Raw genomic sequence first — 72,089 nt, 5'->3', positions numbered from 1 at the left:
CGTTTCCATCAAACAGATAAACAACAAGAAAGTTGGATCAACATATTTAGATTTCTTGATGCTGCACTTTGCCGTTGCATTACCCATATACTAGTTTAAGGTCATACAAAGGCAGAGTTCAGTATCAGCATTTTAGGGGTCATAGGTCAGATCAGTGGTTATGGTTGATATGCACGGACATTTGCGTAGACTGCTCTTTGCCTTTGTAGGGCAGTAGTTCAGGCGGCTGCCCTTGCCCTTAGTCTGCCTCCTGTCCCTCCTATCACCATGGAGACACCTTCCTGAAAACAATGACTCCATACTTCATGTCCTTAAAGATTAGAATGTTCCAATGTGGTTGGCCAAAAAGATGACAAGATAGATCACACATTCATCATTCAGGGTTACTATCAAACAGAAATGTCACATTTCTGGTTTGTCCATACCTTTATTCCTGCTTGTAGCAGCGTGCTTTTACAGGAATCGTTCTCTCTAACTATAAGTCACATGATTTCATGAGAATATTTTTCTGCAGTAAGAGGGTAATGCAAGTGAAGGTGTCCTTGGATCAACGTCAACAAGAGTTATAACCAGCATTGTTAAATTAACTGTTGTAATTGCAAAAAAATATTTATGTTTTTATTGTCAGATACACCGGATAGGTGCAGTGAAATGTGTTGTTTTACAGGGTCAGTCATAGTAGTACAGCACCCATGAAGCAAGTTAGTGTTAAGTGCCTTGCTTAAGAGCAAATCAACAGATTTTCACATTGACGGCTCGGGTATTCAAACAAGCGACCTTTCAGTTAATGGCCCAACGTTCTAACCACTAGGCAATGTGACCACACCATACCAGGTCCCGCCCTAAAAGAAGACAATGTTTAAGTGTTCAAATGTAGTCCATGAAGAGGTATTAGGATTATGTGCACAGCTATTCTGCCGTACAATTGCAAACTGCTGCTACACATTTGGTCAAAGATGAGTTCAGACCTAAATCAGGATTCATAGTATCTGTTATATCTTGTGACAAAGTGTCCTGGTTCAATTATCTTCAGTTTCAGAGAAAATGGAGGGTCAAATTTGCAGTAACTACAAAATCCCAGTAAAAACCAAGGAAACAGCAGTAAGTGAGGTTACTGCCATCTGGCTTTGTTCCACCATGTTCTACTGCAGTTACTACGGTTTTCCTTGGTATTCTATCAGGCTCTGAGTTCAGGCCATCCCGACCATGACACTCACCCTCACACACTCCATGAGACAGCCAGTGATCCAGTTATCACCCAAATAAACATGGCACAATTCCGCAGAAAAATATTAGATAATTTTGGTCATATATTCAGTCTTGTCCAAAACTGAGTTTAGTGAGACTTGTGGTTGTGACTGCATCACAACGTAAATAAAGGTTGCCCACATGACTACACCAAGTAATAATCAATTCAGAATGCAACTGCACGCGACCCAATCGTAATGCCAGTGGTAAATTTGGGTTGAATTTGGATATCCCTATGGGGCTAGTTAGGGAGCATCAGTAAATTACACCATGTACATGGGACAACATGTTAAAATTCCAATAGCTCCAAATTTGGATTGCAAAACTAAAGAGAGACATCAGACAAGACACAGAGACAGCAACAGAAGAATATGATATGATGGAGACAGACACCAGACAAGACACAGAGACAGCAACAGAAGAACAGGATATGATGGAGAGAGACACCAGACAAGACACAGAGACCGCATCAAATAGGATATTATGGAGAGAGACACCAGACAAGATATAGAGACAGCAACAGAAGAATATGATACGATGGAGAGAGACACCAGACAAGACACAGAGACAGCAACAGAAGAATAGGATATGATGGAGAGAGACAGAACAGGCCATAACAGAAGAAAATAGACACAGGAGACAGTAACAAACTGGAACCTGAGACAGCAACAGACAAGACACAAACAGCAACAGACAAGACACAGAGAGCAAAATTCAATTTACAGACAGCAACAGACAGGACACAGACAGCAAAAGACAAGACATAGACAACAACAGACAAGACACAGAGAAAGTGACAGAAGAGGGCAGATGGAGAGAGAACCAAGGTTGGTTGAGCAGAAGAGGGCAGACAAGAGAGACATCAACAGAAGAGGGCAGACAAGAGAGACAGCAACAGAAGAGGTTAGACAAGAGAGACAGCAACAGAAGGGGGGAGACAAGAGAGACAGCAACAGAAGAGGGCAGACAAGAGAGACAGCAACAGAAGAGGGGAGACAAGAGAGACAGCAACAGAAGAGGGGAGACAAGAGCGACAGCAACAGAAGAGGGCAGACAAGAGCGACAGCAACAGAAGAGGGGAGACAAGAGAGACAGCAACAGAAGAGGGGAGACAAGAGAGACAGCAACAGAAGAGGGGAGACAAGAGAGACAGCAACAGAAGAGGGGAGACAAGAGAGACAGCAACAGAAGAGGGCAGACAAGAGAGACAGCAACAGAAGAGGGGAGACAAGAGAGACAGCAACAGAAGAGGGGAGACAAGAGCGACAGCAACAGAAGAGGGCAGACAAGAGCGACAGCAACAGAAGAGGGGAGACAAGAGAGATAGCAACAGAAGAGGGGAGACAAGAGACAGCAACAGAAGAGCGGAGACAAGAGAGACAGCAACAGAAGAGGGGAGACAAGAGACAGCAACAGAAGAGGGGAGACAAGAGAGACAGCAACAGAAGAGGGCAGACAAGAGAGACAGCAACAGAAGACAGAGAAAGTAATGGAGAGAGGCAGAGGAGGGGAGATCAGACAGTAGACTGTATCACTTAAAGCTGCTCTATAGATTATAATTACTGCACAGTGAGTGTGTGTGTGTGTGTGTGTTGGGGGGGGGGGGGGTATGTGTGTGTGTGTGTGTCTGTGAGTGTGTGTGTGTGAGAGAGAGAGAGAGTAAATAATGGTAAAACAGCATTATAATGATAGTCATACAATGTCAAATATTTCTTAAGTATAAACATTCTCCATGATGAAATAACCTTAGGCCTACTATAATACAACATTGAAAACATGAAAACACGACTACATAACACCATTTAATACAGTTGGAAGGTAGTAACAACTATCAAACCGTTTCCATCAAACAGATAAACAACAAGAAAGTTGGATCAACATATTTAGATTTCTTGATGCTGCACTTTGCCGTTGCATTACCCATATACTTGTTTAAGGTCATACAAAGGCAGAGTTCAGTATCAGCATTTTAGGGGTCATAGGTCAGATCAGTGGTTATGGTTGATATGCACGGACATTTGCGTAGACTGCTCTTTGCCTTTGTAGGGCAGTAGTTCAGGTGGCTTCCCTTGCCCTTTAGTCTGCCTCCTGTCCCTCCTATCGCCATGGAGACACATTCCTGAAAACAATGACTCCATACTTCATGTCCTTAAAGATTAGAATGTTCCAATGTGGTTGGCCAAAAAGATGACAAGATAGATCACACATTCATCATTCAGGGTTACTATCAAACAGAAATGTCACATTTCTGGTTTGTCCATACCTTGTTTCCTGCTTGTAGCAGTGTGCGTTTACAGGAATCGTTCTCTCTAACTATAAGTCACATGATTTCATGAGAATATTTTTCTGCAGTAAGAGGGTAATGCAAGTGAAGGTGTCCTTGGATCAACGTCAACAAGAGTTATTTACATTTTAGTCATTTAGCAGACGCTCTTATCCAGAGCGACTTACAGTTAGTGAATACATCTTTTTTTTTTTTTTTATACTGGCCCCCCGTGGGAATCGAACCCGCAACCCTGGCGTTGCAAACGCCATGCTCTATCAACTGAGCTACATCCCTGCCGGCCATTCCCTCCCCTACCCTGGATGACGCTGGGCCAATTGTGCAACGCCCATGAGTCTCCCGGTCGCGGCCGGCTGCGATAGAGCCTGGAATCGAACCAGGATCTCTAGTGGCACAGTTTGCACTGCGATGCAGTGCCTTAGACCACTGCGCCACTCAGGAGCGTAGTTATAACCAGCATTGTTAAATTAACTGTTGGAATTGCAAAAAATATATATGTTCTTATTGTCAGATACACCGGATAGGTGCAGTGAAATGTGTTGTGTTACAGCACCCATGAAGCAAGTTAGTGTTAAGTGCCTTGCTTAAGGGCACATCAACAGATTTTCACATTGACGGCTCGGGTATTCAAACCAGCAACCTTTCAGTTACTGGCCCAACGTTCTAACCACTAGGCAATGTGACCACACCATACCAGGTCCCGCCCTAAAAGAAGACAATGTTTAAGTGTTCAAATGTAGTCCATGAAGAGGTATTAGGATTATGTGCACAGCTATTCTGCCGTACAATTGAAAACTGCTGCTACACATTTGGTCAAAGATGAGTTCAGACCTAAATCAGGCTTCATAGTATCTGTTATATCTTGTGACAAAGTGTCCTGGTTCAATTATCTTCAGTTTCAGAGAAAATGGAGGGTCAAATTTGATGTAACTATAAAAATCCCAGTAAAAACCAAGGAAACAGCAGTAAGTGAGGTTACTGCCATCTGGCTTTGTTCCACCATGTTCTACTGCAGTTACTACGGTTTTCCTTGGTATTCTATCAGGCTCTGAGTTCAGGCCATCCCGACCATGACACTCACCCTCACACACTCCATGAGACAGCCAGTGGTCCAGTTATCACCAGAATAAACATGGCACAATTCCGCGGAAAAATATTGGATAATTTTTGTCATAAAGTCAGTCTTGTCCAAAACTGAGTTTAGTGAGACTTGTGGTTGTGACTGCATCACAACGTAAATGAAGGTTGCCCACATGCCCACACCAAGTAATAATCAATTCAGAATGCAACTGCACCCGACCCAATCGTAATGCCTGTGGTACATTTGGGTTGACTTTGGATATCCCTATGGGGCTAGTTAGGGACCATCAGTAAATTACACCATGTACATTGAACAACATGTTAAAAATCCAATAGCTCCAAATTTGGATTGCAAAACTAAAGAGAAACATTAGACAAGACACAGAGACAACAACAGAAGTATAGGATATGATGGAGAGAGACACCAGACAAGACACAGAGACAGCAACAGAAGAATAGGATATGATGGAGAGAGACACCAGACAAGACACAGAGACAGCAACAGAAGAATAGGATATGATGGAGATAGACACCAGACAAGACACAGAGACAGCAACAGAAGAATAGGATATGATGGAGAGAGACACCAGACAAGACACAGAGACAGCAACAGATTAATGGGATTTGATGGAGAGAGATACCAGACAAGACACAGAGACAGCAACAGAAGAATAGGATATGATGGAGAGAGACACCAGACAAGACACAGAGACAGCAACAGAAGAATAGGATATGATGGAGAGAGACACCAGACAAGACATAGAGACAGCAACAGAAGAATAGGATATGATGGAGAGAGACACCAGACAAGACATAGAGACAGCAACAGAAGAATAGGATATGATGGAGAGAGACACCAGACAAGACATATAGACAGCAACAGAAGAATAGGATTTGATGGAGAGAGACACCAGACAAGACACAGGATATGATGGAGAGAGACACCAGACAATACACAGAGACAGCAAGAGAAGAATATGATTTGATGGAGAGAGACACCAGACAAGACATAGAGACAGCAACAGAAGAATAGGATTTGATGGAGAGAGACACCAGACGAGACACAGAGACAGCAACAGAAGAACAGGAAATGATGGAGAGAGACACCAGACAAGACACAGAGACAGCAACAGAAGAATATGATATGATGGAGAGAGACACCAGACAAGACATAGAGACAGCAACAGAAGAATAGGATTTGATGGAGAGAGACACCAGACAAGACACAGATTCAGCAACAGAAGAATATAATATGATGGAGAGAGACACCAGGCAAGATACAGAGACAGCAACAGACAAAACACAGAGACAGCAACAGACAAGACACAGACAACAGACAAGACACAGACAGCAAAATACAATTTACAGACAGCAACAGACAAGACATAGACAACAACAGACAAGACACAGACAGTAAAAAACAATTTACAGACAGCAACAGACAAAACACAGACAGCAACAGACAAGACACAGACAGCAAAATACAATTTACAGACAGCAACAGACAAGACATAGAAAACAACAGACAAGACACAGACAGCAAAATACAATTCACAGACAGCAACAGACAAAACACAGACAGCAACAGACACGACACAGACAGTAAAAAACAATGTACAGACAGCAACAGACAAAACACAGACAGCAACAGACAAGACACAGACAGCAAAATACAATTTACAGACAGCAACAGACAAGACATAGACAACAACAGACAAGACACAGACAACAAAATACAATTTACAGACAGCAACAGACAAAACACAGACAGCAACAGACAAGACACAGACATCAACAGACAAGACACAGAGAAAGTGACAGAAGAGGGCAGATGGAGAGAGAACCAAGGTTGGTTGAGCAGAAGAGGGCATACAAGAGAGACAGCAACAGAAGAAGGCAGACAAGAGAGACAGCAACAGAAGAGGGTATAAAGAGGGTAGACAAGAGACAGTAACAGAAGAGTGCAGACAGGGGACAGCAACAGAAGAGGGTAGACAAGAGAGACAGCAACAGAAGAGGGCAAACAAGAGAGACAGCAACAGAAGAGGGCAGACAAGAGAGACAACAACAGAAGAGGGGAGACAAGAGACAGCAACAGAAGAGGGTAGACAAGAGAGACAGCAACAGAAGAGGGCAGACAAGAGAGACAGCAACAGAAGAGGGCAGACAAGAGAGACAAGAACAGCAGAGGGAAGACAAGAGAGACAGCAACAGAAGAGGGAAGACAAGAGACAGCAACAGAAGAGGGAAGACAAGAGAGACAGCAACAGAAGAGGTGAGACAAGAGAGACAGCAACAGAAGAGGGCAGACAAGAGAGACAGCAACAGAAGAGGGAAGACAAGAGAGACAACAACAGAAGAGGGAAGACAAGAGCGACAGCAACAGAAGAGGGGCGACAGGAGACAGCAACAGAAGAGGGGAGACAAGAGACAGCAACAGAAGAGGGCAGACAAGAGAGACAGCAACAGAAGAGGGGAGACAAGAGAGACAGCAACAGAAGAGGGGAGACAAGAGACAGCAACAGAAGAGGGCAGACAAGAGAGACAGCAACAGAAGAGGGGAGACAAGAGAGACAGCAACAGAAGAGGGCAGACAAGAGAGACAGCAACAGAAGAGGGAAGACAAGAGAGACAACAACAGAAGAGGGAAGACAAGAGAGACAGCAACAGAAGAGGGGAGACAGGAGACAGCAACAGAAGATGGCAGACAAGAGAGACAGCAACAGAAGAGGGAAGACAAGAGAGACAACAACAGAAGAGGGAAGACAAGAGAGACAGCAACAGAAGAGGGGAGACAAGAGAGACAGCAACAGAAGAGGGAAGACAAGAGAGACAGCAACAGAAGAGGGGAGACAAGAGAGACAACAACAGAAGGGGGGAGACAAGAGACAGCAACAGAAGAGGGCAGACAGGAGACAGCAACAGAAGGGGACAGACAAGAGAGACAGCAACAGAAGAGGGGAGACAGCAGACAGCAACAGAAGAGGGCAGACAAGAGAGACAGCAACAGAAGAGGGGAGACAAGAGACAGCAACAGAAGAGGGGAGACAAGAGAGACAGCAACAGAAGGGGGGAGACAAGAGAGACATCAACAGAAGGGGGGAGACAAGAGACAGCAACAGAAGAGTGGACACAAGAGAGACAGCAACAGAAGAGGGGAGACAAGAAAGACAGCAACAGAAGAGGGGAGACAAGAGACAGCAACAGAAGGGGGGAGACAAGAGAGACAGCAACAGAAGAGGGTCAACAATAGAGACAACAACAGAAGACAGAGAAAGCAATGGAGAAAGCCATTTTTCTAAGATTCACTGTTTGCGTAGACTGCTCTTTGCCTTTGTAGGGCAGTAGTTCAGGTGGCTGCCCTTGCCCTTAGTCTGCCTCCTGTACCCTCCTATCACCATGGAGACACCTTCCTGAAAGAGGGCAGACAAGAGAGACAACAACAGAAGAGGGGAGACAAGAGAGACAGCAACAGAAGAGGGAAGACAAGAGAGACAGCAACAGAAGAGGTGAGACAAGAGAGACAGCAACAGAAGAGGGGAGACAAGAGAGACAGCAACAGAAGAGGGAAGACAAGAGAGACAGCAACAGATGAGGGGAGACAAGAGAGACAGCAACAGAAGAGGGAAGACAAGAGAGACAGCAACAGAAGAGGGGAGACAAGAGAGACAGCAACAGAAGAGGGGAGACAAGAGAGACAGCAACAGAAGAGGGCAGACAAGAGAGACAACAACAGAAGGGGGGAGACAAGAGACAGCAACAGAAGAGGGCAGACAGGAGACAGCAACAGAAGGGGGAAGACAAGAGAGACAGCAACAGAAGAGGGGAGACAAGAGACAGCAACAGAAGAGGGCAGACAAGAGAGACAGCAACAGAAGAGGGCAGACAAGAGAGACAGCAACAGAAGAGGGGAGACAAGAGAGACAGCAACAGAAGGGGGGAGACAAGAGACAACAACAGAAGAGGGGAGACAAGAGAGACAGCAACAGAAGAGGGGAGACAAGAGAGACAGCAACAGAAGAGGGGAGACAAGAGAGAGAGCAACAGAAGAGGGCAGACAAGAGAGACTGCAACAGAAGAGGGCAGACAAGAGACAGCAACAGAAGAGGGGAGACAAGAGAGACAGCAACAGAAGGGGGGAGACAAGAGACAGCAACAGAAGGGGGGAGACAAGAGACAGCAACAGAAGGGGGAGACAAGAGACAGCAACAGAAGAGGGGAGACAAGAGAGACAGCAACAGAAGGGGGTAGACAGCAGACAGCAACAGAAGAGGGCAGACAAGAGAGACAGCAACAGAAGAGGGGAGACAAGAGACAGCAACAGAAGAGGGCAGACAAGAGAGACAGCAACAGAAGAGGGGAGACAAGAGAGACAGCAACAGAAGGGGGTAGACAGCAGACAGCAACAGAAGAGGGCAGACAAGAGAGACAGCAACAGAAGAGGGGAGACAAGAGACAGCAACAGAAGAGGGAAGACAAGAGAGACAGCAACAGAAGGGGGGAGACAAGAGAGACAGCAACAGAAGGGGGGAGACAAGAGACAGCAACAGAAGGTGGGAGACAAGAGAGACAGCAACAGAAGAAGGGAGACAAGAGAGACAGCAACAGAAGAGGGGAGACAAGAGACAGCAACAGAAGAGGGGAGACAAGAGAGACAGCAACAGAAGAGGGTCAACAATAGAGACAACAACAGAAGACAGAGAAAGCAATGGAGAAAGCCATTTTTCTCAGATTCACTGTTTGCGTAGACTGCTCTTTGCCTTTGTAGGGCAGTAGTTCAGGTGGCTGCCCTTGCCCTTAGTCTGCCTCCTTTCCCTCCTATCACCATGGAGACACCTTCCTGAAAACAATGACTCCATACTTCATGTCCTTAAAGATTAGAATGTTCCAATGTGGTTGGCCAAAAAGATGACAAGATAGATCACACATTCATCATTCAGGGTTTCTATCAAACAGAAATGTCACATTTCTGGTTTGTCCATACCTTGTTTCCTGCTTGTAGCAGTGTTCGTTTACAGGAATCGTTCTCTCTAACTATAAGTCACATGATTTCATGAGAATATTTTTCTGCAGTAAGAGGGTAATGCAAGTGAAGGTGTCCTTGGATCAACGTCAACAAGAGTTATAACCAGCATTGTTAAATTAACTGTTGTAATTGCAAAAATATATATATGTTTTTCTTGTCAGGTACACCGGATAGGTGCAGTGAAATGTGTTGTGTTACAGGGTAAGGCATAGTAGTACAGCACCCATGAAGCAAGTTAGTGTTAAGTGCCTTGCTTAAGGGCACATCAACAGATATTCACATTGACGGCTCGGGTATTTGAACCAGCCACCTTTCAGTTACTGGCCCAACATTCTAACCACTAGGCAATGTGACCATACCATACCAAGTCCCGCCCTAAAAGAAGACAATGTTTAAGCGTTCAAATGTAGTCCATGAAGAGGTATTAGGATTATGTGCACAGCTATTCTGCCGTACAATTGCAAACTGCTGCTACACATTTGGTCAAAGATGAGTTCAGACCTAAATCAGGCTTCATAGTATCTGTTATATCTTGTGACAAAGTGTCCTGGTTCAATTATCTTCCATTTCAGAGAAAATGGAGGGTCAAATTTGCTGTAAATACTAAATCCCACTAAAAACCAAGGAAACAGCAGTAAGTGAGGTTACTGCCATCTGGCTTTGTTCCACCATGTTCTACTGCAGTTACTACGGTTTTCCTTGGTATTCTATCAGGCTCTGAGTTCAGGCCATCCCGACCATGACACTCACCCTCACACACTCCATGAGACAGCCAGTGGTCCAGTTATCACCAGAATAAACATGGCACAATTCCGCGGAAAATTTTTGGATAATTTTGGTCATAAAGTCAGTCTTGTCCAAAACTGAGTTTAGTGAGACTTGTGGTTGTGACTGCATCACAACGTAAATGAAGGTTGCCCACATGCCCACACCAAGTAATAATCAATTCAGAATGCAACTGCACCCGAACCAATCGTAATGCCTGGGGTAAATTTGGGTTGAATTTGGATATCCCTATGGGGCTAGTTAGGGAGCATCAGTAAATTACACCATGTACATGGGACAACATGTTAAAATTCCAATAGCTCCAAATTTGGATTGCAAAACTAAAGAGAGACATCAGACAAGACACAGAGACAGCAACAGAAGAATATGATATGATGGAGACAGACACCAGACAAGACACAGAGACAGCAACAGAAGAACAGGATATGATGGAGAGAGACACCAGACAAGACACAGAGACCGCATCAAATAGGATATGATGGAGAGAGACACCAGACAAGATATAGAGACAGCAACAGAAGAATATGATACGATGGAGAGAGACACCAGACAAGACACAGAGACAGCAACAGAAGAATAGGATATGATGGAGAGAGACAGAACAGGCCATAACAGAAGAAAATAGACACAGGAGACAGTAACAAACTGGAACCTGAGACAGCAACAGACAAGACACAAACAGCAACAGACAAGACACAGAGAGCAAAATTCAATTTACAGACAGCAACAGACAGGACACAGACAGCAAAAGACAAGACATAGACAACAACAGACAAGACACAGAGAAAGTGACAGAAGAGGGCAGATGGAGAGAGAACCAAGGTTGGTTGAGCAGAAGAGGGCAGACAAGAGAGACATCAACAGAAGAGGGCAGACAAGAGAGACAGCAACAGAAGAGGTTAGACAAGAGAGACAGCAACAGAAGGGGGGAGACAAGAGAGACAGCAACAGAAGAGGGCAGACAAGAGAGACAGCAACAGAAGAGGGGAGACAAGAGAGACAGCAACAGAAGAGGGGAGACAAGAGCGACAGCAACAGAAGAGGGCAGACAAGAGCGACAGCAACAGAAGAGGGGAGACAAGAGAGACAGCAACAGAAGAGGGGAGACAAGAGAGACAGCAACAGAAGAGGGGAGACAAGAGAGACAGCAACAGAAGAGGGGAGACAAGAGAGACAGCAACAGAAGAGGGCAGACAAGAGAGACAGCAACAGAAGAGGGGAGACAAGAGAGACAGCAACAGAAGAGGGGAGACAAGAGCGACAGCAACAGAAGAGGGCAGACAAGAGCGACAGCAACAGAAGAGGGGAGACAAGAGAGACAGCAACAGAAGAGGGGAGACAAGAGACAGCAACAGAAGAGCGGAGACAAGAGAGACAGCAACAGAAGAGGGGAGACAAGAGACAGCAACAGAAGAGGGGAGACAAGAGAGACAGCAACAGAAGAGGGCAGACAAGAGAGACAGCAACAGAAGACAGAGAAAGTAATGGAGAGAGGCAGAGGAGGGGAGATCAGACAGTAGACTGTATCACTTAAAGCTGCTCTATAGATTATAATTACTGCACAGTGAGTGTGTGTGTGTGTGTGTGTTGGGGGGGGGGGGGGTATGTGTGTGTGTGTGTCTGTGAGTGTGTGTGTGTGAGAGAGAGAGAGAGTAAATAATGGTAAAACAGCATTATAATGATAGTCATACAATGTCAAATATTTCTTAAGTATAAACATTCTCCATGATGAAATAACCTTAGGCCTACTATAATACAACATTGAAAACATGAAAACACGACTACATAACACCATTTAATACAGTTGGAAGGTAGTAACAACTATCAAACCGTTTCCATCAAACAGATAAACAACAAGAAAGTTGGATCAACATATTTAGATTTCTTGATGCTGCACTTTGCCGTTGCATTACCCATATACTTGTTTAAGGTCATACAAAGGCAGAGTTCAGTATCAGCATTTTAGGGGTCATAGGTCAGATCAGTGGTTATGGTTGATATGCACGGACATTTGCGTAGACTGCTCTTTGCCTTTGTAGGGCAGTAGTTCAGGTGGCTTCCCTTGCCCTTTAGTCTGCCTCCTGTCCCTCCTATCGCCATGGAGACACCTTCCTGAAAACAATGACTCCATACTTCATGTCCTTAAAGATTAGAATGTTCCAATGTGGTTGGCCAAAAAGATGACAAGATAGATCACACATTCATCATTCAGGGTTACTATCAAACAGAAATGTCACATTTCTGGTTTGTCCATACCTTGTTTCCTGCTTGTAGCAGTGTGCGTTTACAGGAATCGTTCTCTCTAACTATAAGTCACATGATTTCATGAGAATATTTTTCTGCAGTAAGAGGGTAATGCAAGTGAAGGTGTCCTTGGATCAACGTCAACAAGAGTTATTTACATTTTAGTCATTTAGCAGACGCTCTTATCCAGAGCGACTTACAGTTAGTGAATACATCTTTTTTTTTTTTTATATACTGGCCCCCCGTGGGAATCGAACCCGCAACCCTGGCGTTGCAAACGCCATGCTCTATCAACTGAGCTACATCCCTGCCGGCCATTCCCTCCCCTACCCTGGATGACGCTGGGCCAATTGTGCAACGCCCATGAGTCTCCCGGTCGCGGCCGGCTGCGATAGAGCCTGGATTCGAACCAGGATCTCTAGTGGCACAGTTTGCACTGCGATGCAGTGCCTTAGACCACTGCGCCACTCAGGAGCGTAGTTATAACCAGCATTGTTAAATTAACTGTTGGAATTGCAAAAAATATATATGTTCTTATTGTCAGATACACCGGATAGGTGCAGTGAAATGTGTTGTGTTACAGCACCCATGAAGCAAGTTAGTGTTAAGTGCCTTGCTTAAGGGCACATCAACAGATTTTCACATTGACGGCTCGGGTATTCGAACCAGCAACCTTTCAGTTACTGGCCCAACGTTCTAACCACTAGGCAATGTGACCACACCATACCAGGTCCCGCCCTAAAAGAAGACAATGTTTAAGTGTTCAAATGTAGTCCATGAAGAGGTATTAGGATTATGTGCACAGCTATTCTGCCGTACAATTGAAAACTGCTGCTACACATTTGGTCAAAGATGAGTTCAGACCTAAATCAGGCTTCATAGTATCTGTTATATCTTGTGACAAAGTGTCCTGGTTCAATTATCTTCAGTTTCAGAGAAAATGGAGGGTCAAATTTGATGTAACTATAAAAATCCCAGTAAAAACCAAGGAAACAGCAGTAAGTGAGGTTACTGCCATCTGGCTTTGTTCCACCATGTTCTACTGCAGTTACTACGGTTTTCCTTGGTATTCTATCAGGCTCTGAGTTCAGGCCATCCCGACCATGACACTCACCCTCACACACTCCATGAGACAGCCAGTGGTCCAGTTATCACCAGAATAAACATGGCACAATTCCGCGGAAAAATATTGGATAATTTTTGTCATAAAGTCAGTCTTGTCCAAAACTGAGTTTAGTGAGACTTGTGGTTGTGACTGCATCACAACGTAAATGAAGGTTGCCCACATGCCCACACCAAGTAATAATCAATTCAGAATGCAACTGCACCCGACCCAATCGTAATGCCTGTGGTACATTTGGGTTGACTTTGGATATCCCTATGGGGCTAGTTAGGGACCATCAGTAAATTACACCATGTACATGGAACAACATGTTAAAAATCCAATAGCTCCAAATTTGGATTGCAAAACTAAAGAGAAACATTAGACAAGACACAGAGACAACAACAGAAGTATAGGATATGATGGAGAGAGACACCAGACAAGACACAGAGACAGCAACAGAAGAATAGGATATGATGGAGAGAGACACCAGACAAGACACAGAGACAGCAACAGAAGAATAGGATATGATGGAGATAGACACCAGACAAGACACAGAGACAGCAACAGAAGAATAGGATATGATGGAGAGAGACACCAGACAAGACACAGAGACAGCAACAGATTAATGGGATTTGATGGAGAGAGATACCAGACAAGACACAGAGACAGCAACAGAATAATAGGATATGATGGAGAGAGACACCAGACAAGACACAGAGACAGCAACAGAAGAATAGGATATGATGGAGAGAGACACCAGACAAGACATAGAGACAGCAACAGAAGAATAGGATATGATGGAGAGAGACACCAGACAAGACATAGAGACAGCAACAGAAGAATAGGATATGATGGAGAGAGACACCAGACAAGACATATAGACAGCAACAGAAGAATAGGATTTGATGGAGAGAGACACCAGACAAGACACAGGATATGATGGAGAGAGACACCAGACAATACACAGAGACAGCAAGAGAAGAATATGATTTGATGGAGAGAGACACCAGACAAGACATAGAGACAGCAACAGAAGAATAGGATTTGATGGAGAGAGACACCAGACGAGACACAGAGACAGCAACAGAAGAACAGGAAATGATGGAGAGAGACACCAGACAAGACACAGAGACAGCAACAGAAGAATATGATATGATGGAGAGAGACACCAGACAAGACATAGAGACAGCAACAGAAGAATAGGATTTGATGGAGAGAGACACCAGACAAGACACAGATTCAGCAACAGAAGAATATAATATGATGGAGAGAGACACCAGGCAAGATACAGAGACAGCAACAGACAAAACACAGAGACAGCAACAGACAAGACACAGACAACAGACAAGACACAGACAGCAAAATACAATTTACAGACAGCAACAGACAAGACATAGACAACAACAGACAAGACACAGACAGTAAAAAACAATTTACAGACAGCAACAGACAAAACACAGACAGCAACAGACAAGACACAGACAGCAAAATACAATTTACAGACAGCAACAGACAAGACATAGAAAACAACAGACAAGACACAGACAGCAAAATACAATTCACAGACAGCAACAGACAAAACACAGACAGCAACAGACACGACACAGACAGTAAAAAACAATGTACAGACAGCAACAGACAAAACACAGACAGCAACAGACAAGACACAGACAGCAAAATACAATTTACAGACAGCAACAGACAAGACATAGACAACAACAGACAAGACACAGACAACAAAATACAATTTACAGACAGCAACAGACAAAACACAGACAGCAACAGACAAGACACAGACATCAACAGACAAGACACAGAGAAAGTGACAGAAGAGGGCAGATGGAGAGAGAACCAAGGTTGGTTGAGCAGAAGAGGGCATACAAGAGAGACAGCAACAGAAGAAGGCAGACAAGAGAGACAGCAACAGAAGAGGGTATAAAGAGGGTAGACAAGAGACAGTAACAGAAGAGTGCAGACAGGAGACAGCAACAGAAGAGGGTGGACAAGAGAGACAGCAACAGAAGAGGGCAAACAAGAGAGACAGCAACAGAAGAGGGCAGACAAGAGAGACAACAACAGAAGAGGGGAGACAAGAGACAGCAACAGAAGAGGGTAGACAAGAGAGACAGCAACAGAAGAGGGCAGACAAGAGAGACAGCAACAGAAGAGGGCAGACAAGAGAGACAAGAACAGCAGAGGGAAGACAAGAGAGACAGCAACAGAAGAGGGAAGACAAGAGACAGCAACAGAAGAGGGAAGACAAGAGAGACAGCAACAGAAGAGGTGAGACAAGAGAGACAGCAACAGAAGAGGGCAGACAAGAGAGACAGCAACAGAAGAGGGAAGACAAGAGAGACAACAACAGAAGAGGGAAGACAAGAGCGACAGCAACAGAAGAGGGGCGACAGGAGACAGCAACAGAAGAGGGGAGACAAGAGACAGCAACAGAAGAGGGCAGACAAGAGAGACAGCAACAGAAGAGGGGAGACAAGAGAGACAGCAACAGAAGAGGGGAGACAAGAGACAGCAACAGAAGAGGGCAGACAAGAGAGACAGCAACAGAAGAGGGGAGACAAGAGAGACAGCAACAGAAGAGGGCAGACAAGAGAGACAGCAACAGAAGAGGGAAGACAAGAGAGACAACAACAGAAGAGGGAAGACAAGAGAGACAGCAACAGAAGAGGGGAGACAGGAGACAGCAACAGAAGATGGCAGACAAGAGAGACAGCAACAGAAGAGGGAAGACAAGAGAGACAGCAACAGAAGAGGGAAGACAAGAGAGACAGCAACAGAAGAGGGGAGACAAGAGAGACAACAACAGAAGGGGGGAGACAAGAGACAGCAACAGAAGAGGGCAGACAGGAGACAGCAACAGAAGGGGACAGACAAGAGAGACAGCAACAGAAGAGGGGAGACAGCAGACAGCAACAGAAGAGGGCAGACAAGAGAGACAGCAACAGAAGAGGGGAGACAAGAGACAGCAACAGAAGAGGGGAGACAAGAGAGACAGCAACAGAAGGGGGGAGACAAGAGAGACATCAACAGAAGGGGGGAGACAAGAGACAGCAACAGAAGAGTGGACACAAGAGAGACAGCAACAGAAGAGGGGAGACAAGAAAGACAGCAACAGAAGAGGGGAGACAAGAGACAGCAACAGAAGAGGGCAGACAAGAGAGACTGCAACAGAAGAGGGCAGACAAGAGACAGCAACAGAAGAGGGGAGACAAGAGAGACAGCAACAGAAGGGGGGAGACAAGAGACAGCAACAGAAGGGGGGAGACAAGAGACAGCAACAGAAGGGGGAGACAAGAGACAGCAACAGAAGAGGGGAGACAAGAGAGACAGCAACAGAAGGGGGTAGACAGCAGACAGCAACAGAAGAGGGCAGACAAGAGAGACAGCAACAGAAGAGGGGAGACAAGAGACAGCAACAGAAGAGGGCAGACAAGAGAGACAGCAACAGAAGAGGGGAGACAAGAGAGACAGCAACAGAAGGGGTTAGACAGCAGACAGCAACAGAAGAGGGCAGACAAGAGAGACAGCAACAGAAGAGGGGAGACAAGAGACAGCAACAGAAGAGGGAAGACAAGAGAGACAGCAACAGAAGGGGGGAGACAAGAGAGACAGCAACAGAAGGGGGGAGACAAGAGACAGCAACAGAAGGTGGGAGACAAGAGAGACAGCAACAGAAGAAGGGAGACAAGAGAGACAGCAACAGAAGAGGGGAGACAAGAGACAGCAACAGAAGAGGGGAGACAAGAGAGACAGCAACAGAAGAGGGTCAACAATAGAGACAACAACAGAAGGGGGTAGACAGCAGACAGCAACAGAAGAGGGCAGACAAGAGAGACAGCAACAGAAGAGGGGAGACAAGAGACAGCAACAGAAGAGGGAAGACAAGAGAGACAGCAACAGAAGGGGGGAGACAAGAGAGACAGCAACAGAAGGGGGGAGACAAGAGACAGCAACAGAAGGTGGGAGACAAGAGAGACAGCAACAGAAGAAGGGAGACAAGAGAGACAGCAACAGAAGAGGGGAGACAAGAGACAGCAACAGAAGAGGGGAGACAAGAGAGACAGCAACAGAAGAGGGTCAACAATAGAGACAACAACAGAAGACAGAGAAAGCAATGGAGAAAGCCATTTTTCTCAGATTCACTGTTTGCGTAGACTGCTCTTTGCCTTTGTAGGGCAGTAGTTCAGGTGGCTGCCCTTGCCCTTAGTCTGCCTCCTTTCCCTCCTATCACCATGGAGACACCTTCCTGAAAACAATGACTCCATACTTCATGTCCTTAAAGATTAGAATGTTCCAATGTGGTTGGCCAAAAAGATGACAAGATAGATCACACATTCATCATTCAGGGTTTCTATCAAACAGAAATGTCACATTTCTGGTTTGTCCATACCTTGTTTCCTGCTTGTAGCAGTGTTCGTTTACAGGAATCGTTCTCTCTAACTATAAGTCACATGATTTCATGAGAATATTTTTCTGCAGTAAGAGGGTAATGCAAGTGAAGGTGTCCTTGGATCAACGTCAACAAGAGTTATAACCAACATTGTTAAATTAACTGTTGGAATTGCAAAAATATATATATGTTTTTCTTGTCAGGTACACCGGATAGGTGCAGTGAAATGTGTTGTGTTACAGGGTAAGGCATAGTAGTACAGCACCCATGAAGCAAGTTAGTGTTAAGTGCCTTGCTTAAGGGCACATCAACAGATATTCACATTGACGGCTCGGGTATTTGAACCAGCCACCTTTCAGTTACTGGCCCAACATTCTAACCACTAGGCAATGTGACCATACCATACCAAGTCCCGCCCTAAAAGAAGACAATGTTTAAGCGTTCAAATGTAGTCCATGAAGAGGTATTAGGATTATGTGCACAGCTATTCTGCCGTACAATTGCAAACTGCTGCTACACATTTGGTCAAAGATGAGTTCAGACCTAAATCAGGCTTCATAGTATCTGTTATATCTTGTGACAAAGTGTCCTGGTTCAATTATCTTCCATTTCAGAGAAAATGGAGGGTCAAATTTGCTGTAAATACTAAATCCCACTAAAAACCAAGGAAACAGCAGTAAGTGAGGTTACTGCCATCTGGCTTTGTTCCACCATGTTCTACTGCAGTTACTACGGTTTTCCTTGGTATTCTATCAGGCTCTGAGTTCAGGCCATCCCGACCATGACACTCACCCTCACACACTCCATGAGACAGCCAGTGGTCCAGTTATCACCAGAATAAACATGGCACAATTCCGCGGAAAAATTTTGGATAATTTTGGTCATAAAGTCAGTCTTGTCCAAAACTGAGTTTAGTGAGACTTGTGGTTGTGACTGCATCACAACGTAAATGAAGGTTGCCCACATGCCCACACCAAGTAATAATCAATTCAGAATGCAACTGCACCCGAACCAATCGTAATGCCTGGGGTAAATTTGGGTTGAATTTTGATATCCCTATGGGGCTAGTTAGGGACCATCAGTAAATTACACCATGTACATGGGACAACATGTTACAATTCCAATAGCTCCAAATTTGGATTGCAAAACTAGAGAGAGACATCAGACAAGACACAGAGACAGCAACAGAAGAATATGATATGATGGAGAGAGACACCAGGCAAGACACAGAGACAGCAACAGAAGAATAGGATATGATGGAGAGAGACACAAGACAAGACACAGAGACAGCAACAGAAGAATAGGATATGATGGAGAGAGACACCAGACAAGACACAGAGACGGCAACAGAAGAATAGGATATGATGGAGAGAGACACCAGACAAGACACAGAGACAGCAACAGAAGAACAGGATATGATGGAGAGAGACAGAACAGGCCATAACAGAAGAAAATAGACACAGGAGACAGTAACAAACTAGAACCTGAGACAGCAACAGACAAGACACAGATAGCAACAGACAAGACACAGATTGAAACAGACAAGACACAGACAGCAACAGACAAGACACAGACAGCAACAGTCAATACACAGACAACAGACAAGACACAGACAACAGACAAGACACAGACAGCAACAGTCAAGACACAGACAACAACAGACAAGACACAGACAACAGACAAGACACAGACAGCAAAATACAATTTACAGAAGAGGGCAGACAAGAGAGACAGCAACAGAAGAGGGCAGACAAGAGAGACAGCAACAGAAGAGGGCAGACAAGAGAGACAGCAACAGAAGAGGGCAGACAAGAGCGACAGCAACAGAAGAGGGGAGACAAGAGAGACAGCAACAGAAGAGGGCAGACAAGAGAGACAGCAACAGAAGAGGGGAGACAAGAGAGACAGCAACAGAAGAGGGCAGACAAGAGAGACAGCAACAGAAGAGGGCAGACAAGAGAGACAGCAACAGAAGAGGGGAGACAAGAGAGACAGCAACAGAAGAGGGGAGACAAGAGCGACAGCAACAGAAGAGGGCAGACAAGAGCGACAGCAACAGAAGAGGGGAGACAAGAGAGACAGCAACAGAAGAGGGGAGACAAGAGAGACAGCAACAGAAGAGGGGAGACAAGAGAGACAGCAACAGAAGAGGGGAGACAAGAGAGACAGCAACAGAAGAGGGCATACAAGAGAGACAGCAACAGAAGAGGGCAGACAAGAGAGACAGCAACAGAAGAGGGGAGACAAGAGCGACAGCAACATAAGAGGGCAGGCAAGAGCGACAGCAACAGAAGAGGGGAGACAAGAGAGACAGCAACAGAAGAGGGGAGACAAGAGACAGCAACAGAAGAGGGGAGACAAGAGAGACAGCAACAGAAGAGGGGAGACAAGAGACAGCAACAGAAGACAGAGAAAGTAATGGAGAGAGGCAGAGGAGGGGAGATCAGACAGTAGACTGTATCACTTAAAGCTGCTCTATAGATTATAATTACTGCACAGTGAGTGTGTGTGTGTGTGTGTGTTGGGGGGGGGGGGGGGGGGGGTATGTGTGTGTGTCTGTGAGTGTGTGTGTGTGTGAGAGAGAGAGAGTAAATAATGGTAAAACAGCATTATAATGATAGTCATACAATGTCAAATATTTCTTAAGTATAAACATTCTCCATGATGAAATAACCTTAGGCCTACTATAATACAACATTGAAAACATGAAAACACGACTACATAACACCATTAAATACAGTTGGAAGGTAGTAACAACTATCAAACCGTTTCCATCAAACAGATAAACAACAAGAAAGTTGGATCAACATATTTAGATTTCTTGATGCTGCACTTTGCCGTTGCATTACCCATATACTTGTTTAAGGTCATACAAAGGCAGAGTTCAGTATCAGCATTTTAGGGGTCATAGGTCAGATCAGTGGTTATGGTTGATATGCACAGACATTTGCGTAGACTGCTCTTTGCCTTTGTAGGGCAGTAGTTCAGGCGGCTGCCCTTGCCCTTAGTCTGCCTCCTGTCCCTCCTATCACCATGGAGACACCTTCCTGAAAACAATGACTCAATACTTCATGTCCTTAAAGATTAGAATGTTCCAATGTGGTTGGCCAAAAAGATGACAAGATAGATCACACATTCATCATTCAGGGTTACTATCAAACAGAAATGTCACATTTCTGGTTTGTCCATACCTTGTTTCCTGCTTGTAGCAGCGTGCGTTTACAGGAATCGTTCTCTCTAACTATAAGTCACATGATTTCATGAGAATATTTTTCTGCAGTAAGAGGGTAATGCAAGTGAAGGTGTCCTTGGATCAACGTCAACAAGAGTTATAACCAGCATTGTTAAATTAACTGTTGTAATTGCAAAAAAATATTTATGTTTTTATTGTCAGATACACCGGATAGGTGCAGTGAAATGTGTTGTTTTACAGGGTCAGTCATAGTAGTACAGCACCCATGAAGCAAGTTAGTGTTAAGTGCCTTGCTTAAGAGCACATCAACAGATTTTCACATTGACGGCTCGGGTATTCAAACCAGCGACCTTTCAGTTAATGGCCCAACGTTCTAACCACTAGGCAATGTGACCACACCATACCAGGTCCCGCCCTAAAAGAAGACAATGTTTAAGTGTTCAAATGTAGTCCATGAAGAGGTATTAGGATTATGTGCACAGCTATTCTGCCGTACAATTGCAAACTGCTGCTACACATTTGGTCAAAGATGAGTTCAGACCTAAATCAGGCTTCATAGTATCTGTTATATCTTGTGACAAAGTGTCCTGGTTCAATTATCTTCAGTTTCAGAGAAAATGGAGGGTCAAATTTGCAGTAACTACAAAATCCCAGTAAAAACCAAGGAAACAGCAGTAAGTGAGGTTACTGCCATCTGGCTTTGTTCCACCATGTTCTACTGCAGTTACTACGGTTTTCCTTGGTATTCTATCAGGCTCTGAGTTCAGGCCATCCCGACCATCACACTCACCCTCACCCACTCCATGAGACAGCCAGTGATCCAGTTATCACCAGAATAAACATGGCACAATTCCGCAGAAAAACATTAGATAATTTTGGTCATATATTCAGTCTTGTCCAAAACTGAGTTTAGTGAGACTTGTGGTTGTGACTGTTCACAACGTAAATAAAGGTTGCCCACATGACTACACCAAGTAATAATCAATTCAGAATGCAACTGCACGCGACCCAATCGTAATGCCAGTGGTAAATTTGGGTTGAATTTGGATATCCCTATGGGGCTAGTTAGGGACCGTCAGTAAATTACACCATGTACATGGGACAACATGTTACAATTCCAATAGCTCCAAATTTGGATTGCAAAACTAAAGAGAGACTCAGACAAGACACAGAGACAACAACAGAAGAATATGATATGATGGAGACAGACACCAGACAAGACACAGAGACAGCAACAGAAGAATAGGATATGATGGAGAGAGACACCAGACAAGACACAGTGACAGCAACAGAAGAATAGGATATGATGGAGAGAGACCCCAGACAAGACACAGAGACAGCAACAGAAGAATAGGATATGATGGAGAGAGACACCAGACAAGACACAGAGACAGCAACAGAAGAATATGATATGATGGAGAGAGACACCAGACAAGACACAGAGACAGCAACAGAAGAATAGGATATGATGGAGAGAGACAGAACAGGCCATAACAGAAGAAAATAGACACAGGAGACAGTAACAAACTGGAACCTGAGACAGCAACAGATAAGACACAGATAGAAACAGACAAGACACAGACAGCAAAATTCAATTTACAGACAGCAACAGACAGGACACAGACAGCAACAGACAAGACACAGACAACAACAGACAAGACACAGAGAAAGTGACAGAAGAGGGCAGATGGAGAGAGAACCAAGGTTGGTTGAGCAGAAGAGGGCAGACAAGAGAGACAGCAACAGAAGAAGGGAGACAAGAGAGATAGCAACAGAAGGGGGGAGACAAGAGAGACAGCAACAGAAGGGGGGAGACAAGAGAGACAGCAACAGAAGGGAACAAGATCCCACAAAACACAACTGCCCAAACGGCTACCTAAGTATGGTTCCCAATCAGAGACAACAAGCAACAGCTGATTCACGTTGCCTCTGATTGAGAACCACCCCGGCCAACATAGAAACACATGAACTAGAAACTGAAACATAGAACACAAAACATAGACTCTACACACCCTGGCTCAACATATGAGAGTCCCCAGAGCCAGGGCGTGACAGACAGCAACATAAGAATAGGATATGATGGAGAGAGACACCAGACAAGACACAGAGACAGCAACAGAAGAATAGGATATGATGGAGAGAGACATCAGACAAGACACAGAGACAGCAACAGAAGAATATGATATGATGGAGAGAGACACCAGACAAGACACAGAGACAGCAACAGAAGAATATGATATGATGGAGAGAGTCATCAGACAAGACATAGAGACAGCAACAGAAGAATAGGATATGATGGAGAGAGACATCAGACAAGACACAGAGACAGCAACAGAAGAATATGATATGATGGAGAGAGACACCAGACAAGACACAGAGACAGCAACAGAAGAATCAGATATGATGGAGAGAGACACCAGACAAGACATAGAGACAGCAACAGAAGAATAGGATATGATGGAGAGAGACACCAGACAAGATGAAAGACATCAATAGACGACACAGAGAAAGTGATGGAGAGAGACAGAGGAGGGGAGAACACACAGTAGACTATCACTAAAAGCTGATATAGGGATTCTAATTACTGCACTGTGTGTGTGTGTGTGTGTGTGTGAGAGAGAGAGAGAGAGAGAGAGAGAGAGAGAGAGAGAGAGAGAGAGAGAGAGAGAGAGAGAGAGAGTGAGAGAGAGAGAGTGAGAGAGCCAGAGTGAGAGAGAGAGAGAGAGAGAGAGAGAGAGAGAGAGAGAGAGAGAGAGAGAGAGAGAGAGAGAGAGAGAGAGAGAGAGAGAGAGAATGAGAGAGAGAGAGAGAGAGAGAGAGAGAGAGACAGAGAGAGAGAGTGTTTAGGTACTGTGGGATTATTTAATCAGTTTGGCTCATTGGACAGGTCAGAGTCTATATTTGAAGTTATTGAGTGGTTTTTGGCAATACACTAGTGATGTATTCATGGATTTTGCTGTTGAAATTCCTTCCCGGACCCTCCTACTGGCTACGGGCTAAGCCACCGATGTCTTCAAATCCTAGGGGAGAGAGGAGCTGCTACCCCTGGGGAGAGAGGAACTGCTACCCCTGGAGAGAGAGGAGCTGTTACCCCTGGGGAGAGAGGAACTGCTACCCCTGGGGAGAGAGGAGCTGCTACTCCTGGAGAGAGAGGAGCAGCTACCCCTGCGGAGAGAGGAGTTGCTACCCCTGGGGAGAGAGGAGCTGCTACCCCTGGGTAGAGAGTAGTTGCTACCCATGGAGAGAGGAGCTGATACCCCTGGGGAGAGAGGAACTGCTACCCCTGGAGAGAGAGGAGCTGTTACCCCTGGGGAGAGAGGAACTGCTACCCCTGGGGAGAGAGGAGCTGTTACCCCTGGGGAGAGAGGAGCTGCTACCCCTGGAGAGAGAGGAGCTGTTACCCCTGGGGAGAGAGGAGCTGCTACCCCTGGGGAGAGAGGAGCTGTTACCCCTGGGGAGAGAGGAGCTGCTACCCCTGGGGAGACAGGAGTTGCTACCCCTGGGGAGAGAGGAGCTGATACCCCTGGGGAGAGAGGAGCTGTTACCCCTGGGGAGAGAGGAGCTGCTACCCCTGGGGAGACAGGAGTTGCTACCCCTGGGGAGAGAGGAGCTGTTACCCCTGGGGAGAGAGGGGCTGCAACGAAGAGAGACTGCAACCCTGCTTGGGAAGAGCTTAACGATTGGTGATTGTTGGGGCACGTTTGGCAGGAGCTTCAGTAATGAAGATTGCTGAACTTGCTGATGTTTCACAATATGCCATGGCCGTCTCAGTCACCAGGTCTCAACCCAATTGAAGACAACCATCAACAAAACACTAAATTATGGAATTTCTTGTGGAAGAATGATGTCACATCCCTCCAATAGAGTTCCAGACACTTTTATTTTCTTATTTTTAATTTTTTAACCTTGACAATAAACACTTTAATGAACCACAAACACTTGATGTTTAGGGATGGCACACACATAGGGAGACAGTTTGCGTTCCTTCTCACACATGCACCTAGGAAGATGCAGTGTTTCTCAACCTGTCATTTTACATAATGTTGCAAGACACATACCATCAAATTAATCCATAGACTTTTGTCCATATTTACAGAAGGCTGTCATTTCACAAATTGTTCCTATATTGAAAGGACATAGGGAAAATAAAGTCAAACATTTCAATACATAACAAAATAATAAAAACAATCACAGCATTACTCAGTCTTAATGTATTTTAACCATATTAACCAGTTTAATCAAATTGTTTTCATTTGGAACACTAAATCAGAACTACATTTGGAGTTCCAGACACTTGTAGAATGTATGCCAAGGCACATTGTAAGAGCTATAAAGAGACAGGGAGTGGGAGAGAGAACAGGTAGAACCTGATATGGAAATGAGCAGAACAAACTAAAGGAACTTTCCACCACCGAATGATCATTCCAGACTCTACTTCTATTGAGAGACATATAAAAGGTAAGACGACGATTGTTATGATATTAATATAGTTGATGATATTGTTATGTGTATTAATATAGTTGATGATATTGTTATGTGTATTCATATAGTTGATTATTTTTTAGAGGTAGAGCGGCACACTCGGTCACGGTTGGAGTTCCTGCCCTTTCGTTGGGATTAGATGTGTAAAATTATTATTTTCCAAACGTTAATGTTTTTTTTTTTTTTTACACATATCTTCCCCCAGTTAATTTCTTGTCATTATTGATCTGAGTTTATTTTCTTTATATTTCGTGTGGACAGTTTGAGATACTTTTTTTTATTTCTAAACTTTTCTTTCTAAAATGTCAACGTTTGCTTGCGTATTTTAGTAGCCTACCTTCGTCTATGGAATCATCTTGGGGATATTAGAAATAGCCTAACGGACATGGAGTGGGTTATGAACTTTTCCCACACAAGGTGCCTTTTGTTCATGAATAAGGCAGCGTGCTTTTGGAGGGTTAGACCATGAGGGAACCCATCGAGCGCACAACTGTCGATTAGGCGACTGGTTGCTTGAGAGCTTCAAAATAAAATGAATGAAACAGCCGTGTTTACGATGGGAAATACAACAACGAACAAGTGGAGGACTCTTTGAACAGGCAGCTGGAGTCTGGAGAAGAGGATTGGCAGAACCTATTAAGAAGACAGTCCGTGACAGCAGCATATCCCAGCACAGCTACATCACAGAATGAGGTTGAAGTACTCTATCTCCCTTGTCTTCATTGTGGCACTGGTCATCATTGAGAAGGAAAACAATATTATCTCATGGGTCTCAGACAAGCTCACCCCAAAGCAGACCCCCCAGACACCCCTCCAGCCCAGTAACTCTGCCCCAGCCTCAGCCCTGGGTCTCCTGAAGTTCAATGGCTCCTCCTTCACTACGCTGAGCAAGCTGGACCCTGCTTTCACCCTCATGAAGAGACGTCTGGAGAACTACACCGAGCAGAGGTCAGAGGTCATAGGATCAGCAGGAAACAGAAAGCACATCCTCCTATTGGCCACCACGCGGACAGGCTCCTCCTTCGTGGGCGAGTTCTTCAACCAGCAGGGCGACAACATGTTCTACCTGTTTGAGCCGCTGTGGCACGTCGAGAGATCGCTGACGTTAGAGACCGGCGGGACCAATGACACGGCCGCCGCCCGGGCCTACCGAGAAGTCCTCCAGGGACTCTTCCTGTGCGACTTCACCCCTCTGGAGAGCTTTATTGACCCACTTCCTGTAGACCACGTCACCTCAGCCCTGTTCAGGAGAGAATCTAGCAGCTCTCTCTGTGAGGAGTCCGTCTGTAGCCCGTTTGTTAAGAAAGTATTTGAGCGCTACCACTGCCGGACCAGGAAGTGTGGTCCCCTCAACCTGACCATGGCGTCCGAGTCATGCCAGCAGAAGGAGCACAGGGCCATTAAATCCGTCCGGGTGCATCAGCTGGAGACCCTGAGACCCCTCGCTGAGGACCCTCGTCTGGATATCAAGTTCATCCAGCTGGTGAGGGACCCCAGGGCGGTTCTGGCCTCACGCATGGTGGCCTTCTCTGCAAAGTACAACAACTGGAAGAAGTGGGCCGTGGACGGGGACGTGCCCATTGACGACGACGAGGTGAGGAACCTGAAAGGGCACTGTGACAACATCAGGATGTCTGCGGAGGTGGGCCTGAGGCAGCCGTCGTGGCTGAGGCGGAGGTACATGCTAGTACGGTACGAGGATATCGCTAGATTCCCTATGAGGAAGGCAGCGGAGATGTACAAGTTCACCGGGATCCCGTTCACTCCTCAGGTGAAAGACTGGGTACTAAAGAACACCCAGGCTTCCAATGAGACTAGCGGAGTGTATTCAACACAGAAGAACTCCTCCGAGCAAGTAGAGAAATGGAGGTTCAGCATACCGTACAAACTAGCCCAGGTGGTGCAGAGAGTTTGTGGACCCACGATGAAACTGTTTGGGTACAGGTTTGTGAACAGCGAGGCGATGCTGACGGACAAGTCTATCAGTTTGATCGAAGAAAAGGTTTTCATACAAAACTTTTCGTAGACATTTTACTGTAACTCTGAACTCTGCTCAACAGACAAAGTGTTAGGCCTACTGCTGCTAGGTAGCTCTCTCTCTGCTCTTCCCCTCCCCTCTGTCTGTCCTTGATTGCAGGAGTGAAGTCTGGTGTGCGGGAGTCAGGGTTCCAGCTGCAGCTCATTCACCATAATCACCTCAGCCTTTAAGACCCGGTCAAACTTGCCACTCATCGTCAGATCATAGTCAAGACGACCATGTTAGTCTAGCTGCCGACTCAACCTGTTTGTTTTCGCTCTTTGTGTTTTTTGGCCTGTTCTATTTACTTTTCTCCTGTGCCACAGATTATTGGAACCTGACTCCTGCCTCCGCTTCACTCCTGCCACCACCATCCTGCTTTCCACTACCGGACCTCCCTTTTGGACTCACCACGGACACTAGGACATTACGGTACCACACCTGCTCTGGCCTGGATCTGTTACCCTCCCTGTAACCTGGACTTGCTCTTCCCCTATTATTGGAAACCTGGACAAATTGAACATTGTAAATAAACCTGTTAAACCTTCTCTGGCTCGGTGTAGTTGTCTGCATTTGGGTTCAAATCCAGTTTAATCATGACACAAAGTGGACATACAGATACGATTATGAAGTGATTGTTGTGAGGATATTTATTGGGGACTGTACTAGTCTACAACAGAGTAATGTATAAGACCCTTTATATATATATATATATATATATATATATATATATATATATATATATTAAATGATAACATGTTACACTCCAGGGTGTAGAAAGAAATACACATTTATGTGTGTAATTGTGGAAAAAACGATTGAATGAAGACAAAAACAGGTACTACCTTTTAAAGCTTTACAGGGATATTTAACAAAAGAAAACCCTTGTTTTATGAGTTTATATGGTATTAAAGTTGTTTGTTACGCACCTTTGTCACCTTGTCACCCCAAACCAAGTCATACTTTTTAAACCAAATCTGGTTGTAGAGTGGCCAAGCTTGAGTCCTTGAAGAGTTTGCCAATTGAAATGTATTTTTTTTCTGTCAAGCTAGCCATGGGTTAATAACAGTAGCTGCTTTTGAACTGAGCTGTAGAGAAGGTAGCTAAATGAATGACTTGCTCTGTGTGTGTGGATAGCAGGATACTAGTAGGGCATTCCAAGGTTTTGGTCTTGTATTTTCTATATCATTTACCATAAAGAAGGGATGTTCTTTCATGTTAATTTAATATATTATTTTATTTGTATTGAGATTGAGAGATTATGGCTATGGCTTTTGCACATGCTACATAGATGGATAGTTTTCTCCCCGCTAACTGATGGGACCCATATTTCCAGACCTGGGTTCAAATAGTATTAGAAATCTTTCATATACTTTTAGCATTTGCTTTAGCCTGCCAGGAGCGGTGTTTGCAGTATTGCAATTAGTCTATTGGTTAATAGCACCAGGCAAGCTCAATCAAGCCTAGCCAAAATAATATTATTATTTTGAATACTATTTGATCCCAGGTCTGCTTCACGCACACATAGGCTAGGTGGCTGAGTAGCTGTACATGCATGTTACTGTTTTAGTTTTAATTGGCTGTTAGTGTTTCACATTGTGGAAGTCGACGGTGAGTGTAGCGACTCATTCTGTAGAAACAGATGTCTACAGTGGTTTGTATGTACAGACAGACTGCATCCCAAATGGCTTCCTATTCCCCATAGTGCACTATAGGGAATAGACACAGACATTCCTCTTGCAGCTGGTTTGCAGAATTGTGTGAGATTAATCAGCAGCTTTCTGTCCATTGACACTAGTCTCCTGGCTGGTGATAATGGAAGAGAAGAGGCTCTGTCGTAGCCGGCCGCGACCGGGAGACCCATGGGGCGGCGCACAATTGGCCCAGCGTCATCCAGGGTAGGGGAGGGAATGGCCAGCAGGGGATATAGCTCAGTTGGTAGAGCATGGCGTTTGCAACGCCAGGGTTGTGGGTTCGATAAAATAATGTATGTGCTAACTGTAAGTCGCTCTGGATAAGAGCGTCTGCTAAATGACTAAAATGTAAATGTAAATGTATTGTTATGTGTATTAATATAGTTGATGATATTGTTATGTGTATTAATATAGTTGATGATATTGTTATGTGTATTAATATAGTTGATGATATTGTTATGTGTATTAATATAGTTGATGATATTGTTATGTGTATTCATATAGTTGATGATATTGTTATGTGTATTAATATAGTTGATGATATTGTTATGTGTATTCATATAGTTGATGATATTGTTATGTGTATTAATATAGTTGATGATATTGTTATGTGTATTAATATAGTTGATGATATTGTTATGTGTATTAATATAGTTGATGATATTGTTATGTGTATTCATATAGTTGATGATACTGTTATGTGTATTCATATAGTTGATGATATTGTTATGTGTATTCATATAGTTGATGATATTGTTATGTGTATTCATATAGTTGATGATATTGTTATGTGTATTCATATAGTTGATGATATGTTTTGTAGACAGTGTTATAATAGGCCTACTCTCCTTAAAATGTTTGGATATAAATTAGATGCGTGGGGTGAATTCCTTCTGTTTCCATCTTTGTGCCCCAGGGTGATCGCTCCTACACTATCTAGAATCTAAAAGGGTTCTTTGGCTGTCCCCATAGGAGAACCCTTTGTAGAACCCTTTTTGGTCCTAGGTAGAACCCTTTTGGGTTCCATGAAGAATCCTTTCCTCAGAGGGTTCTACGTGGAAGCAAGAAGGGTTTTACCTGGAACCCAAAAGCGTTCTCCTGTGGGGACAGCCAGAGGACCCTTTTGGAACTCTTTTTTCTAAGAGTGTACTGTATCATAGGTCTATAGACTTGTCTTCTCAAAACAGGCTTAAAACACAACAAGCAACTAACATTTTCTCTTTCTAATCTACTGTTAACTCTTTTCACTCAGGAAGGTATGTTGTGTGAAAGAGAGACTAATAAATACTGTGGAAAGACTAACAACAACTTACACTTCCTCAAAACAGGTTGTGTGTATTCATTAGTGCCCACCGTAGCAAAACGTTTGGCAACGGAAACCGTTTAGGTCACGTTGGACAGCGTTTGGAGTAAACTGTTTATGCAACATTTTAAAACTGTTGGCTGCAGAGTAAACTAATGAATACGACCCAGGTTGTAGCCTACAACTCGGCTGTTGATGCCTGCCTCATGCTGAAACCTGTATGTAGCCTGAGGGGTGGACTATGATGCAAGCTAGATACACTAGTTTTCTAAAGCTAGCTTCAGTTAGCTTCACATTCCAGCTCAGGCCTCATCCATAGGAATGTACAGAGCGCTAGTCATCAGGAAGGTGCTCTGAGCAGAATAGTAGATATCTCAATGACTTGACATGTTCTGGTTGTGAATTCAGGCTACAAGGTGAGAATCCTGCCAGGAATGATTGTAAAGTGTGTAGAGAAATTAAATGTATGGTGTAATTTTAGTCCAGTGAAAGGAAGTAAAACACTCAGACCTAACAGTCTACTTCTACTGAGACAGGTACGTGTCAGTTTAATCATACAAAATGGCGCTAACTGAATGTGGGCAAGTCAAATTCAATATATTTATATATTATAGTTCTACATTTAACATTTGATGTGATAACTGTAATTGTATCATAGTTCTACTATATTGTAGCGATCCTCGCTATATGAGCAACGTCACAATTCCAACCAAGTAACCCAATTGGTGCCATCGGCGCGATGCGTACGTTGTTTGCCTTTTACACATGCAACCTGGGTTCGCTTCCCTGCTCCACTGTTCGCTACATTGGTGTCAGAAGTAGTATGGTGTCTGTGAGGCCATCAGAATTTATGGTCTGGATGTGTGAGGGGTCTGAGTAGTCGAAGCATGGGACTTGCTTTTGTAGGGGACAGTGTGAGCCAGGTTACAATTCCCATTGCTGCAATAGGGTTAACCCCACTGCTGCGATGCGTAGGGTGTTTGCCTTTTTCGCCAGCGACCTGGTTTACCGCCCTGCCCGCTGTTTAGACTTAAAACCGATTTGTAGGTGATCAAACCTAGCCTACTTTACATAATATAAAATCTCTTACTTGTTGCAAAAAACCTTTCTGTACGGATCACTGATCCCCCTCAGATCAATCATGTCCATTTTAGCCCTTCAGTCAACATTCTCAGATACGTTTAGAAAAGAACAGATTGAAAGAAATAGTCTACTTTTAATAAATACACATTAGCCTGAGAGAGTGGAAGGGCTGAGAGGAATATGGCCTTGTGTTGCTGCACTGTCTATAACTACCTAAACAAACAGTAACAGGGAGATGAGGTGAAAAGTATCAGTCACGACTACATGTTGTTACAGGCTTTGGTATTTCCATTTATATTTTGAGGTTGGACGTTAGCACGTTGGGCGCACCTCTTGGCGCCACCTCAATAGACAGTATGCTTATGCCTGTGCTGGCTTGTCATCTCTTTAGTCAGAAGGGTTCCATCTGTTATGTGATATTGAAGAGCAGCTGGTCCAGTGTTCTGGTTGGCCTTAGAGATGTTAGAAGACTGGCACCTCTTTGTAGCTCTGCTTCTTTAAGTTGATGAACAAAGTCTTTCTGTCTTGTATCTCCCAGGGTTTAGTTTGGTTTGGTTTGGTCTGGTTTGGTCTGGTTTGGTCTGGTTTGGTTTGGTTTGGTCTGGTTTGGTCTGGTCTGGTCTGGTCTGGTTTGTTCTGATTTGGTCTGGTTTGGTTTGGTTTGCTCCACTTGTTTTTTTACTCCATATTGTAAGTTGGAGGGTTTTTATTTCAGATGTCCTCGTCTGGAGCCACTTCAATGGGCACTCATGGTGGGAGTCTTTTAGGTACCACTTTCTTGTTGCTAGTCAACATTCAGTGGACACTAGGGATTGGACGATTAAAACCGGAGGTCTGATGCGCCGTTGCAGTTTTCAAAGCACTACTGATTCGACACAACGTATCAATGCTTGTATCAAAGTAACAATACTACGTGATGATGACTGTCGAAGCTTCGGACATCACACTACCATCTGACAGCTGTCAGAAGAGCTCTGACCTCTGCTGGAAGCTTTGTGTTTTTATCTATACTGAACAAAAATACACTGCTCAAAAAAATAAAGGGAACACTTAAACAACACAATGTAACTCCAAGTCAATCACACTTCTGTGAAATCAAAATGTCCACTTAGGAAGCAACACTGATTGACAATACATTTCACATGCTGTTGTGCAAATGGAATAGACAACAGGTGGAAATTATAGGCAATTAGCAAGACACCCCCAATAAAGGACTAGTTTTGCAGGTGGTGACCACAGACCACTTCTCAGTTCCTATGCTTCCTGGCTGATGTTTTGGTCACTTTTGAATGCTGGCGGTGCTTTCACTCTAGTGGTAGCATGAGACGGAGTCTACAACCCACACAAGTGGCTCAGGTAGTGCAGCTCATCCAGGATGGCACATCCATGTGAGCTGTGGCAAGAAGGTTTGCTGTGTCTGTCAGCGTAGTGTCCAGAGCATGGAGGCGCTACCAGGAGACAGGCCAGTACATCAGGAGACGTGGAGGAGGCCGTAGGAGGGCAACAACCCAGCAGCAGGACTGCTTCCTCTGCCTTTGTGCAAGGAGGAGCAGGAGGAGCACTGCCAGAGCCCTGCAAAATGACCTCCAGCAGGCCACAAATGTGCATGTGTCTGCTCAAACGGTCAGAAACAGACTCCATGAGGGTGGTATGAGGGCCTGACGTCCACAGGTGGGGGTTGTGCTTACAGCCCAACACCGTGCAGGACGTTTGGCATTTGCCAGAGAACACCAAGATTGGCAAATTCACCACTGGCGCCCTGTGCTCTTCTCAGATGAAAGCAGGTTCACACTGAGCACATGTGACAGATGTGACAGAGTCTGGAGACGCTGTGGAGAACATTCTGCTGCCTGCAACATCCTCCAGCATGACCGGTTTGGCGGTGGGTCAGTCATGGTGTGGGGTAGCATTTCTTTGGGGGGCCGCACAGCCCTCCATGTGCTCGCCAGAGGTAGCCTAACTGCCATTAGGTACCGAGATGAGATCCTCAGACCCCTTGTGAGACCATATGCTGGTGCGGTTGGCCCTGGGTTCCTCCTAATGCAAGGCAATGCTAGACCTCATGTGGCTGGAGTGTGTCAGCAGTTCCTGCAAGAGGAAGGCATTGATGCTATGGACTGGCCCGCCCGTTTCCCAGACCTGAATCCAATTGAGCACATCTGGGACATCATGTCTCGCTCCTTCCACCAACGCCACGTTGCACCACAGACTGTCCAGGAGTTGGTGGATGCTTTAGTCCAGGTCGGGGAGGAGATCCCTCAGGAGACCATCCGCCACCTCATCAGGAGCATGCCCAGGCATTGTAGGGAGGTCATACAGGCACATGGAGGCCACAGACACTACTGAGCCTCATTTTGACTTGTTTTAAAGACATTACATCAAAGTTGGATCAGCCTGTAGTGTGGTTTTCCACTTTAATTTTGAGGGTGACTCCAAATCCAGACCTCCATGGGTTGATACATTTGATTTCCATTGATATTTTTTGTGTGATTTTGTTGTCAGCACATTCAACTATGTAAAGAAAAAAGTATTTAATAAGATTATTTAATTCATTCAGATCTAGGATGTGTTATTTTAGTGTTCCCTTAATTTTTTTGAGCAGTGTATAAATGCAACATGTAAAGTGTTGGTCCCATGTTTCATGAGCTGAAATAAAATAACCCAGAAATGTTCCATATGCACAAAAAGCATATTTCTCTCCGATTTTGTGCACAAATGTGTTAACATCCCTGTTAGTGAGCATTTATCCGTTGCCAAGATAATTCATCCACCAGACAGGGGTGGAATATCAAGAAGCTGATTAAACAGCATGATCATTACACAGGTACACCTTGTGCTGGGGACAATAACAGGCCACTTGAAAATGTGCAGTTTTGTCACACAACACAATGCCACAGATGTCTCAGGTTTTGAGGGAGCGTGCCATTGGCATGCTGACAGCAGGAATGTCCACCAGAGCTGTTGCCAGATAATTACATTGGTGTGAGAAGTGGAATGGCGGCTGTGAGGCCATCAAACTGGCCCGGACATGTGAGTAGTCGACTTCCTGGTCGGAGGGGGCAGTGTGAGCCACATTCCAATTCCCACCATGTGGGTTAACCCTATTGGTGCGATGCGTAGGTTGTTTGCCTTTTACACGTGCAACCTGGTTTCGCTTCCCTGCTCTGCTGTTTGCTACATTGGTGTCAGAAGTAGTATGGTGTCTGTGAGGCCATCAGAATGCACGGCCCGGATGTGTGAGGGGTCTGAGTAGTCGAATCACAGGACTTGCTTTTATAGGGGGCAGTGTGAGACAGGTTACAATTCCCATCGCAGCAATAGGTTTAACCCTATAGACAGGTTATAATTAGGTTTAACCCTATAGACAGGTTATAATTAGGTTTAACCCTATAGACAGGTTATAATTAGGTTTAACCCTATAGACAGGTTATAATTAGGTTTAACCCTATAGACAGGTTATAATTAGGTTTAACCCTATAGACAGGTTATAATTAGGTTTAACCCTATAGACAGGTTATAATTAGGTTTAACCCTATAGACAGGTTATAATTAGGTTTAACCCTATAGACAGGTTATAATTAGGTTTAACCCTATTGCTGCGATGCTTAGGGTGTTTGCCTTTTTCGCCAGTGACCTGGGTTCACTGCCCTGCCCCGCTGTTTGATACAATATTAATATCACAGACTACCCGACGTCCGTTGAACAAAGAGACACAACAATATGAGTGAAAGGATTTTAGGATAATATCAGTAAGTGTTGATTTAAAGTTGTCTTCTGGGTTCAGCCTTCTAGCTTCCTTTATCAATAGGGTGAAATATAACAAATGACATGGTCTCAAAGTTTGGAGATAACCAGGCCCAGTTTAAATCACTATGACAACCATTTCATTATTTCCCCAGAGCAGCAAGGGAATCTAGAGACTCAACCTTTGCAGAATCAGAATCACCTTTATTCGCCAAGTACATTTGCACATACATATGTAGGATCTTAATTTGAGCCAGTTTGCTACAGCAGGAAAATATTCCTGCAGCAACAGAAAATGTAAATTATTATGTGAATTATAATTAATGGACATTTTTGTACCGGTTGATACATTTTTATTAAGCGAAACTCAAGTCTGGAATTTGTAAGTGGAAATTACAAACTTCAAAAGCCTTTTAAAACCTAAAATACACTACAAGTTTTACATTTCCTGCGTTGCGGGAAAGTTATTCTGCAGTGGGGGGGGTGATCAAATTAAATCTTACATCTGTACACATAATTCTACATGGTGATAGTGACAGACAACATTTAGAGACAGAATACAGACAGAAGAGTTTACACAAATGTCTGTACAACATTATACACAACTAGGAAGAGTGAGCATAGAGCTATAAGATAATGAACAGTGGATATACAGATATACAGTACAGTGGGAATACAGTTGATATACAGATATACAGTACAGTGGGAATACAGTGGATATACAGATATACAGTACAGTGGGAATACAGTTGATATACAGATATACAGTACAGTGGGAATACAGTTGGTATACTAATATACAGTACAGTGGGAATACAGTTGATATACAGATATACAGTACAGTGGGAATACAGTTGGTATACAGATATACAGTACAGTGGGAATACAGTTGGTATACAGATATACAGTACAGTGGGAATACAGTTGGTATACAGATATACAGTACAGTGGGTATACAGTTGGTATACAGATATACAGTACAGTGGGTATACAGTTGATATACGGTGGATGTCCACATGTACAGTACCAGTATAAATATATCTAAGAGAGATGAACAGAGTGCAAATGCAGTATAGTTCAGTTATTTAGTGTACAGTTCAGAGATGGCTTGATGTGGTGAGCAGCATAGAGTGTATAGTCATTTAGTCTCTATGGACCAGATGGTAGTGTACAGTTCAGAGATGGCTTGATGTGGTGTGCAGCATAGAGTGTATAGTCCTTTAGTCTCTATGGGCCAGATGGCCAGTTGGTGAGGGCTACAGCATGGGGAAAGAAACTGTTCAGATGGGGGTCTATAACATCCAATCACATAGGTTTACAGCAGCTGACGGTTGCAACGTTATTGCTAATAACTCAAACTGCCTTATTTAGATAAAAACATAATCTCTCTACAGATGTAGGATCTTCATTTGATCACCCTGTAGCAGGATAACTAAAACTTGTAGTGTATTTGAGTGTATTTAAGCTTTAAAAAATGTTTCTGAAGATGATAAATTCAATTTTTCTATTATAAAATGGTTCATTAATTATAATCCACATAATAATTCAAATGTCCTGTTGCTGCAGGATTATTTTCCTGCTGTAGCAAACTGGCTAAAATTAAGATCCTACATCTGTAGCAATACACCTCTCTTTGATGTACATGGCTATATCAGGATTGACTTTTGACCATTTGACATCTTTTATTTACTGTTGTTTAGGCTGGTTGAATGAGTTGCCTATAAAAGCTACTTCATCTACAAGAGAACAGGCGGCTGCACCAGCGACTGTAAGAAGTTATGTGATTTCCTCATATGAACGTGAAAGTAAGTGTGTAGCCTACGCAGTTACACAATGGCTGTTGAAACTGTAGCACATATTTCTCGGTAACATTAGAAGTCGGATAAATGTGTTGATATGTAGGAAAGACGGGCAGACCCTGGTAAGGCTAAACTACAAACTATTATAAGGTTAGGTCGACTTCAGACATTCAATAGTCAGAGTAGGTTTGAGCTATGATCACATATCATGCTGACAAACCTGATAGTCTCCGTTGGAAATGGTGTGTAAAATACCATGCCTAGGCTACAAGCTCTGTCCTGCTACTGTTAGGTCTATAACGTTATGGGAACTGATCTGAACAGGTTTAGGCTGGTCATCTAGGATATGTAGGCTATAGCTGAGGTATAGACCTCCATCTGTATCAGGACTAGGCTCCTGCTACTGTTACTGTTATAACGTTATGGGAACTGATCTGAACAGGTTTAGGCTGGTCATCTAGGATATGTAGGCTATAGCTGAGGTATAGACCTCCATCTGTATCAGGACTAGGCTCCTGCTACTGTTACTGTTATAACGTTATGGGAACTGATCTGAACAGGTTTAGGCTGGTCATCTAGGATATGTAGGCTATAGCTGAGGTATAGACCTCCATCTGTATCAGGACTAGGCTCCTGCTACTGTTACTGTTAGAACGTTATGGGAACAGATCTGAACAGGTTTAGGCTGGTCATCTAGGCTATAGCTGAGGTCAGTGGCGATTTTAGCATGTCAATCTTGGTGGGGCAAAACATAAATAAAGGGGGATGCATGCCAGCAAAGCCACTCCACAACACAACACTAAACAATACATTCATTGCACTATAATGGTGAGAAACGGTGGCCACAAACTGTTAGGGCCTCCATAAAGCAGAGTCCCAACAGCAGAGTCCCAACAGCAGAGTCCCAACAGCAGAGTCCCAACAGCAGAGTCCCAACAGCAGAGTCCCATCTGCAGAGTCCCAACAGCAGAGTCCCAACAGCAGAGTCCCAACAGCAGAGTCCCAACAGCAGAGTCCCAACAGCAGAGTCCCAACAGCTGTCCTATCATTTCTCTTCATTGTTTCTCTTCATATGACAAGGATTAAAAAGGATTTGCCTGTAGATTGTCGACTTGATTCATGATGATGACTGCTGGCTAAGATTTTGAAAGTATGATGTTGACCTGATCAGTTCAATCAAAGCTACTGTAGATATAATGTGATTTGACGTCATTTTATCTGTGGCCAATGACCTTCTTGGATGGGCACTTCTAATGTAACTCTGTGGCAGCACCCAAGGGGCTTGAATTTTCTAGCTCTACCCTTAGACTTGGCGGTGACGTAGTGTCCCCATGAGTGACAGAACACTGAGCCAATCACGAAGCAACGCTCTGTATTTTCTTCTGGCTTGCCCCACCACCACAGAAAGCACTGAGCTAGGCTGAAACACCTGCATTTTGGAGCTGCCTTACTCAAGAAAACAAAAAAGAGACCATGTTTTTTTGCGGCTTTATTAACTCAATGATTAACTCAATGACATTTTTTGCAAACTGATATGTGACACGTATTAATGCCAAAATAACATGCAAAACAGGAAAGGCCACCTGCCCTGAATGACGGGTCGCTGGTTGAGAGAATGCCAAGAGTGTGCAAAGCTGTCATCAAGGCAAATGGTGGCTATTTGAAGAATCTCAAATATAAAATATATTTTGATTTGTTTAACACTTTTTTGGTTACTACATGATACCATATGTGTTATTCCATAGTGTTGATGTCTTCACTATTATTCTATAATGTAGAAAATAGTAAAAATAAAGACGAGCCCTTGAATGCGTATGTGTTCTAAAACTTTTGACCGGTAGTGTATATATTTTTTACATTGTTAGCAAACTGATATGTGACATTTATTAATGCCACAATAACATGCAAAACAGGAAAGGCCACCTGCCCTGAATGACGGGTCGCACTTGCTGAGGTATAGACCTTGATCTACTTTACACAACAACAAAAAAACTGTTATACATTATAACCTAGCCTACTTTAAATAATATAAAATCTCTTAATTGTTGCAAAAAACCTTTCTGTATAGATCACTGATCCCCCCCAGATCAATCAAGCCTGTTTTAGCCCTTCTGTCTACATTCTCAGATACGTTTAGAAAATAACAGATTCAAAAATAATAAATGGCCGACTTTTAATGAAAACAATTAAGTGTGTGACATGGCCATGGAGAAGAGATGTCACAACTACATATTCATGTGATTGCATTAAATCACCTGACTGTTTCGATATGTCTGTTAGTAAATGTTTTGTAAGAGATAATTAATAAATGATAACAATTCACATTCAAGAATTACTGTGTTAACTACAACCAACATGTTGGATCTCTGTTTAGGGGTCAGTGGTCTAAAATGAGTCTCTCTGGGGAGAGAGAGGAGGGGGTCCCTGCCTCTAAAATGAGTCTCTCTGGGGAGAGAGAGGAGGGGGGCCCTGCCTCTAAAATTTGTCTCTCTGGGGAGAGAGAGGAGGGGGGCCCTGCCTCTAAAATGAGTCTCTCTGGGGAACATGACACCAAAGCTAAGAGGTGAGATGACAATTTTGTTTAAGAATTATTAAGAGTTTATTTCCTAAATGCTATTTCCACAATTTTTCACATGTGTTTTTTAATCAGAAATGGTTGCAAAATATGACATTTTCTAGTTCATTTTACCACTTACAACCATAAAATAACAATTTATAGCATAACAAACAATGAAACTGACATAAACCAAAAACACCATACATTTAGTTAACTATATATATTTTAAAAAATATTTATTTAGATGGGTGACATTATCTGCCACTGTAGATAAAGAAGAGCTCTCCAGTAGGTGAACCAAAACATTCAAAGACCATTTTCTCAAAATTGAGGTTACAAGATTATCATCTTTCAAAGCAGAATTACTTTCCCATTGTTCCTCAACTGTAGTGTATGATATACCTTTTTCTAGCTGAGTCTCTACTTTTATCCAATGTAAAAAAAAAAACACAATTTCAAATGTTGCTACATAAGACCGAATCGAGCCGGTCGGCCACATTTGACTGTGTAAAACCTAGCAGTACTACTTATTTCTCTGAGAGTGAGGCAGATATATATATTATTACTGTGTAAAACCTAGCAGTACTACTTATTTCTCTGAGAGTGAGGCAGATATATATTATTACTGTGTAAAACCTAGCAGTACTACTTATTTCTCTGAGAGTGAGGCAGATATATATTATTACTGTGTAAAACCTAGCAGTACTACTTATTTCTCTGAGAGTGAGGCAGATATGTAGCATTTTGCAATAAAAACATGATTATTTGTCTCTCTGAAATGAAACCATCAAGTGATAGATTTTAAACAAATACATGTCTGTCATTGAACAACCCCATGCCATGATTAGCTAGTGAAAAAACACACCAATCTCTTTCATAATTTCTTTAAACAATAAAAGCTAATTGACGAACATTTCTGAATATGGATATATAGCGTTTTAGAATGAAACTCTTGTTATGTTTCCCCATCTGAGCTCAGAGTAGATGAGAGACGTAATGTTTGTCTCTGTTGTGTTGAAGCCCAATCAAGCAGGAGAGACCAGCCTCCCCTGTACCCAGCTGTGTGTCCATGAAGAGTGACAAGTCTATGGAAGCTCCTATGAAGTTTAGAGAGGGAGACTTTTCTACTGAACAAAGGTAAGAAGAACTCATGGGTCATGGTCAGTGAGTTAAACAACACTGTCTCTAGTCATTTCTCCTCTCCCATTTTCCCATTTATTTTTGTTGTTTTCATAAACCTTAGGCTAATCCTTTTTTCCATTTTCATAGTCCTGAAACAATATTAAACAAACAAAACATTCCCTCCGTGTGTGTGTGTGTGTGTGTGTGTGTGTGTGTTTGTGTGTGTGTGTCTGTGTGTGTGTGTGTGTGTGTGTGTGTGTGTGTGCACTCCCTGGATGAGGAAATGTAATCTGATGTTTTGTCCACAGAAACCAAAAGGAGAGATCAGAGTCAGAGATTCTCAGTGGCCAGTCTTCCCAGAGTCATCAAACAGACCTGGCCTCCATATTCAGTGTATGTGGTCCTGTTATGTACATTTGTTTTTGTTTACCTCAAGTAAAGTTGATCTGTCAATCATTCATTCATGTGTTAATGAGAAAGCATTTAGTCTCTTGCTTAACTTATATACTTGATTTATTTCAGTTGCTTGAAGAGAATATTATGACATTTGTGAAGAACGAGCTGAAGATGTTCAAGAGGATTCTTAGTCCAGAACTCCCAGAAGGCTTTGAGAGTCAGAAGCAGGATAAGGAAGTGGTGGATGCTGAAGATGAGAAGCAGGAGAGCAGTGCCAGAGAGGGGGCTCTGAAGATCACACTGCACGTCCTGAGGAAAATGAACCAGAAGGAGCTTGCTGACACACTGGAGAAAAGTAAGAGCTGTCTGCCTCATGTTGAATGCTGTTTTAGAACATTTAAAAGCTGTAGCTAAAGTACAGCTAAAGTAGCTGTGTAACTCAGTGATATTGTAGCAGCCTTAACACAACACCTAGTGACCTCATCAAGTAGCAGCAGGGATGTGTTGTGGTGATTAATTGAGAGAGAGAGAGAGAGAGAGAGAGAGAGAGAGAGAGAGAGAGAGAGAGAGAGAGAGAGAGAGAGAGAGAGAGAGAGAGAGAGAGAGAGAGAGAGAGAGAGAGACAACATTAATAATACCATCAATAAGAGATCTATACAGACAGTTAAGAGAATAAATTATTATAATTTAAACTTTATAACACAGTTTTACAATACTGTAGGCATTAAAACAGATATTAATATCCTCTGTGTTATTTCTTCATTCAGATGAGCTTGCTGTGATTTGCCAAAGTGAACTCAAATCTAATCTAAAGAAGAAGTTTCAATGTGTATTTGAGGGGATTGCTAAACAAGGAAACCCAACACTTCTCAATAAGATCTACACAGAGCTCTACATCACAGAGGGTGGAAAAGGAGAGGTCAATAATGAACATGAGCTGAGACAGATTGAGACAACAACCAGGAAACAAGCCAGACCAGAGACTGCAATCAAATGTAACGACATCTTCAGACCCTTAACTGGACAAGACAAACTTATCAGAACTGTGCTGACAAAGGGAGTCGCTGGCATCGGAAAAACAGTCTCTGTGCAGAAGTTCATTCTGGACTGGGCTGAAGGAAAAGCAAATCAGGATGTCCAATTTGTATTTTCCTTTCCTTTTCGGGAGCTGAATTTGATGAAAATGGAAAAATACACTTTCATTGAACTTCTCAATCACTTCTCAATCGAAACCAAAGAATCAAGAATCTCCAACTACGACAAGTACAAAGTTCTGTTCATCTTTGATGGTCTGGATGAGTGCCGACTGCCCCTAGACTTCCAGAAGAACAAGATATGTTGTGACATCACAGAGTCAACCTCAGTGGATGCTCTGCTGACAAATCTCATCAAGGGAAATCTGCTTCCCTCTGCTCTCCTCTGGATAACTACCCGACCTGCAGCAGCCAATCAGATCCCTTCAGGGTGTGTTGACCAGGTGACAGAGGTACGAGGGTTCAATGATCCACAGAAGGAGGAGTACTTCAGGAAGAGATTCAGTGATGAGGACCTGGCCAGCAGAATCATCTCACACATAAAGACATCAAGGAGCCTCCACATCATGTGCCACATTCCAGTCTTCTGTTGGATTTCTGCAACAGTCCTTGAACACATGTTGAGTACAGACAAGACAGAAGAGATGCCCAAGACTCTGACTGAGATGTACTCACACCTTGTGGAGTTTCATACCAAACAGAAGAATGAAAAGTATCTTGGGAAAGAAGAGACAGGTCCACACTGGAATAAAGAGAGCATTCTGTCACTGGGAAAACTGGCTTTTCAACAGCTTGTGAATGGCAATCTGATTTTCTATGAAGAAGAGCTGAAAGAGGCTGGGATTGATGTCAATGAAGCCTCAGTGTACTCAGGATTGTGCACACAGCTCTTTAAAGAGGAATGTGGGCTGTACCAGGACAAGGTGTACTGCTTCGTGCATCTGAGCATTCAGGAGTTTCTGGCTGCTGTATATGTGTTCCTCTCATTCATCAACAACAATGAGAATCTAATGGCCAAACCGCATGTTACTGAAGTTACTGTCTACAAGAGTGCTGTGGATAAAGCCTTACAAAGTGAGACAGGAAACCTGGACCTGTTCCTCCGCTTCCTTCTGGGCCTCTCACTGGAGTCCAATCAGAAGCACTTACGAGGTCTACTGACAAAGACAAGAAGCAGCTCACAGAGCCATGAAGAAACAGTCAAGTACATCAAGGAGAAGATCAGAGAGAATCCCTCTCCAGAGAGGTGCATCAATCTGTTCCACTGTCTGAATGAACTGAATGACCATTCTCTAGTGAAGGAGATCCAATGGTACCTGAGATCAGGAAGTCTCTCAGAAGCCAAACTGTCACCTGCACAGTGGTCAGCTCTGGTCTTTGTGTTGCTGACTTCAGAAAAGGAGCTGGATGTGTTTGACCTGAAGAAATACTCCAGATCAGAGGAAGGTCTTCTGAGGCTGCTGCCAGTGGTCAAAGCCTCCAGAGCTGCTCTGTGAGTACATAAAATGACATTTAAGTACTAATCATCAGGAAGAAATATTAAGTTTAGAGAAATATATGTATTATAATATGTATATAATATATAGTATTACATTGAAAAACTTACTGAATCAATGCATTGATGTTCACATTAGTATAACAATATGACCATACAATTCTAGGAGACGGAAGATGAATCTATATGTTGTTTGAGAGAATAAACCAAATGCATCTGCCATTGTCCTTCTACACTACTGGTGTTAAATTAACAGTGTGTTTGTGAAATCATGATGATCTCTCTGTCAGGCTGTCAGGCTGTGGAGTCACAGAGAAAGGCTGTGCTTCTCTGGTCTCAGCTCTGAAGTCAAACCCCTCACACCTGAGAGAGCTGGACCTGAGTAACAATGACCTGAAGGATTCAGGAGTGAAGCTGCTCTCTGCTGTCCTGGGGAATCCCCACTGTAAACTGGAGACTCTGAGGTCAGTATTCCTGTAGTTGGTCAACAAGTGATAACTGTTCACCAGATCCACATGTGTTTACCAGGCACACATAGTCCACACCATATGTGTTTGGACAGTGAAGCTTACAGTTTTACATTTGGTGCTATGCTCCATCATTTTGGATTTGAGATAGAATGTTTCATATTAGGCGACAGTACAGAATGTCACCTTTTATTTGAGAGTATTTGCATACATATCTTTGTTACTGTTTAGAAATGAAATCACTTTATGTATCTATTTCTCCCATTTGAAAAAGTCTTAATAATTTGGACATATTCACTTATATTGTATTAAAGTAGTCAAAAGTTTAGTATTTGGTCCCATATTCCTTACCTGCAGTGATTACATCAAGCTTGTGATTCTACAAACTTGTTGAATGCATTTGCAGTTTTTTTAGTTGTGTTTTAGATTATGTTTTTCCTGATAGAAACTGCAATGTTAATAATGTCCTGTCATTTTGGAGTCACTTCACTTGTATTGTCAGTAAGAATAGAAGATGTTTCTGAACACTTCTACATTCATGTGGATGCTACCATGATTATGAATAATCATGAATGAATCGTGAATAATGATGAATAAGAGGAACAAGGATCATACCCCCTCTGTTATTGGTAATGGTGAGAGGTTAGCATGTTTTGTTGTAGCCTCTGTAACTTTCTCACTCATTATTATTCATGATTCATTCATGATTTTTCTTAATCAAGGCATCATCAGGATTACTTTAGTAGTGTTTAGAAACATGTTATCTACTCACTTAGACAGAAAATTACTCCAGTCATCATCCACCATTCAGTTACTATTGGGCAAAACATAACCCAAAACACAACCAAAACAAACTGCAAATGCAACCAACGAGTTTGGGACCAAATACTCAACTTTTGACTACTTTAATACACTATAAGTGAATTGGTCAGTATACTTATGACTTCTTCAAATAGGGGGACTAGATACATAAAGTGCTTTCATTTCTAAATGGTGAAAAATATATGTATTAAAATACCCTCAAAAAAAAGGTGACATTATATACTGTCACCTCATATGAAACATTTGATCTCAAATCCAAAATGCTGGAGTATAGAGCCACATTTAAAATATTAGCTTCACTGTCAAACTAGATATGGTGTGGACTGTATACTCAATACAATCTAAATCTGATACCTCACTGTCTGTCTTTCGACTGATACTGCTTTTTAAACTGTTCTGGTCAGTTTACTCAAATATTTGTACTATACATGTTTCTATCAACAAGCAATACTTTGATAATTTCTAATAATGATACATTAATTTATGAATAGATATGGCAGATTTATGGACACTGATGTATCTGAACATTTTGAAAAAATATACTGCCACTATTTTGACCACCAAAGAATTGCAGTGTGGTTTTAATATGATTTGACTCTTTGCAGGCTGTCAGGCTGTCTAGTCACAGAGGAAGGCTGTGCTTCTCTGGTCTCAGCTCTGAAGTCAAACCCCTCACACCTGAGAGAGCTGGACCTGAGCTACAATCACCCAGGAGACTCAGGAGTCAGACTGCTCTCTGCTGGACTGGAGGATCCACACTGCAGACTGGAGAAACTCAAGTATGTAGAGGGTTTATGTCAATGTTCATATCAGACATGTTGGAGTTATCAGGCTAGTTAAGACAAACATTCTGACCACCACTTGGACAAAGTTATATAAAGACTGTGTGTGTGTGTGTGTGTGTGTGTCCAGTGTGTGTGTGTGTGTGTGTCCAGTGTGTGTGTGTCCAGTGTGTATCCAATGTGTGTGTACAGTACACTAGACACACACAAACACTGGACAAACACACACACTGGACACACACACAAACACACTGGACACACACACACACATTGGACACACACTGGACACACACACACTAGACACACACACACACTGGACACACACACACACACACACACACTGGACACACACACACTCACACTGGACACACACATACACTGGACAAACACACACACACACTGGACACACACACACACACACACACACACAAACACACTGGACACACACACTGGACACACTGGACAGACAAACACACACACACTGGATACACACTGGACACACACTGGACACACACACACACAAACAGTGGACACACACATTCACTTGACAAACACACACAAACTGAACACACAAACACACACACACACACACACTGGACACACACTGGACACAAACTGGACACACACACAAACTGGACACACACACACACTGGACACACACACACACACAGGACACACACACACACTGGACACACACACACTGGACACACACACACTGGACACACACACACTGGACACACACACACACACACACACTGGACACACACAAACTGGACACACACACACACAAACAGGACACACACACACAGACACACACACACACTGGACACACACACTGGACACATACATACACACACAGACAAACATTCTTACCACCGCTTATACAAAGTTATATGCTGAATGTGTGTGTGAGTGTCCAGTGTGTGTGTTGTGTGTGTCCGTGTGTCGTGTGTGTGTGTGTGTGTGTGTGTGTGTGTGTGTGTGTGTGTGTGTGTGTGTGTGTGTGTGTGTGTGTGTGTGTGTGTGTGTGTGTGTGTGTGTGTGTGTGAGTTCAGGTGTATCCCTCAATGACTGTCTGTTCTTCTGCTTACCGCTACAGTGTGGAACATGGTGGAGAGAACACAATGAAACCTGGACTTAGAAAATGTGAGTGTTGACTGCTGTGAAGAATATGACTAAGAATAAGTCTTAATTCAAGTGAAGTCAAAGTCAAAGACCACCATCATTACTTACTTGGTCATATTAAATATCAGCTGTAGTTCTACAGAAGCACAAATCAGGGACACCAAAGTTTACAAAGAGTTGCTTTGACAATGTGTGTGTCTGTGTATGTGTGTGGTGTGTTCGTGTTACTTTAGAAATGTGTGTGTGTGTTCATGCATGAAGATGTGTGTGTGTCCAGTGTGTGTTCAGGATGTGTTTCCAGTGTGTGTGTGTTCAGGATGTGTGTGTGTGTTCATGCATGCATACAGGTGTGAGTGTGTGTTCAATGTGTTTGTGTGTGTTCAGGATGTGTGTGTGTGTAATTAATGGGAATAAGTGTGTTTTATATTACCATACAGTATAACATATGATCATTGAACAAATCTCAAGTTACCTTAACTTCTCCTTTTGATACCTAGAAACATCTACATTAAATGAATTAGTGAAAAGTGAGTTAACATTCTAATGTGAATGATGATGATTTCTAATATTGTGTCTGGTTTCATCCATCAGATGTCTGTGATCTCACACTGGACCCAAACACAGTAAACAGACGCCTCTCTCTGTCTGAGGAGAACAGAAAGGTGACATGGAGGAGAGAGGAGCAGCCGTATCCTGATCACCCAGAGAGATTTGAGGTCTGGAGACAGGTGCTGTGTAGAGAGGGTCTGACTGGGCGCTGTTACTGGGAGGTAGAGTGGAGTGGGGGAGGGGTTGATATAGGAGTAGCATATAAAGGAATCAGCAGGAGAGGAAGGGGTAATGACTGTGGGATTGGATGTAATGACAAGTCCTGGAGTCTGTTCTGCTCTGACAACAGATACAGAGCCAGTTACTATCCCAGGCACAATTATAAGTCCACTACCATAGACGTCCCCTCCTCCAGCTCCCACAGAGTAGGAGTGTATCTGGACTGGCCAGCCGGCACTCTGTCCTTCTACAGAGTCTCCTCTGACACACTGACCCACCTGAACACATTCCACTCCACATTCACTGAGCCCCTCTATCCAGGGTTTAGGGTTCATGATGTTTGGGGTTCCTCAGCAACTTTAACACACTGAACACACACAAACTGGACACAAACACTGGATACACACACACTGGAGACACACAAACACACACACACACACACACACACACTGGAAACACACAAATACACACACAAACACACACACACACACACTGGAAACACACACACACACACACACACACACACACTGGACACACTCACACTGGACATACACACACACACACACTGGACACACACACACTGTACACACACATACACACACTGGACACACACACACACACTGGACACACACACACACACTGGACACACACACACACTGGACACACACACACACTGGACACACAAACACACACATACACTGGACACACACACACTGGACACACTCACACAAATACACACACACACCAGACACACACACACACACATTCACTGGACACACACACACACACACACACACACACATACACACACACACACACTGAACACACACACTGGACACACACACACACACTGGACACACACAAACACACACATACACACACTGGACAAACACACACACTGGACACACTCACACTGGACATACACACACACGCTGTACATACACACACACACACACTGGACACACACACACACTGTACACACACATACACACACTGAACACACACACTGGACACACACACACACTGGACACACTCACACTGGACACACACACACTGGACACACACATACACACACACACACACACACACACACATACATACACTGGACACACACACACACACACTAGACACACACACACACACTGGACAAACACACACACTGGACATACACACACACACACACACACTGGACACACTCACACTGTACACACACACACACACTGGACACACACACATTGGACACACACACACACACTGGACACACACACACTGGACACACTCACACACTGGACACACTCACACACTGGACACACACATACCGGACACACACACACACACTGGACACACACACACACACACACTGGACAAACACACACACACACACACACACTGGACAAACACACACACTGGACACACACACACTGGACAAACTCACACGACACACACACACACACACACACACACACACCGGACACATACACACACACACACACTGGACACACACAAACACACTGGACACACACACTGGACACACACTCACACTAGACACACACACACACTGGACACACACACCGGACACACACACACACACATATACACTGGACACACACACACACATGCACACACACACACACACACACACTGAACACACACACTGGACACACACACCCACTGGACACACACAAACACACACACACACATGCAAACACACTGGACACACACAAACACACACATACACACACACACACACACACACACACACACACACACTGGACAAACACACACACTGGACACACACACACTGGACACACTCACACTGGACATACACACACACACACTGGACACACACACACACTAGACACACACACACACACAATGTACACACACACACACACACACACACACACACACACTGGACACAGACACACACTGGACACACACACACTGGACACACACACACACACTGGACACACACACACACACAGACTGGACACACACACACTGGACACACACACACACACACACTGGACACACACACACACACACTGGACACACACAAACACACACACACACACACACACTGGACAAACACACACACACTGGACACACTCACACTGGACACACACACACACACACACACACTGGACACACACACGCAGGACAAACACACACACACACATACCCTGGACACACACACACAAACACACTTGGGACACACATACACACACTAGACACACACACACACACACTGGACACACACACACACACTGGACACACACACACACACACTGGACACACACACACACACTGAACATACACTGGACACACACACTGAACACACACTGGACACACACACACACACACACACTGGACACACACACACACACACACTGGACACACTTGACACACACTGGACACACACACACACTGGACATACACACACACACACTGGACACACACACACACACTGGACACACACACACACACACACACTGGACACACACACACACTGAACACACACTGGACACACACACTGAACACACACTGGACACACACACACACACACACACTGGACACACACACACACACTGGACACACTTGACACACACTGGACACACACACACACTGGACACACACACACACACACTGGACACACTTGACACACACTGGACACACACACACTGAACACACACACACACTGGATACACACACACACTGGACACACACACAAAAATACAATTGATACACACACACACACACACACTGGACAAACACACACACACTGGACACTCACACACTGGACACACACACACACACACACTGGACACATTTCCATGTGTTGTATTTTGATGAAAGGAAATCCCATATAGCCTACTGGACAGGACTTTGCTATGGCATCTTCTGTTTGGGTGTCTCAGGTCAGGTCTGAGCCATGATCAGAATGTGTCTCTGTGTCTATTTCCAGCCCTGCCATTACTACCTGTCCTGATCTAGTGTTTCACCCCTGACCTCTTCACACCGTCTCACTGTCCATGTCTGCTTTTAGCTCCCACCTCTACTTCACTGTGTTATAATGGACCTTATGCTTGTTATGTCACCTCTGTAACCAGTTATCAAACATACTGACCTTTCTGACCCTATCCCATGGCCCTACTTTCTACAACTGAACATTTAAATTCCTCTATGAGTTTTGTTTAGTGTCCATTTACTAATCTATGTATTTGTTGTATATTGGGGTTGTGCTGCAGAGCATCATGGGGGTTTGTATGTGTTGAGATGATCACGTTCCAGATAAATGGTTGAACTGATTCCTGTCTCCTGTCTTATCATTATTGAATTGTTATACAGACGTGGTTATGAAACCCACCAGACATAACAAAAGATTGGCGATGAGTAAGTCTGAATCTACAGGAACTATTCTGTCTGGAAGAAGTGGGTTTTTACAACTGTTTAAAACTGTTATTTTCTGTGGTACAGTCTAGGCTAATGTTAGCACAGTGTATTGCTAGCAGAGGCAAGTGCATAGTCGAGCTAGCTAAGAAAGAGAGTTAACCAGTGGTGTAAAGTACTTAAGTAAAAATACTTTAAAGTACTACTTAAGTAGTTTTTTGGGGGTATCTGTACTTGACTTTACTATTTATATTTTTGACTACTTTACTTTTACTTCACTACATTCCTAAAGAAAATAATGTACTTTTTACTCCATACATTTTCCCTGACACCCAAAAGTACTCGTTACATTTTGAATGCTTAGCAGGACAGAAAATGGTCCAATTCACACACTTATCAAGAGAACATCCCTACTGCCTCTGATCTGGCAGACTCACTAAACACAAATGCTTTGTTTGTAAATTGTCTGAGTGTTGGAGTTTGCTTCTGGCTGAACGTACATTTTAAAAACAAGAAAATCGTCTGGTTTGCTTTATGTAAGGAATTTGAAATGATTTATACTTGTACTTTTACTTTTGATACTTTAGTATATTTTAGCAATTACATTTACTTTTTATACTTAAGTACATTTAAAACCAAATACTTTTAGACTTTTACTCAAGTAGTATTTTACTGGGTGACTTTCACTTTTAGTTGAGTCATTTTCTGTTAAGGTATCTTTACTTTTACTCAAGTATGACAATTGGGTACTTTTTCCACCACTGGAGTTAACATCGTCATGGACGGCAGAAAAGGACTGGAGACGGACATCGGAGCGGGAAAACAACGTGATTAAAAAGGAGGAATATACAGTGATTAAAGGAAAGGACATTTATTCAACTGTGAAGACAAACCTTTTAATTAAAACTGCTAAATGAGCGAATTTAAGAGGAAACGTCAGTGAGTGAAGTGAATGAAGATCACGTGACTGAGGAAAATATTGCTGTGGCTGAGGACAATACTGAAGTGAGTGACAATCAGGAGCTTATTGAGAAACAAAAATTATTGGAATTGTTGGAAACATTGGACAGTTTGATGAAATTATTGAGCAGTGGAGCTCATATACAGAACGGTTTTGTCACGCCCTGGCTCTGGGGACTCTTTATGTTGAGCCAGGGTGTTAGTTTCTATGTTTAATATTCTATGTTTCTATTCTAGATCGTGTTTTCTATGTTGGCCGGTTGGTTCCCAATCAGAGGCAGCTGTAGCTCGTTGTCTCTGATTGGGAACCATACTTAGGCAGCCTGTTTGGCACTTAGTGGGTTCATCTAACAATCCTAATCACCAGCTGATACATTGTAATCACCTTACACCTAGAAAACATAATTTAATGAAAATCTTAACCTCTCTGTGTGATCTATGTAATCAAGGTGCCTTGGACTCCTTTAATCATATGTACTGGGAGTGACCAGGGGACATTGTTTTGGAAAGTGATACCCTCTGTCTTATCTGCTGTAGTGGATATCATCATACCTTGTTCCCCAAAACTGTTATCACATAATGATAATTCACCACTATCATTACAGAAAAGACGTTTAATGTTGTCAGGTTTGACAGCAGCTAAAAATATGTTGTCAACCACCACGCCTCATTGGATCAGCACTTTTATAGATACAGTTGAAGTCGGAAGTATACATACACCTTAGCCAAATACATTTAAACTCAGTTTATCACAATTCCTGACATTTAGTCCTAGTAGAAATTCCCTGTCTTAGTTCAGTTAGGATAACCACTTTATTTAAAGAATATAAAATGTCAGAATAATAGTAGAGAGAATGATTTATTTCAGCTTTTATCACATTCCCAGTGGGTCAGAAGTTTACATACAGACTTTAAATTATATATTTACATTACATTTTAGTCATTTAGCAGACACTCTTATCCAGAGCGACTTACAGTTAGTGAATACATATATTTTTTGTAATTTTTTTTTTTCATACTGGTCCCCCGTGGGAAACAAACCCACAACCCTGGCGTTGCAAACGCCATGCTCTATCAACTGAGCTACATCCCTGCCGGCCATTCCCTCCCCTACCCTGGACAACGCTAGGCCAATAGTGCGCCGCCCATGAGTCTCCCGGTCGCGGCCGGCTGCGACAGAGCCTGGATTCGAACCAGGATCTCTAGTGGCACAGCTAGCACGGCGATGCAGTGCCTTAGACCACTGCGCCACTCATATATATATATACCATCACCCAACAGGGTTAGGGTTAGGACAACTGTCTATAATATAGATATAGATGTATATATATATATACCATCACCCAGCAGGGTTAGGGTTAGGACAACTGTCTATAATATAGACCCCTATCTGTTAATGTGCATGAACACAAACACACATTTCTTAAGTAACACGAATGCGCCACACACACACACACACACACACATTGTCAAAGCAACTCTTTCTGAACTTTGGTGTCCCTGATTTCTGCTTCTGTAGAACTACAGCTGATATTTAATATGACCAAGTAAGTAATGATGGTGGTCTTTGACATTTTCTCAGTCCAGGTTTCATTGTGTTCTCTCCACCATGTTCCACACTGTAGCGGTAAGCAGAAGAACAGACAATCATTGAGGGATACACCTTAACTCACACACACACACACATACTCACACACACACACACACACACACACACACACACACACACACACACACACACACACACACACACACACACACACACACACACACACACACACACACACACACACACACACACACACACACACACACGGTCAGCATATAACTTTGCCCAAAGTGGTGGTCAGAATGTTTGTCTTAACTAGCCTGATAACTCCAACATGTCTGATATGGTGGTCCTCTGTAGCTCAGCTGGTAGAGCACGGCGCTTGTAATGCCAAGGTAGTGGGTTCGATCCCCGGGACCACCCATACACAAAAAAAAAAATGTATGCATGCATGACTGTAGGTCGCTTTGGATAAAAGCGTCTGCTAAATGGCATATTATTATATTATTATTATATGATCATTGACATAAACCCTCTATATACTTGAGTTTCTCCAGTCTGCAGTGTGGATCCTCCAGTCCAGCAGAGAGCAGTCTGACTCCTGAATCTCCTGGGTGATTGTAGCTCAGGTCCAGCTCTCTCAGGTGTGAGGGGTTTGACCTCAGAGCTGAGGCCAGAGAAGCACAGCCTTCCTCTGTGACTAGACAGCCTGACAGCCTGCAAAGAGTCAAATCATATTAAAACCACACTGCTATTCTTTGGTGGTGAAAATAGTGGCAGTATATTTTTTCTACATATTAAGATATATCAGTGTCCTGAAACCTGCCATATCTATTCATAAATTGATGTTTCAATATTAGAAATGACAAATTATCAAAGTATTGCTTGTAGAGAGAAAAATGTATAGTACAAATATTTGAGTAGACTCACTAGAGCAGTTTAAAAAGCAGTATCAGTCCAAAGACAGACAGTGAGGTATCTGATTTAGATTGTATTTAGTATACAGTCCACACCATATCTACAGTGCATTCAAAAAGTATTCAGACCCCTTGACTTTTTCCACATTTTGTTAAGTTACAGCCTTATTCTAAAATAGATTAAATTAGTTATTTTTCCTCATCAATTTACACACAATACCCCATAATGACAAAGTGAAAACAGGTTTTTAGACATGTTTGCAAATATATAGAAATACCTTATTTACAGAAGTTTTCAGACCCTTTGCAATGAGATTCGAAATTGAGCTCATGTGCATCCTGTTTCCGTTGATCATCCCTGAGATGTTTCTACAACTTGATTGGAGTCCACCTGTGGTAAATTCAATTGATTGGACATGATATGGAAAGGCACACACCTGTCTACATAAGGTCCCACAGTTGACAGTGTATGTCAGAGCAAAAACCAAGCCATGAGGTCGAAGGAATTGTCCGTAGAGCTCCGAGACAGGATTGTGTCGAGGCACAGATCTGGGGAAGGGTACCAAAAAATGTCTGCAGCATTGAAGGTCCCCAAGAACACAGTGGCCTCCATCATTGTTAAATGGAAGAAGTTTGGAACCACCTAGATTCTTCCTAGAGCTGGCCGCCCGGCCAAACTGAGCAATCGGGGGAGAAGGGCCTTGGTCAGGGAGGTGACCAAGAACCCGCGAAGAACCCGATGGTCACTCTGACAGAGCCCCAGAGTTCCTCTGTGGATATGGGAGAACCTTCCAGAAGGACATCTCTGCAGCACTCCACCAATCAGGCCTTTATGGTAGAGTGGCCAGATGGAAGCCACTCCTCAGTAAAAGGCACATGACAGCCCGCTTGGAGTTTGCCAAAAGGCACCTAAAGACTCTCAGACCATGAGAAACAAGATTCTCTGGTCTGATGAAACCAAGATTGAATTCTTTGGCTTGAATGCCAAGCGTCACGTCTGGAGGTAACCTGGCACCATCCCTATGGTGAAGCATGGTGGTGGCAGCATGCTGTGGGGATGTTTTTCAGTGGCAGAGACTGGGAGACTAGTCAGAATCAAGGGAAAGATGAACAGAGCAAAGTACAGAAAGATCCTTGATGAAAACCTGCTCCAGAGCGCTCTGGACCTCAGACTGGGGTGAAGGTTCACCTTCCAACAAGACAACGACCCTAAGCACACAACCAAGACAATGCAGGAGTTCTAAAAACCCATAACTTTGTCATTATGGGATGTTGTGTGTAGATTGATGAGTACAAAAAAAACAATTTAATCAATTTTAGAATAAGCCTGAAAAAGTGGAAAATGTCAAGGGGTCTGAATACTTTCCGAAAGCACTGTGTAACTATGTGTGCTCGATTGTATACACCTGTCAGTAACGGGTGTGGCTGAAATAGCAGAATCCACTCATTTGAAGAGTGTCCACATACTTCAACTCCATTACAGTCAATGTATCCCACAAAGTGCCACTTGGCTGGACAAAGCAGTCTGAATGGAAATCAGGTACATATATGAAATCAAGCAGACACACAGCCTTACATGTCATATCACCGAGTCTCAGTTTAAATCACGGTTTAAACATAACAAGTCATTGCAAGTGAAACCATTTCTCAATTAGGTTTTAGGTTTTATTTATTCACACCAAAGAAAATAAGTGAAAGACAAAACACTGCAGATAAATGAACAGGTAAAAACGGTGTTCAGGTGAGGATGGGAAGCCCAAAAGGGCTGATATGAAAACCACACCACAAATAAAAAAAATAAAAAAAAAGTTTGTTCAATCAGTTAAACAAAATATATTAATTTTAATTATACATGATACACAGTGGTTTGCGAAAGTATTCACTCCCCTTGGCATTTTTCCTATTTTGTTGCCTTACAACCTGGAATTAAAATTGATTTTTTGGGGGTTTGTATCAATTGATTTACACAACATGCCTACCACTTTGAAGATGAAAAATATTTTTTATTGTGAAACAAACAAGAAATAAGACAAAAAAACAGAAAACTTGAGCGTGCATAACTATTCACCCCCCCCAAAGTCAATACATTGTAGAGCCACCTTTTGCAGCAATTACAGCTGCAAGTCTCTTGGGGTATGTCTCTATAAGCTTGGCACATCTAGCCACTGGGATTTTTGCCCATTTTTCAAGGCAAAACTGCTCCAGCTCCTTCAAGTTGGATGGGTTCCGCTGGTGTACAGCAATCTTTAAGTCATACCACAGATTCTCAATTGGATTGAGGTCTGGGCTTTGACTAGGCCATTCCAAGACATTTAAATGTTTCCCCTTAAACCACTCAAGTGTTGCTTTAGCAGTATGCTTAGGGTCATTGACCTGCTGGAAGGTGAACCTCCGTCCCAGTCTCAAATCTCTGGAAGACTGAAACAGGTTTCCCTCAAGAATTTCCCTGTGTTTAGCGCCATCCATCATTCCTTCAATTCTGACGAGTGTCCCAGTCCCTGCCGATAAAAACATCCCCACAGCATGATGCTGCCACCACCATGCTTCACTGTGGGGATGGTGTTCTCGGGGTGATGAGAGGTGTTGGGTTTGCGCCAGACATAGCGTTTTCCTTGATGGCCAAAAAGCTCAATTTTTGTCTCATCTGACCAGAGTACCTTCATCCATATGTGTGGGGAGTCTCCCCCAAACATATGGAAGGGGGAATGTGTTTGCTTATTTTTTTCTTTAAGCAAAATCATGCTTTAATGTTCTGAACACTCCAGGATCCAGCTGATCCTACAGGGATAATGTGAAAATGCCTCTAATAGAGGTTTTGAATGAGCAAGTCTGAAGAGAACAGTAAGAGCTGATATATCATGTAGATTAAACACAGAAACACTGGAGAACCACTCAGAGAGGTATTCATCTACAGGACTGGGACACTGTAGAACCACTCAGAGAGGTATTCATCTACAGGACTGAGACACTGGAGAACCACTCAGAGAGGTATTCATCTACAGGATGGAGACACTGTAAAACCACTCAGAGAGGTATTCATCTACAGGACTGAGACACTGTAAAACCAATCAGAGAGGTATTCATCTACAGGACTGGGACACTGTAAAACCACTCAGAGAAGTATTCATCTACAGGACTGAGACACTGTAAAACCACTCAGAGAGGTATTCATCTACAGGACTGAGACACTGTAAAACCACTCAGAGAGGTATTCATCTACAGGACTGGGACACTGTAGAACCACTCAGAGAGGTATTCATCTACAGGACTGGGACACTGTAAAACCACTCAGAGAGGTATTCATCTACAGGACTGAGACACTGTAAAACCACTCAGAGAGGTATTCATCTACAGGACTGGGACACTGTAGAACCACTCAGAGAGGTATTCATCTACAGGACTGGGACACTGTAAAACCACTCAGAGAGGTATTCATCTACAGGACTGAGACACTGTAAAACCAATCAGAGAGGTATTCATCTACAGGACTGGGACACTGTAAAACCACTCAGAGAAGTATTCATCTACAGGACTGAGACACTGTAAAACCAATCAGAGAGGTATTCATCTACAGGATGGAGACACTGTAAAACCACTCAGAGAGGTATTCATCTACAGGACTGGGACACTGTAAAACCACTCAGAGAGGTATTCATCTACAGGACTGGGACACTGTAAAACCACTCAGAGAGGTATTCATCTACAGGACTGGGACACTGTAAAACCACTCAGAGAGGTATTCATCTACAGGACTGAGACACTGTAGAACCACTCAGAGAGGTATTCATCTACAGGACTGAGACACTGTAAAACCACTCAGAGAGGTATTCATCTACAGGACTGAGACACTGTAAAACCACTCAGAGAGGTATTCATCTACAGGACTGGGACACTGTAGAACCACTCAGAGAGGTATTCATCTACAGGACTGAGACACTGTAAAAGCACTCAGAGAGGTATTCATCTACAGGACTGGGACACTGTAAAACCACTCAGAGAGGTATTCATCTACCGGACTGAGACACTGTAAAACCACTCAGAGAGGTATTCATCTAAAGGACTGAGACACTGTAAAACCACTCAGAGAGGTATTCATCTACAGGACTGGGACACTGTAGAACCACTCAGAGAGGTATTCATCTACAGGACTGAGACACTGTAAAACCACTCAGAGAGGTATTCATCTACAGGACTGGGACACTGTAAAACCACTCAGAGAGGTATTCATCTACAGGACTGAGACACTGTAAAACCACTCAGAGAGGTATTCATCTACAGGACTGAGACACTGTAAAACCACTCAGAGAGGTATTCATCTACAGGACTGAGACACTGTAAAACCACTCAGAGAGGTATTCATCTACAGGACTGGGACACTGTAGAACCACTCAGAGAGGTATTCATCTACAGGACTGGGACACTGTAAAACCACTCAGAGAGGTATTCATCTACAGGACTGAGACACTGTAAAACCACTCAGAGAGGTATTCATCTACAGGACGGAGACACTGTAGAACCACTCAGAGAGAGGTATTCATCTACAGGACTGGGATACTGTAAAACCACTCAGAGAGGTATTCATCTACAGGACTGAAACACTGTAAAACCACTCAGAGAGGTATTCATCTACAGGACTGGGACACTGTAGAACCACTCAGAGAGGTATTCATCTACAGGACTGGGACACTGTAAAACCACTCAGAGAGGTATTCATCTACAGGACTGGGACACTGTAAAACCACTCAGAGAGGTATTCATCTACAGGACTGGGACATTGTAGAACCACTCAGAGAGGTATTCATCTACAGGACTGGGACACTGTAGAACCACTCAGAGAGGTATTCATCTACAGGACTGGGACACTGTAGAACCACTCAGAGAGGTATTTATCTACAGGACTGAGACACTGTAAAACCACTCAGAGAGGTATTCATCTACAGGACTGAGACACTGTAAAACCACTCAGAGAGGTATTCATCTACAGGACTGAGACACTGTAAAACCACTCAGAGAGGTATTCATCTACAGGACTGGGACACTGTAAAACCACTCAGAGAGGTATTTATCTACAGGACTGAGACACTGTAAAACCACTCAGAGAGGTATTCATCTACAGGACTGAGACACTGTAGAACCACTCAGAGAGGTATTCATCTACAGGACTGGGACACTGTAAAACCACTCAGAGAGGTATTCATCTACAGGACTGGGACACTGTAGAACCACTCAGAGAGGTATTCATCTACAGGACTGAGACACTGTAAAACCACTCAGAGAGGTATTCATCTACAGGACGGAGACACTGTTAAACCACTCAGAGAGGTATTCATCTACAGGACTGAGACACTGTAGAACCACTCAGAGAGGTATTCATCTACAGGACTGAGACACTGTAAAACCACTCAGAGAGGTATTCATCTACAGGACTGGGACACTGTAAAACCACTCAGAGAGGTATTCATCTACAGGACTGGGACACTGTAAAACCACTCAGAGAGGTATTCATCTACAGGACTGAGACACTGTAAAACCACTCAGAGAGGTATTCATCTACAGGACTGGGTGGGTATTATTAGTCTGTTCTGAGTAGAAATGGATATAAACAGTGATTAAAACACAAAAACAGCGAGTTTAGTGCCCAGATTCTGACACTTATCTCCAAGAAGATAATTCCCATTTATAGTTATTTTGATACTAAACGCAAAGGGGTTCTTCGTTTGTCCCCATAGGAAAACCCTTTTTTGTTTCAGGTAGAACCCTTGGGTGGTGAAAAAGGTTCTAATTAGAACCTTTTAGTGTGAAAGCGTTCCACTTGTCACAAAAAATGTTTATTTTCAGAGGGTTCTCCTACGAAGATAATTGAAGAACCGTTATGGTTCTAGGTAGTGCCTTCTTTTAGTGTAGTCTGAGCTTAATTAATAGAACATGACTTTTCCTGTTGATTCTTCTGCTCCAAGTCTTTCTCTAGTTCAGAGTTTTTCTGCTTCAAGTCTTCATAAGTTTTCTCTAGCTCAGAGTTCTTCTGCTTCAAGTCTTCAGAAGTTTTCTCTAGTTCAGAGTTCTTCTGTTTTAAGTCTTCAGAAGTTTTCTCTAGCTCAGAGTTCTTCTGCTTTAAGTCTTCAGAAGTGTTCTCTAGCTCAGAGTTCTTCTGCTTTAAGTCTTCAGAAGTGTTCTCTAGCTCAGAGTTCTTCTGCTTTAAGTCTTCAGAAGTGTTCTCTAGCTCAGAGTTCTTCTGCTTTAAGTCTTCAGAAGTGTTCTCTAGCTCAGAGTTCTTCTGCTTCAAGTCCTTAGAAGTTTTCTTTAATTCAGAGTTCTCCTGCTTCAAGTCTATATCGATGTTTCTGTTCTGTTGCTCTAGCTCATATATCCTCCTCAATAGTTTGTCAGAATTCTCCTCAGCAGAATCTTCTTCCACTTTAATAACTTGCATCTTCATCTTTTTACAGAAGCTCCCCCGTTCCTCCTCCTCCTCCTCCTCCTCAGTGTCACTTTCCTAAGCATGACACACACAGTTCAAAGTTTAGTTTCTCTAAATGAAATACAAAGAAATGGTTTATCAAATAGGAGTATTTATCAAATTGGGGTATTGTCAATGGCATTCAGGAACGTTAAATAACAGAAAATTACCTCGAGTTATCTTTGTCTTTCCAGCGTTGCCATGGTGGCCTTTGTGTCCCCCCAACTCCAATGACCTCGACCAGGATGTGTGTTTGCATTGTTGGGACGGTGTAGTGTCGCCTGACGTGGCTCTCACAGGAGGAGGCAGTGTAGCTCAAACAGTCTAATGTCTCTTCAAGCCTCTGGGCTGGTTAGATATCAGTCAGACAGTCTAATGTCTCTTCAAGCCTCTGGGCTGGTTAGATATCAGTCAGACTGTCTCTTTAAGCCTCTGGGCTGGTTAGATATCAGTCAGGAGGAGGCAGTGCAGGTCAGACAGTCTGGTCTGTCAGTAACGCAATCTAGTGGAAACAGACATTAAACATTTATATTATGGCTGTACACTATTGGCTGGTTTCCCATAAAACTGATTAAGCCTTGTCCTATAAAGTAGAAACAATGTTGATTCAACCAGTTCATGTCCTTTGGGAACTGTCAAATCGCAAGAATTTCCATCGGTGTCCGTGTTGCTGAATCCACTTGTTTTTAGTGAGTGCATACATTTTTCATACTCCGCTTGTAGGCTACTTGACTGTTTGTTTGTTTACCTATCATATGGCAAAGTCACTACTGACCATATCAACTGCGATGGTTGGCTATAGCTACAGTATATATATTTGGGAGCAGGATAACGTTCAGTGGTTGGCTATAGCTACAGTATATATATTTGGGAGCAGGATAACGTTCAGTGGTTGGCTATAGCTACAGTATATATATTTGGGAGCAGGATAACGTTCAGTGGTTGGCTATAGCTACAGTATATATATTTGGGAGCAGGATAACGTTCAGTGGTTGGCTATAGCTACAGTATATATATTTGGGAGCAGGATAACTTTCAGTGGTTGGTTAAAGCTACAGTATATATATTTGGGAGCAGGATAACGTTCAGTGGTTGGCTATAGCTACAGTATATATACATGCTGGACACACACACACACACACACACACACACACACACACACACACACACACACACACACACACACACACACAATGGACACACACAGGAGACACACACACTGGACACACAAACACTAGACACACACTGGACACACACACACACTGGACACACACACACATATTGGACACACACACACACACTGGACACACACACACACTCTGGATATACACACACACTGGACTCACACTCACACATCTTCCTATAATAGTGAGGACCTTGACTCAGGACCTTCAAATGAGGACCATCATTTCTGATAGAATTGGGAACAAACAGACACCTCATTCCAGCACTAAGTGTCCAACAAACACAGACATCACTTCAAAACCTGATAAACTCCAATGAACAAATAGACATGCAGGGCACCAGTCTAGTGAGGACCAGTGGTTGCTAGGCAGTTTCTGGATCCCAGGTTCCAGAACAGCTTCTATCCCAGTTCTATCTGCCTGTTAAATCAAGCAACCTAAACTGTTTCCATCAGACTTTTAGAACATGACTGAATTTTTTTTTCCTTTTATGATCTTTTACCACTTTGCATGTTTTATTGATGTTCTTATGATATATTTTACTGTTTGTGTGTACGTACCACAGGAGGTTGGTGGGAACTTAGTTGGGGAGGACAGCCTTGTAATGGCTGGAGCGGATTGAGTGGAATGGTATCAAATACATCAAATACATGGTTTCCATGGTTTCCATGTGTTTGATGCCATTTAATTGGCTCCGTTCCAGCCATTATTATGAGCCGTCCTCCCCTCAGCAGCCTCCACTGGTATGTACTGTCCTATATGAGCTCCAACAAGGAATTACAATGTATGTATTACTTTTAATACCTGCAAATGGCAAATAAACTACTTGAACTCCTTATGAGTGTCTGCAGCCGACTAGGCTGTTGCCGTCTGACAAGATGCCATCTGACATTACAGGAATATTCTGCAAATGTTTGATGAATCCACCCAAAGCAACATGCAGTCTTTCCACTAGACTCCCATGAAGTTATAGTGGGACGTTATGAGTTGACGTTAAGGTAACATACTCAGAACATACTGCACTTTTTGATATTGTTTTAGGTGTATCTCTGTTTAAAAATGTAAACTCTTACAATAACACCGTTAAAATACCAATGTGATAATTTGTTGTATATATTTTATGTTGAAAAACAAATTGTACATGGATATATTGTACTTTTCATAATAAAAAGCACTTTAATTGTCAAAACAATTTCGTTATCGATTTTACATTCCCTTTCCCAGTCGCAGGTTTACGTTTTGTCATGAATTTTGCCCTGGAGGCAGAACTGCACGATTTCCTCTAGATATGCCAGCTGCAAAGTCAAAATTGGCTATATTGTAAACATTTGTGGAAAATAATGTTGTTTTATGGTCTTAATTTAAGATAAGGATTAGCAGTGAGGTTAAGGTTAGCATTACAATCAGATACTTTATGCCTGTGCCAGCTAGTGACCACTTTGCAGAACTGCCTCCAGGGCAAGATTCATGACAATAAATGCCAACCTGCCTCCCAGTCATCCCCTCCCTATCTCTACAAGGCTGCAGAACATGCAAGCTAGTGATGCGGGGGTTGTCTCATAACCCACAGTCCCCAGACGGGTGGGTGGCAGGCAGGTTCAATACAGAGAAAACAATAGACTACATAAGAAAATCCATCAATGGATCATTATTGTGCAATTTACACTAAGTGGACAAAACATTAAGGACACCTGCTCTTTCCATGACAGACTGAGCAGGTGAATCCAGGTGAAAGCTATGATCCCTTATTGATGTCACTTGTAGATGAAGGGGACGGGACAGGTTAAAGAAGGATGTTTAAGCCTGGAGACAATTGAGACATGGATTGTGTGTGTGTGCCATTCAGAGGGTGAATGGGCAAGACAAAATATTGAAGTGCCTTTGAACGGGGTATGGTAGTAGGTGCCAGGCATACCAGTTTGTGTCAAGAACTGCAACGCTGCTGGGTTTTTCACGCTCATGGTACACCACACAAAGGACATCCAGCCAACTTGACACAACTGTGGGAAGAATTGGCGTCAACATGGGCCAGCATCCCTGTGGAACGCTTTCAACACCTTGTAGAGTCCATGCCCCGACGAATTGAGGCTGTTCTGAGGGCAAAAGTGGGGAGGTAACTCCATATTAGGAAGGTGTTTGATATAACGTCTTTTGATACAGCATTTTATTAATGTCTTTAAAGTCATCAGCTGTAGGTGAGAGAGAGGAGAAGGACAAGCCATGTGTTGTGTCGGTCACGGATGGGGGGCCAGAAGGTCGGCGTGCCAAGATATATTAGGGGCCACTGTTGCTAATCTTAGAAAGAGTACGTGATGGAATGGCCTGGCTAGGGTGCCACACGATACTATGTACAGGGATCCTATTGTAGGAGATGAGTGACACTCAATAATGGTTGGCAACTGTGGGATGGAAGTAGCTCGGAGAGCATTATATAAACTGAGAGGTTTTCTATGGAAGTCATTCAGATGACAAGAGGCTAAGCCCGTACCGCTTGTCATTGAATCCAGTACTGTAACCATTAAATAACAATGAATCAACTCTCCATCTAAGTGGTCGACTACTCTCTTACATCCTGAAGTACGAGATACCAGAGAAACTGGTCATAACAGTGTTGTGAATATTTAGTACACTCAGTGTATAACCTGTAGCTACACTGTGCAGTTAGCACCTTAACAGACGGCCCCTGTCTTTATCAGCATCATAAAAGATGACAGTATTTCAACCACATCAAATATGCATCCAAGCCAAAAGACTAATGACACAGGAGTGGTATCTGATTCTACACTATAGGAACCTTTTCAAGTTATGAGAGGTCATATTATTTCATATGAGTCTGCCATAAACAAAAGGGAATGACATGTGACTGGAGGAGATCGCCTGCCCAACATCCTCTATTCTGACCAGCAGAGACAAATCCAGTCCCTTTGAACTACCTAGATCTGTCCAGCAGGGTTGCCCACTCAGTCCTCTGCGCTTCGCTGTCTCCCTTGAACCCCTGGCGATACAAGTAAGGGATCATCCTAATATCCAAGGTCTTAAAGTAGGAAACATAGAAAGCATCATTTCGTTATATGCAGACGATGTGCTTTTATACCTCTCAGACCCAGTAGCCTCTGTCCCTAACCTACTAGACTTAATCAATTCATTTGGCAAACTATCTGGAAATGCAATACATTGGGGAAAAAGTGACCTCGTGTATCTCAGATAATTTTACAACAAGTGAGCTAGAGAGGATACCATTTAAAGTGGTGCATGATCACTTAACTTACCTGGGTCTAAACATACCTAGAAACCCAAAGCTCATCTTCAAGCTTAACTACAGTGATCTGGTTGCAAAGCTAAAACAAAACATAGAGAGCTGGGGAATATTGCCTCTTTCTATGATGGGGCGCATTAATGCCATAAAAATGGTTTCTCTTCCCAGGTTCCTTTTGTAACCAACTTCACATATCCCCCCAGAAGAAAGGCACACGGACACCCACACTTCAGGTTGACTCGGGTTTTATCTGCAGTAAAAGATATCAAACAGTGATGACAGGCATTGACAGGACGGTCACATCCACACGTTCACTGCTCTCAGAATATCTCTCTCAGACTGAATCCACAAAGTGATCGTATAGTATACATGCGTTGTGTTTAGAAAATAACAAAAATATAGAAAAGCATACCTGCAGTAAAAGATATCAAACAGTGATGACAGGCATTGACAGGACGGTCACAGCCTCACGTTCACTGGTTAGGTAGGACACAATATATATTTTAGATAGGAGCAACAGTAGTGAAACATAGCCTCAATGTGAAGTAATATTAATCCATAAATACAGAGCACAAGTACAACCCTTTTATATAAACCTTTTAAGGTAGTAAGAAAATAAACATTCACTTAGTTTCAATAAGTCACCTGCTGTCACGGATTCTGCCAAGGCTGCACCTCCTCCTTGTTCGGGCAGGCTTCGGCGTTCGTCGTCCCCGGAGTACTAGCTGCCACCGTTGAATGTTTCTATGTTTGATTGCTTTTGTCTGTCTATTGCACCTGTGTCCGTTTGTGTCTGATTATGTGTTCTAGAAGTTGCCTGTTTTATATTGGTTAGGTTGTGTGTTGTTTTTCGGATGTCAGTTAGTGCTGCGTGTTTGCTCTGTTTGTTGTTTTGGAGTTTACGCACAGTTTGCGTAATCGCTCGCCTCTGTGTGTTTTTGAGGCCGTTTATTGTATTTTTGCCTAGTGGTTAACTAGTAAACTTTGTTGGACTAAGCTTCGGTGTCCTGCGCCTGACTTCCACACCACACTTACATCAGCCCTTGACACCTGCTGGCAATAGCTAGCGTGACGTTGTAGTGCAGTGACCAACAGTGCTAGTTTGCTCATCATTAACATGGCTAGCTAAACCAGCAAAAACTTGGTTCACTTGCTGAAATAGGTATTCAATACATTCACGGAAAATAAATATATACATAGCCCCATTTGCTATTGACTTTAGGATATATGAACCAGTTTTCCAAAACACTTATGTTATACAGCTTTAAACCGTTTTTATATACAGAGGAACACGAACCTGCTCTCAGAATATCTCTCTCAGACTGAGGAGCGGGCAGACCAACTTCCCAAATAGGGGAGAGGCACTCCAAACCCACTAGTTGTTCTTTCAAAAGAAAATAGTACAAAAAATGCTAAGTCCGAAGACCTCGCGTATTACCAACCTTACTACAATGGCAGCAAATATTTTTATGAATTCAGGAACACAAAATGAAAGGAAACTTTATTTATATCACCCCTTTTCATGAAGTGAATGGTTTCACCCACTACTCCACCACGAACTGCACCGTTCTTTGATGTCTACATTGCACCCAGGTTGATGGAAACTTTACATTTTCACTTTGTTACACTTTATCTTTGCCAGAATCTTCCTATTTGTCTTACCTCATCATTTTTTAAGACTTTGGACTCTACGATCTTGTCATTTGTCTGGGGTTCCAAAAACCATCGTATTCGTAAAGCCCACTTGCAAAAGCCCAAGGAAAGTGGCGTCTTAGGCCTCCCCATCTTTAAGCATTATTACTGGGCAGCAAATGCCAGGGCATTAACGTCCTGCCAACTGGGTTTCCCTGATCAGTTGGACACTGTTGTCCCCCTGTGGCATTAACGTCCTGCCAACTGGGTTTCCCTGATCAGTTGGACACTGTTGTCCCCCTGTGGCATTAACGTCCTGCCAACTGGGTTTCCCTGATCAGTTGGACACTGTTGTCCCCCTGTGGCATTAACGTCCTGCCAACTGGGTTTCCCTGATCAGTTGGACACTGTTGCCCCCCTGTGGCATTACAGTTTTTCTCAATTGCTAAAACACTAAAACCCATTGGCTGAACAAAGTTCTCAGTTGCCTGGACTCATTTAGCTAATTATGCAGTCTGTTGTCAATACCTTAAACCATTTCACATGGTAAAACACAATATGCAGATCTCACTTAGACTTTTCAGCAAAACTCTAAACACATTCTCATTCTCAAAACACATTCTGCACTCTAATGCACATGTCATCCATACTGGTAAACACAAGTGGCAACAATCAAATACAAATAGAGAACACATGTCATTGATTGAACACAACCACTCAAAATGGATTTAACCTGTTTCAAATGATGCGACACAACCAATATAAGGCAGTTCAGAGAGCAAACAGGTTGTTGAAGGTGGGAAGGAGAAAGTCTGAGAATGGATAGAAGAAACAATGTGAGAGGACGAGGACGAGTGCGTATGCGAGGTGGGCGACGAGGAGGAAGAGGAGGAGGAGGAGGGCAAGAAAGAGGAAGAGGAGGACAAAGAGTGGAAATATCTGATGAAATTTGAGCAACAGTCATAGACCATGTTCTTGTCCATGGACTGACAATGAGGGAAGCAGGACTTAGAGTGCAACCCAATTTGAGCCGATGTTCTGTGTCCACCATAGTAAGGACATTCAGAGAAGAGAACAGGTACAGTGTACTACTGTATTTTTGTAATTGCAAATTTCCTGTACTACACTATATGCAGCTGTTTCAATAGACATTTGTAAAGTTAATCACTGTATGTATTGTACTGCATGAATATGTTTTGTAACTGCACAACTACTTTTTGTAGAATTGCAAGGCTGCCACATGCAGGTGGAAGGACAGCTATATTCACTCGGGAGCAAGAGGCCGTTATAGTTGGCATGGTCCTTCAAGATAATGCAATACGACTCAGAGAAATCCAGGAACGAGTGATACAAGACAACACACACTTCCAGGAAATCGACAGTGTGAGCATTTCCACAATGGACCGTGTCCTCCATCGTAACAGGATGCGAATGAAACAAGTACACAGAGTACCTTTTGAGCGCAACTCACCAAGGGTGAAAGAACTGCGAGCTCAGTATGTGCAAGTAAGTGTACATTCAGAAACATTTACTGTAATCCAGATTGTCTACAGTACTAACACATACTATGTGAATGACATTACTCTTCAGTACATCCAATGTATGTGAATCAGAAGTGCATACAGTAGGCCTAATTGTACTCTACAGTATAGCACTGTCTCTGGACCACTTACAAAATCCTACATACTGTATATTGTATTTCTACACAGACAATATTTGACTTGGAATCCTTGGACAGACCCCATGAGTTCATCTTTGTCGATGAAGCAGGCTTCAATCTAACAAAGAGGAGAAGGAGAGGCCCGAAACATGATTGGACAGCGGGCCGTTGTTGAAGTCCCTGGTCAACGAGGTGGCGATGTCACAATCTGTGTTGCTATCGGCAACCATGGTGTTCTACATCACCATGTTACACGGGCCATATAACACCCGGCACCTTCTAAGATCTATTGCCAATCTAAGATATATTTTATTTGAGCAGCAGGTTCAAGAGCAGCAGGGTCAAGAGCTAAATGAGAATCCCTTTCCCACCTATGTGATAGTGTGGGACAATGTCAGTTTCCACCGAGCTGCTCAGGTAAGGGAATGGTTTAACATCAACGGGCAGTTTATGAACTTGTACCTCCCTCCATACTCGCCTTTCCTGAATCCGATTGAGGAGTTTTCCTCCTCTTGGAGATGGAAAGTGTATGATAGACAACCCTACACCAGAGTAAATCTGCTGCAAGCCATGGATTTAGCCTGTGGTGATACAGGTGAGGAACCATGTCAGGGCTGGATACGGCACACAAGAGGCTTCTTCCCCCGTTGCCTCAGGAGGGACAATATTGCTTGTGATGTGGACGAAGTGCTCTGGCCTGACCCAGCCCAAAGACAAGAAGAAGCACATTAATCACATGTTTACTCCTTTGATTTGAGTCCCTTTCAGTATTGTATACTGTAGTACAGTGCATTGTAGGCTGTATACTGTACAATGGACAAATTGTATGGCCCTGAACATTGGGCTTTCCATTTGTTAACAGTACTGACTGCTCAATAGATTTGGACTGGTTGCAGGTTCATATCAACAAAGAACAAGAATTACAGTATCGCAGAGACAAAGGACCAGTTTGTGAGATGCAGGGTACAGTACTGTAAAAATAGGGGTACAAGGAGGAAGAAGAACAAAAAACTAAATTGCAAAGAGCAAAGCAGAGTAGTCATTTCTGATCAATTTTGAGCTACTATGATAGAACATGTTTTCGTTCATCAAAAGACAATGACGGAAAAATATTACATTTGTTTTGAGATTAAAAATGTACTTCTCCCTGAGAACTGTATGTTTTGAACAATGTGTTTTCTATTTTTCTGTGTATTGTTTACTGACTGCTTGAGAGAGTATATCATTTTGATTACTTTGTTTATGATTTGAGAGCAGTGTTTGATTTTGAACACAGGTAAAAACTGTTTTGAGGGCAAATGTTTCATTTTGCGAGAGGAGTCAGAGGTTTTGTAAATAGTGCTTGAAGATGAGGTTTTGCGTTTAATGTTTGAGAAATTGTGTTTTAGCAATTGAGAACAACTGTAATGCCAAACACCACAGACTACAATTAAAATGTACTTTCCATAAATATGACCATTTACGTCACATTAAAGTAATCTCTTTTTCATATATCACTTCTAAACTGACAAATAAACATCAAATATACCTTTTACAAATACATCAGCATGTTTAATACATTAGTTTCAAGCAATAGAGCATATGCTTTGAAGACTGGTCTGTTGGGCAAATATGCAGTTTTGGGCAAATTCTCATATCACTTTGCTCAATTTGTCACCTCCAAGGCTTTTGTATGGCTGTTGAAATGTGCAGAACAGTAATCAGCTATGCCTGCCCCATATGTACGGCCCTCTTTGAGTTGTTGCTGGTGCTGCTTTACTTTCTTGACCGTGTCATGTGACCTGCGCCTCCCCTTGTCACACTCCATTGAAGCAGCATCAGCTCTCACAACTCCTCTCTGATTGCGTCCAGTGTCACCAAAGTGCTGCCAATACACAATTAGTCCATCCCATCTGATATAGCAGTGGCTCCCTCATTGGACGTGGCTACTGCCATACTGGCAATGAGGCTTTTACCCAAGAAGACAGTTTTGGGGCGTCGCGACCATATTAGAGTTCAGACATTCATTTGCATTCTGGGTTCCTCCGTGCTACATTCTTTTGAGGATGTTATCATTTGACATCCTGTGATATACAGGTACCATTTTCTGTGCATCCTCTCAATTAAAGAATGTATGGCCTCCAAATTTTTTGCGACTGGGTGGATCTTCACCATTTTCTAGGGCTGGCTGGTACCAGCACCAATGTACACACCTATCCCATAGTTGGAAGTCAATCCTCTCTTGTGCCAAGAGCCATCAAAAGATCCATGAATGTCTATGATGGCATCCTCATCCTCCTTCAGCAACTCTGCTATGTCTGGGTCTATATCTGCGTATTCTAATTAGCTTTGCAGCTCTCCCCATTGGCTGTTGCCCTCTCTGAATCTCTGCTACTAAAGTGGGGGGGAAAGTACTTATTATGATGTCTGTCCACATTACAGTCATAACTGCAGGACTAAATATCAGCATGTTACCCTATGTACATGTTAGCATATCAGCATGTTACCCTATGTAAATATTAGCATATCAGCATGTTACCCTATGTACATATTAGCATATCAGCATGTTACCCTATGTACATATTAGCATATCAGCATGTTACCCTATGTACATATTAGCATATCAGCATGTTACCCTATGTACATATTAGCATATCAGCATGTTACCCTATGTACATATTAGCATATCAGCATGTTACCCTATGTACATATTAGCATATCAGCATGTTACCCTATGTACATGTTAGCATATCAGCATGTTACCCTATGTAAATATTAGCATATCAGCATGTTACCCTATGTACATATTAGCATATCAGCATGTTACCCTATGTACATATTAGCATATCAGCATTTTACCCTATGTACATATTAGCATATCAGCATGTTACCCTATGTACATATTAGCATATCAGCATGTTACCCTATGTACATATTAGCATATCAGCATGTTACCCTATGTACATATTAGCATATCAGCATGTTACCCTATGTACATATTAGCATATCAGCATGTTACCCTATGTACATATTAGCATATATTT

At 43.1% G+C, this 72,089-nt stretch overlaps 2 protein-coding genes across 2 annotated transcripts; both read left to right on the top strand.

Moving 5' to 3' along the window:
- The first annotated feature begins 25,792 nt into the window (after positions 1-25,792).
- LOC311114460 (carbohydrate sulfotransferase 3-like) lies at positions 25,793-28,417 on the top strand. The gene is made up of 2 exons (XM_084189709.1): positions 25,793-28,111; positions 28,197-28,417. Exon 1 carries the CDS (start codon positions 26,542-26,544, stop codon positions 27,877-27,879), a length of 1,338 nt encoding a protein of 445 aa, XP_084045835.1. The 5' UTR covers positions 25,793-26,541; the 3' UTR covers positions 27,880-28,111; positions 28,197-28,417.
- A 13,941-nt stretch (positions 28,418-42,358) lies between these two features.
- On the top strand, positions 42,359-49,482 carry LOC311114459 (NLR family CARD domain-containing protein 3-like; the record flags this gene model as incomplete). Its single annotated transcript, XM_084189708.1, has 3 exons — positions 42,359-44,077; positions 47,287-47,314; positions 47,885-49,482. Coding segments are annotated over 3 exons (2,295 nt in total), but the record flags the coding sequence as incomplete, so codon positions are not given.
- Positions 49,483-72,089: the final 22,607 nt, after the last annotated feature.

The sequence above is a fragment of the Coregonus lavaretus genome, assembly GCF_964263955.1.
Source record: "Coregonus lavaretus genome assembly, contig: HAP1_SCAFFOLD_1528, whole genome shotgun sequence".
NCBI lineage: Eukaryota > Metazoa > Chordata > Actinopteri > Salmoniformes > Salmonidae > Coregonus > Coregonus lavaretus.
This window is presented reverse-complemented; position numbering and strand designations above follow the sequence as displayed.

Coding starts and splice junctions, on each gene's coding strand:
- LOC311114460 (XM_084189709.1), top strand. CDS start 26,542: ATGAGGTTGAAGTACTCTATCTCCCTTGTCTTCATTGTGGCACTGGTC.